The 71,722-nt window shown below is 37.0% G+C and overlaps 5 protein-coding genes and 1 long non-coding RNA gene across 8 annotated transcripts; 3 read left to right on the forward strand and 3 right to left on the reverse strand.

The window, feature by feature from the left end:
• The first annotated feature begins 17,540 nt into the window (after positions 1 to 17,540).
• Positions 17,541 to 22,273, forward strand: LOC104099797 (cinnamoyl-CoA reductase 1). Its single transcript, XM_009606902.4, has 3 exons — positions 17,541 to 18,096; positions 19,398 to 19,747; positions 21,988 to 22,273. Exons 1-3 carry the CDS (start codon positions 17,611 to 17,613, stop codon positions 22,142 to 22,144), a joined length of 993 nt encoding a protein of 330 aa, XP_009605197.1. The 5' UTR covers positions 17,541 to 17,610; the 3' UTR covers positions 22,145 to 22,273.
• Positions 19,814 to 20,805, reverse strand: LOC117277617 (uncharacterized). Its single transcript, XR_004507927.2, has 2 exons — positions 20,328 to 20,805; positions 19,814 to 19,880 (listed from the first exon to the last, which is right to left on the reverse strand). It is a non-coding gene; the product is annotated as an uncharacterized lncRNA (long non-coding RNA).
• A 1,301-nt stretch (positions 22,274 to 23,574) lies between the features above and the next one.
• On the forward strand, positions 23,575 to 25,833 carry LOC104099796 (uncharacterized). Its single transcript, XM_009606901.4, has 5 exons — positions 23,575 to 23,849; positions 23,983 to 24,232; positions 24,364 to 24,522; positions 24,615 to 24,761; positions 25,216 to 25,833. Exons 1-5 carry the CDS (start codon positions 23,809 to 23,811, stop codon positions 25,342 to 25,344), a joined length of 726 nt encoding a protein of 241 aa, XP_009605196.1. The 5' UTR covers positions 23,575 to 23,808; the 3' UTR covers positions 25,345 to 25,833.
• A 1,053-nt stretch (positions 25,834 to 26,886) lies between these two features.
• LOC104099793 (leucine-rich repeat receptor protein kinase HPCA1-like) lies at positions 26,887 to 46,019 on the reverse strand. 3 transcript variants are annotated; one of them, XM_070179403.1, is made up of 21 exons: positions 45,667 to 46,015; positions 45,536 to 45,571; positions 44,783 to 44,903; positions 44,238 to 44,309; positions 43,544 to 43,618; positions 43,374 to 43,445; positions 42,409 to 42,570; positions 42,260 to 42,334; positions 32,410 to 32,481; positions 32,225 to 32,296; positions 32,061 to 32,129; positions 31,830 to 31,904; positions 31,537 to 31,608; positions 31,234 to 31,368; positions 30,617 to 31,092; positions 29,774 to 29,818; positions 29,342 to 29,497; positions 29,111 to 29,247; positions 28,299 to 28,518; positions 27,980 to 28,215; positions 26,887 to 27,641 (listed from the first exon to the last, which is right to left on the reverse strand). In XM_070179403.1, exons 4-21 carry the CDS (start codon positions 44,294 to 44,296, stop codon positions 27,183 to 27,185), a joined length of 2,667 nt encoding a protein of 888 aa, XP_070035504.1. In that variant the 5' UTR covers positions 44,297 to 44,309; positions 44,783 to 44,903; positions 45,536 to 45,571; positions 45,667 to 46,015; the 3' UTR covers positions 26,887 to 27,182. The 3 variants fall into 3 exon arrangements, with proteins under 3 accessions (XP_070035504.1, XP_018627508.1, XP_009605193.1); XM_018771992.3 differs by having other exon boundaries at positions 45,536 to 46,019; XM_009606898.4 differs by lacking the exon at positions 29,774 to 29,818 and having other exon boundaries at positions 45,536 to 46,017.
• A 2,818-nt stretch (positions 46,020 to 48,837) lies between these two features.
• On the forward strand, positions 48,838 to 51,619 carry LOC104099794 (probable methyltransferase At1g29790). Its single transcript, XM_009606899.4, has one exon. The coding sequence runs from the start codon at positions 50,174 to 50,176 to the stop codon at positions 51,530 to 51,532; it is 1,359 nt and encodes a 452-aa protein (XP_009605194.1). The 5' UTR covers positions 48,838 to 50,173; the 3' UTR covers positions 51,533 to 51,619.
• Positions 51,620 to 51,832: 213 nt separating this feature from the next.
• Positions 51,833 to 59,980, reverse strand: LOC104099795 (leucine-rich repeat receptor protein kinase HPCA1). The gene is made up of 19 exons (XM_009606900.4): positions 59,553 to 59,980; positions 58,606 to 58,726; positions 58,450 to 58,521; positions 58,270 to 58,344; positions 58,114 to 58,185; positions 57,474 to 57,635; positions 57,325 to 57,399; positions 56,795 to 56,866; positions 56,621 to 56,692; positions 56,467 to 56,535; positions 56,228 to 56,302; positions 55,937 to 56,008; positions 55,689 to 55,823; positions 55,053 to 55,528; positions 54,322 to 54,480; positions 54,105 to 54,241; positions 53,711 to 53,930; positions 53,086 to 53,321; positions 51,833 to 52,589 (listed from the first exon to the last, which is right to left on the reverse strand). The coding sequence occupies exons 1-19, from the start codon at positions 59,653 to 59,655 to the stop codon at positions 52,119 to 52,121; spliced, it is 2,874 nt and encodes a 957-aa protein (XP_009605195.1). The 5' UTR covers positions 59,656 to 59,980; the 3' UTR covers positions 51,833 to 52,118.
• Positions 59,981 to 71,722: the final 11,742 nt, after the last annotated feature.

Genomic DNA, 71,722 nt, shown 5'->3' on the forward strand with positions numbered 1-71,722 from the left:
CAAGTTAGCCACAAGTAATGGCAATTGCTTTTTAGCATAACAAATGCTTATGTACTTTTGAAAATGGAAGGAATAAAGTAAGGTCCTTTTATTTTTATCTTGTTTCTTGTCCTATCGATGAATTAATTTTATCATTTGAAAGTTAAACAAGTACTTCAAATGCTAGTGCCATAATGAACAGGAGATGTCCTCTTCAAGAGCACCGTAAACATAAGAGGGCCCTCTCTTATGAAATCCTCATGGTAAAGGGTTGATTCCGGAAGAACTTTTGCCCGGAACCCAAATGCTCTCGGGGAAAAATACACTTGAAGCCTTGCATAATTCGACGCAAAGAGAAAAACTTGCATAAATACTTAAATGAAAAGTACGCAAAGAGAAAAAACTTGCACAATACTTAAACGAAAAAAGACTTCTATTCACAGCAAATGTGCCAAGCAGCACAAATACAAAGGTATGGAAAAGAAAAGAAAGCAAAAAGCTAAACTACTTCACCCTCGGAATCTGGAGGAAGAGAAGTATCTGCACCCCCGGGAGAAGTAGGCGGATCTGGCCGGCTCAATATCTTAACCCTCACCATCTTGGCCTTCAGCATCATCCCCTTCCGATTCTTCTTTAGTTCCCGAGAACTCAGAATCTTAACCAGAAGAGTCGGTAGCATCAAGTTGGACTGGAAGACCCCTTCGGGCAGTTGACTCCAGCTCATGGGCCTTAGCGATTTTGGCATCAAAGTCATTGACGCCTGGAGGCTGACATCGAGGTCATGGACAGTGGATTTTAAAACTTTATTGTGATCTATGATACTCTTAGCAGCAACAACTGCTTCAGCTTTGGAATTCAAGGATGCCTCCAAATTATTCAATCTTTCGGTAGAGGCAGCCTCGCGATCAGATGCAGCAAGAACGACATTGTGGACCTTAACCCATATTGCCCTAGCTTCTTCAAATTATACCCTTAACAGGGCTGCCTCTTAGCTGGGGGTCACTACCCCTTGCTCGCTTTGCTGCAACCGAGCCTCTAACTCAACGACCTCGGCAGCCCGCGCTTCCAATTCTAGGAGACGAGCAGCAATTTGATCTCGTTAAGCCAACAATCGATCCCGCTCGGAGGTAAGTTCCTCATTATCAAGAATTAACCCCTAAAGGCCCTCGAAAGTAAGGAAGTTAGCCTGTAAAATAGAAGTACAAACTAAAAACCTTGCCATAACAATGATAGAAGAAACAACAGAGGAAACAAAAATCATATCGTCACTGCGTTGTGCATGGCATTGTTCAACAAACACTCTCCCGAGAGAGATTGTATTTTATTCCTATCTTTTTTTGAAGCCGGAGACTTCAGAAAATTAGCAAGTTCCACCGGCCGGGATAACAAATGGCATCCAGTAGAAACCGAGAGAGAGATGCTCATTCTCCTTTGAGAATATTCGGAGGGGGAAGAATAATTATGGCCCAAATTCCCATGAATTGGGGACTGGGGAAGAGGGACATCCTACTCTCTGACAACTGCGGCCGATGAAGATTATGTAGCAGTTGCTGGTGGCAAAGGTAAGGTTGATGAAGATGATAGCGTTGTAGGTTAAGAAGCAGTTGCGGCAAGTGCAATGCTGGTTGTTGGTTGCTTATCAACCGAAGATAGAAGAGACCCGGTACCCAACCTCACGGGACCGGGCACGACGACTGGGACTCGAAAATAGGAGTTAGCATCTTCCACCATGTCATATTCCCTTAAGAGCGTCGGGGCGTTATCTTCGGTTGGCATTACTAGCTCAACAGATTGAGCATTCTGGTGAGCTGATGAAGGTCGCCATCATCTATGTAGAGAAACCCCCTCATCACTAGCTCCTCCATCAACGTCGATCACCATAGTGTCTATGGCCGGCTCAGATGCGACACTCATCACCACAGCATCTGCGGCAGGCTCATGAGCGGCGTTCTTCACTTTTTTATTTTTACCCTCAGCCGCGGAGGAACAACGCCTTTTTGGTTGCTTGTTCTCTGTCCGGGACTCGGAGAAGAAGCTTTTGCACCGGAAGCAGGCCCAGTGACACCCGTTTGGGTAAAGGCCTCCTACAGCAACCTCGCCGCATCGGCTGGATCAGCCAAAACATCCTCCTCGGGGACGGTAACAGAGCTTTGTGATAGACATGTATTCAACGCGAGAGAAAGGTTATCCAACTTTCCTTTACGAAAGGTAAAAGCAAGATGAGTTCAACCTACCATAATTTTTTGCCTTTCACCCGTATTTAAGGCTCTTTCCACGTGTGGGTCATGGGAGTAGTGACATCTAAAATCTTCTGGACCCATTGGTCCAAACCTTCAACCCTTGGTGGTATCCACCGAGTTGGTGAAATAATGATAGAAGAAGGATCAGTAACAGCATGGGACGATCTTTAACTAGAAGAAAAGATAAACGATGAACTTACGAGTACGGTTCTAGAATTCAGGAAATGATGCAGTCGTGGCCGGAATGATGTCCCTGGTGGAAACTACAATGAACCGCTCCATCCACCCATGGTCGTTGTTATCATCCATGCTGATGAGCAAAGCATGGTGACCACGTTTGCTGAAATTTATCATTCCCCCACGAATAATCTTGGGGGAGTAAAGGTATATCAACTAAGCCAATGGAAAGCTCTTCCCCGGTCTCCTGGATTAGCCGCCAAAGAAAAGCAACAATCCGCCACACAGAAAGGCTCACTTGTGCCAAGCAAACTTGGTAACGAAGGCAAAATTCCTAGATAATGGAGTCAAGCCTCATGTTCAATAAGGACGGGCCCAAAGTAAAGTGATACACATAAATATATATAGAACCCTTCTAGTAGAAGGTAACCCGCTCTGCCACATCATGAGTAATGATGTTTAAATCATGACAACCACAATCTTCCTTCACAATAGGGATGCTCGAAGGAAGGATGGAAGAAGGATATACGCCAACAACCCATGTTCGGGGGTTAGAAGAAGGATACTTCTCTTTGAAGTCCTTAGATTTAATAAGCTTTTTGGGAATGATGGTGCTCACCATGGGTGGAGCAACATCATCAGCACTTCCTTTGTTCTTTGAAGAACCGGGATTTTTGGAAGAAAAAGCCATATTTAGTAAAAAGGAGTAAGAAATTTCTTTGAAGAAGAAGGGTAAAGAAAGTTATAAAGAATTGAGTAAAGAAATCAAAAGAGTTCTAAGAGTATGTGAAGTGTAAAAGAAGTAAATTAAAGTGTATAAGTAAAGGAATAGGCGGCTAAAATCGTGGCCATAATTACCTCGATAACCGGCAAAAGTGTTGCTGAATCGTGGGATGACGCGTGTTCGGGGCATTAAATGCGGAGAGACGTGCGTCTAATCAACCGTCAGAAACCTTTTAGAGGGTGTTAGAGAATTTTATGCCAAGAAAGGTATCTCTACCAACTTCCTGGTAACACAAGGTTATGCCACCGAAAAGCAAGGGGACTATCTGTATAAGGAAAAATATACAACTACAACAACAACAACCCAGTAAAATCCCACTAATGGGGTCTGGGGAGAGTAGTGTATACGCAGACCTTACCCCTACCCCGAAGGAGTAGAGAGGCTGTTTCCGAAAGACCCTCGGCTAAAAAAAAACAAAAAGACAAAAGGACAAAAAGGAGACAATATTAGTATCACAACAACAATCATATGATAAATAAAAACACCATGAAATCCAGAAAAAGGATGCAAAGCAAAGGGAGACAATATTAGTAAATATTAGTATCACCACAACAATCATAAGAACAATAGGAACACCATGAAATCTAGAAGAAAGATGCAAAGAAAAATCGATAGCTAGTAAATAGGACATGCACTGAAAAGCGAAATAGTAAGCCACAACATTGCCCCTAGCTATCTTAGACAAAAACCTTACATGGCTAGTCCCACAATGGTACGAAGTAAGGCACGACTCAAGTACCTCCTAACCTACAACCCTAAGGAAAAATATGTTCATATTAAATGCTCGCACGATAAAGTGACATGTAGAGCCGAAGACAGAAGGTAACCAGTTCCGAAGGTAGCAATCTCGTTTGTTCCCGAAGAGAGTGGTACACGTGAAGGCGAAATAAATGCTTTCCACCCAGTAGCATTTAATGGAGACTATTCTATAACATTAAGTACATAGTTCGTTACAGAGAATATGGCAATCACTGCCTACCGTTATACATTCTTCAAAGGCCCTCATAATTATCATTTAAGAAGGGCTTGATCCTAGGACCTTGTTCCCTAGGCGCCATTATCAATAGAGAACTCAACAACCATTGTAAGGGGATAAATTTTCTGACAAGCTGATACTATACTTATTCAAAAGCTCAATAATATTTTATCTTCTTGCTTATTAATATTGTTATTACTGCCTCCGGAAGCTCCGCTCCCGAAACTCAGATTTCTGCTGCCTTATCTCAATTTCAATGCTAAGTATTAGATTCTTGTTTAATTTATTTATTATTTTGGGATCAAAGCGATTCACTTGTCTATAAATCACATATAAATTTAATTGTATCATTTACGGGTAAATAGTATCCTTTGTATACACTCATGTATACAGTTGATAAAAGTTGTATTTTGCCTTGATTACAGTTAATACATATTGTATTCGTTGCACGAATGAGAATAATTGCGCAAACGAATATAGTTGATACATGTTGTATTCGTTGCGCGAATGAATATAAGTGACACAAGTTATATTTGTTGCGCACTTAAATACAAGTGATACAAGTTAGTAACAATATAATAGTAGCTACGAATGGTAATTAGGCAAACTATAGTTATTAGGGTTTAAACTATAGTGGTTTATGCAAATTCCTTTATTAATTCCCATTGAACCTTTTCATAGTAAGGTGCAGTGCCTTACATCGACTTTAAAAGTGTCACGACCCAAAATGATGGGCCGCGACGGGCACCCGGCACCTTACTCAACCGAGTACAAACGTAATGTATCTTTCTTATTACATCATCATAAACACGTGACATACGGGCCTAATAGGCCAACATCATCATTTATAAACTCAAAACATAGACCGACAAGGCCGTACAAACTTTCACGTACACGACATATGTCTACAAGCCTCTAACAGTACATAATTGTCATAAAGGCCGGGACAGAGCCCCGCCATACCAAACCATACACATCTAAATCATACTGACCAAACAAGTAACTCCGGAGCAAATGGAGTGCACCAATATCTATTGCTGAGCTGATCGCCTACTTGGAGGACTCTCGACCTGTCTATCGAGACTTGCGGGCATGAAACGCGGTGTCCCCATGCAAAAGGTACGTCAGTACAAATAATGTACCGAGTATGTAAGGAATGAAAATTATTAAATAATAGACATGAGAGAAACATGGAGTAACAGACTCGACATGTACGTGTGCATAGCTCTGCGAGTCATTTCATTTTTATAATGTCATGCATATGCATATAAACGTCATACCATGCATAGGTATATGCGTTCATAGCATCATCAAGCCTATGAGGGTATTCCATCATATCATTTCAGCCACTGTGGGAAAATCATCAACGTATACCAGCTGATCAGGTGGTGGTGCGTATATAATGCCATAACCTTTTCCTATATTCCATATACATATAATATACATATATACGCGTATATAACATCATCTGGTCATAGGTCAATGTATATGTATAAATGCATGAAATGCATAAGAAATACGTTAATAATATTTTCTCGGAATGTCATAAAAATAATATGCCTTAAGAAATACGTTAATAAGATTTTCTCGGATTGACATAAAAATAATATGCATGTCGGATAAATTTTATCAAATATGTATTTTTCTGAGACCCATAAACAGAAGATATAATAATAATTCACATGGGGAATCAAGAATATAGACACCCCTAATATTTCTATGAATAGAGTCATGTATGGAAATTGTGCATTTTCTCGTTTCGTTTGTGTCGTATGGATCATGCCAAAAGAAATAAGGGATATCCTTAACATACCTGGAGTAGGAAAAAATCCGTGTGATATTCTTGAGAAGGTACCGTACTCCCTTAGAATCGCAAAAATCCCGTTGCTATTACGTAGTATAACTTTGTATGAAATCTCACGTTTTTGAATTCTTGAAGATCCATGAAAGCTCACGTTACTGAATTTTTTTTAAATCACACGTTACTGAATATGAAGCTCACGTTATTGAATATGAAGCTCATGTCCAAAGCATTGGAGTTCAAAATGAATTCTCTGAAGTTTCAAAATGAATTCTTTCAATGACTTGCTTGGTAGTCCCCACTTGACTTTAATGCTTAGAAAGACTACTTTTACAAGTCTTTGTATGAAATCACGTAAAACAGTTTGCTGAAGCAACATAAGTGCCCAATTACAAGATATAAGAAATCTAATACCTTAAAGACTTATGGGCCCCACTTTTGGGGTTTATTTAATCCAAAAATTTTCCTACACATGTCACATATTTGTCAAGACCAATGAGTCACAATGACTTAACTCCTTACTGCCACGTTCTTGGCTTAATAATCTTATCCAATAGCTTAATTAACTAATTAGGTAATATCCCGCTACCCGATAATTAATTAATTACCCTCATAATTAAGAATTATCTCAAATTACTTAAAATGCTACTCACTTTTAACGTACCTTATGGCCATGTGGTGCCTTGTATGGTACTAGTCCATAAATACCAGGTATTTTAGCTCGAGCCGTATTTTATCCCAAAATATCAAATTTCGACGAAATTCATTTTCTTCGATTTGCTTACCCTCTCACCTTCACGAATTTAGTCATCACTTGTTTGAAATAGCATAATACTTATAATCTCACAATAATCTCATTCCCGAACTTACGTCGATTACCTTACGATGAAACTTTAACATACGAAAATACGGAATGTAACATCTCATTTTCGAGCTTATATCAATTTACTTATGGCGTACTTCCATGTACGAAAACATGGGGTGTAACAGTATTCCCCCATTTGGAATATTCGTTCTCGAATATTGACTGATGCACTTTATTATTCTCATAACCCATAGCTCTTTCGAATACTTTAATACTCTTCTTTCCATTTAGGCAACTGTTCTTTGAATAAATCCAAAGGCTAGGGCATTCCCTCCTTTAAGCCTCTTTCTCATACCACGACTTGTAGTTAGAATCCTTCTAATCTCGTAATTGTTGCTACCTTCTATCATGCAGCCTGTACGACTCTAACTTTGTATGTGCGCCTATGAGACGCTTCTCTTCCCTTTCCTCCAGCTTTTAGCCAATATCTAGGCCTCACATTGTTGAACTTACGAATATTGCTATATCTCATTTTGTACTTTGTAACTTTTATCCATGCATTGTTGATTTACCTCAATGCTGATCTACAATCTACCACTAATATCTTGAAACTTCTCATGTAAAACATTATTACTAGGGCTTACGTCTTATCGGGGAACATCTGAAATGATTAGACTGATCCACCTTGGGGAGGGGGGGGAGGGGCGATACCATGCTTCTATAACCATATTTCATAGCATCCCAATGTTATTCACCTTACGTGGGTATTTTAATCATGTACCATTTACCACAATTACACCCTCATTCTACTACCAGGGCAGCATTCCATCTCTTCTAAATGTTACTAGTCTTAAACTCCTTTGAGTTCATTCAGGCTATACCGAGCTTTCTATAACTTAGAGAAACCATCAGCTCTTCTTGTTTTCATGGGCTTAATCCTGAGGACTTATCCATTTTCGTCACCTTCCTCACTTTCCCTTTCTTATCCTCGCTTCTGTCTTCCTAAAACCTTGTCGCTTTACCATACTTTAGCTTGCGACCTACATATATCCATTTATACTGCTCGCAATCTTGCTTGCACCATATATTTCCTTGTATTATTCTGGAACATCAAGCGAGACATCGCATCGTCTCTAACTCTTCTTCACTCTCTCGGCTAGGTCTCTTGGTACCCTGAAACCATAGGCTGGAAGCTATGCTACTGACGACGATGCTATCATTCCTGGGTACTGAATACTCGCGCTTCTAGCCTTTTATCTGCAGTATAGACTATTCACCATCTTCTGCACTTGAGTATCTCGTACGTTATTCACCTTTACCTTACTTGCTTTAAAATCTCACATCACATCGTCTATCTCTTTCATAACTTCCCTTCCACATAGGTATGATTTACATCCACAACTTGAAGCTCTATTATAATACTTGCACCTCTAGTCCATACACAATCCGGTGAGAGCTTCATACTGACTTCTTAGGAGGCCGGTACTCTTCTGACTGGATTTATCGTAGAGCCGTTATAGAATATGGCTATTGTACTATCTCTCTTGTACCTCTTATATTTAAGAGTGATCCTGTAATGTTCTCAATCGCGAGCTCTATAATTTTTTGGGTCCAATAATCAGAATCCTGATTTACTTTGTTGATGTAACTCTTTAGTTTCCTCTTCCTTCTGATCAGCCTTTATGTAGGCTTAAGCTATCTTCCGATCTGCTTCTCATAGTATTACTTTAGCCTTTCATAGACGCTATGGAATATCCACGATACAATCTTTTAACAATTCAATCCCTTGTCTATGACTGGACTCTGTTCTTTCTTTTAACTTATATCGGAGTCTTCTATGGCTGTATGATTGGCAACATATAGGCTGCATGGATAATACTCCGAAATCTTAAGTGCGTTCATAATGTAACTAACTCTGGATTATTGATCAAATAATTCCTTCTGTTCCTTCTCATCTTTCTTTAAATGTAAGCAATTACTTTTCCTGGTCTTTTTGCCCCCTTGTTGCGTGCATACTTAGCTTATCTAAGTTCTCACGCGTGCCAAAATTTTCGTGCAACTCATATGGTCTCGAATAATACTTTTGGTTTTACTCCCCGCTCATTAGCCATGGTAGGTGCCACTTTCTTTTGGAGTGTATACAATTTTGTAGTGAGACTGTTATTACACAGCCATTTCCTTTTTAGGTCACTGTGCTTTGGTTGAAACCTTTTTCCTTATTTTCTCAGCTAGTCTTTTATTGTAGTACTTAGGGAGGACCCTCTAACTCTTGTAAAGCTGTGAGCTTATTACGTCGTATACTCGAACGAATTTTTGATGTCCTTCCTCGCCTATAATTATCCGTAGTTACTTACCTCCACGCCCATATACTTGCAGGGTTGCTTCTGAACTGATATTTCGACTATCTTCCCAGTGACATTCTCTTTTATTTCCGTAACCCTCATACAGTACCGTTACTACCGCCCCTTCTATATTAATATTTCTTACGGTTATGATGTCATATCTGCGAGACTAAATGCCTCATGTTGGGGTTCACTATGTTTATCTTGCACGATCTGTTGATTTGTCTGTATCCTCTTGTCTAGACATAACTAGGCTTTTCCTGAATCAACTACTAACTACTCGTTGGCCCATTCTCATATCAATATTCCAAGTAATCTTTCTTGGGTTATTTCCTTTGTCTTAACTTACATCTTACGCTGGCTCTTTATTTATCAATAACATCCCGGCCGGAACCCTTACTTCCTCTCCTTGGCGTCGTGCTTGCTTAATGCTCTGGAATCATAGCATATACGTAGGATTTGAATAGGTACAATCTCATCCCTTTCTCATTTTTATCGTATTCTTCCTTTACTATTCCATAGTTACCTGAACCACTAAATTCTGACGTAATGCCATATCACTCCATATTCCCCCCTTTAGGGAAGTACTAAGAGTTGGAGCTACAACAATCTACCTATAGATGTTTTACCTCTTCATTTTTGGTGTCTTTTCACATCCTCGATGACCCTTACTCGCCTTGCGGTAATCCTTTTGAACTAAGGATAACGAAATTCCTTACTCACGAGGGTGGCAATTACTATGACTGGCATATACAGTCTCTTAACCTTGACTTTGTTCACATTGCTTGCTTTAGGGAAGCGTCTTCCTGAATGACCATTCTATGAATTTCTCATGAATTTTCTTCTCTTGTCCATTCTTTTATCGTCGGAACGAAATCTGAAATTCTCATGATGTCGACCACTATCAAATCACTCAGCCCCTAATTCATTTTTAATTTATCTTGTTCACCCGCCCATACTGATTTTTATTATTCTGGGGTCTAACTTTTCCTTCTGGTAGTCGCGTTAGAGTCACGAACTTATTTCTCGAATGAGGATATGGCTTTATGGCCTATACTCTTTTGTTGTCTCAAGACCTGTCACCTCTCGTCTTTTCCTTCACTTGACAATAGACTCTGTAATACTGTCATCTTTTTGATCTACCGTTGTCATCCATGTATCACATCTTACTCATAATGCTTCATTAATTCTCTTCTTATTCCCCTGCTAATATTTATGTCTATCACTTTATTCTGAAAATTCCAACAAGATATTCTTTTGCTTTTAGCTCCCCTTGCTCCATCCACCGGCTCTTCGGGTTGCCTAACATTCTTTCTCTACTAGGGACGGGAGTCACACTAAGATAATATTTATCCTTTCCAGGCTTCCAGTGTCTGTCTTTGTAGCACTCATATCTAGCTGTACTATTTTAGAGTGCGCCATTTGGGTGTCTCACAAGGAGACCTGTTAGCACATTTGCAATATCCTTCGGAAATGTCAACTAAAACAAACAATCAATTCACCATTTTGGGTTACTCTAACCCCAGCCGGATTCTGATATCCCGTCCTTTTCTTAATCTACACCTGTTAGCCCCCAATAAGGTATAACTGAGATGGGTGTGGCCAATTATACATACCTCTGTTACTGTTGAGGGTAACTCACAATGCTTATATTTTTCTGCCGGAACTAATAATCTTCCTTAACTGGGTGCCTCGTACCCTTCTTCACCTTGCTTCTTTTACTTACTGAAACTTGTGTCTCCCTCCTTATTCCTTTTTACCGTAAGAGTAGATTGGCATTCTTGCCTTAGGGATCCTTATCAAGAAGCATACACATCTTAGTATACATATGATTTGCTGAATACCTCATATTTATCCATTATAAGCATGATGCAAAAATAGAGTTCCTCTGACTCAACTCTTCCACAGCTATATCATTTACCAAACGTCTTTCTGGATGTAGGCATCGTCGTATTATGAATAAGATAGAGTTAGGAAATTGAGCTCTATGACACTATCTAGAGTAAGAATAAAGAGTGACAGTCCTAAATGCCCTGTAGCCTCCTGCTTATAAGTGTGGTGCATGACACACCCATAAACAAGACTCTACTAGACACGGCTTGTAGACTCCCTAGAACAGAACTGCTCTGATACCACATTTGTCACGACCCAAACCGATGGGCCGCGACGGGCACTCGGTACTTTACTCAACCGAGTACCAACGTAACGTACCTTTCTTATTACATCATCATATACACGTGACATAAGGGCCTAATAGGCCAACATCATCCTTTATAAACTCAAAACATAGGCCGACAAGGCCGTACAATCTTTCACGTATACGACATATGTTTACAAGCCTCTAAGAGTACATAATTATCATAAAAGGTCGGGACAGAGCCTCGCCATACCAAACCATACACATCTAAATCATACTGACCAAACAAGCAACTCCGGAGCAAATGGAGTGCACCAATATCTTCTGTTGAGCTGATCGCCTACTTGGAGGACTCTCGACCTGTCTATCGAGACGTACGGGCATGAAACGCAGTGTCCCCATGCAAAAGGCATGTCAGTACAAATAATGTACCGAGTATGTAAGGAATGAAAATCATTAAATAATAGACATGAGAGAAACATGGAGTAAAAGACTCGACATATACGTGTGCATAGCTCTGTGAGTCATTTCATTTTTATAATATCGGCATATGCGTATAAATGTCATACCATGCATAGGTATATGCGTTCATAGCATCATCAAGCCTCTGAGGGCATCCCATCATATCATTTCAGCCACTGCGGGCAAATCATCAATGTATACCAGCTGATCAGGTGGTGGTGCGTATATAACACCATAACCTTTTTTCATATTCCATATACATATAATATATATATATATACACGTATATAACACCATCTGGTCATGGGTCAATGCATATGTACAAATGCATGAAATGCATAAGAAATACGTAAATAATATTTTCTTGGAATGTCATAAAAATAATATGCCTTAAGAAATACGTTAATAAGATTTTCTCGGAATGTCATAAAAATAATTTGCTTGTCGGATAAATTTTACAATACGTATTTTTCTAAGACCCATGAACAGAAGATATAATAATAATTCACATGGGGAATCAAGAATATAGACACCCCTAATATTTCTATGAATAGAGTCATGTATGGAAATTGTGCATTTTCTCATTTCGTTTGTGTCGTATGGATCATGCCAAAATAAATAAGGGATATCCTTAACATACCTGGAGTAGGAGAAAATCCATGTGATATTCTTGAGAAGGATTACACTGTACTCCCTTAGAATCGCAAAAATCCTGTTGCTATTTCGTAGTATAACTTTGTATGAAATTTCACGTTTTTTAATTCTTGAAGATCCATGAAAGCTCAAGTTACTGAAATTTTTTGAAAGCACACGTTACTGAATATGAAGCTCACGTTATTGAATATGAAGCTCACGTCCAAAGCCTTGGACTTCACAATGAATTCTCTAAAATTTCAAAATGAATTCTTTCAATGACTTGCTTGGTAGGCCCCACTTGACTTTAATGCTTAGAAAGACTACTTTTACAAGTCTTTGTATGAAATCACGTAAAACAGTTTGATGAAGCAACATAAGTGCTCAATTACAAGATATAAGAATTCTCTTGCCTTAAAGACTTGTGGGCCCCACTTTTGGGGTTTATTTAATCTAAAATTTTCCTACACATGCCACCTATTTGTCAAGACCAATGAGTCACAATGACTTAACTCCTTACTGCCACGTTCTTGGCTTAATAATCTTATCCAATAGCTTAATTAACTAATTAGGTAATATCCCGCTACCCGATAATTAACTAATTACCCGCATAATTAAGAATTATCTCAAATTACTTAAAATGCTACTCACTTTTAACGTACCTTATGGCCATGTGGTACCTTGTATGGTACTAGTCCATAAATACCGGGTATTTTAGCTCGAGCCGTATTTTATCCCAAAATGTCAAATTTCGACGAAATTTATTTTCTTCGATTTGCTTACCCTCTCACCTTCACGATTTTACTCATCACTTGTTTAAAATAGCATAATACTTATAATCTCACAATAATCACCCGAACTTACGTCGATTACCTTACGACGAAACTTTAATATACAAAAATACGGAATGTAACATCTCATTTCCGAGCTTATATCAATTTACTTATGGCGTACTTCTATGTACGAAAATATGGGGTGTAACAAAAAGTGCTGAAATACTCCAAATCTCTCCTTACAAATGTGAGTAGAGTGTGCTATATTTACTAGTTGAGAGAAGGTCCAAATTTACCCCTCTACATTTGGATATTGTTTACATTTAACCTCCGTTATACTATTCGGCCAAATTTACCCTTACCATCAGTAAACTTTTAAAAGTTTCCCTTCAGTCCGTTAGGTAACCTAAAATCTCCCAAACTCCTTTTATTTAAATCACTTATTCTTCTTCTTGATTCACTATTTTTAAAATAGTTGGTATTTACCTGCTTTCTTAATTGATAAAAAAAAAATAAGAGAAAAAAATATTAAAATAATACAGCGGCTAGTAAACAAAGTATAGTAAATTGAAGAATTTAAATTGGGTACCTTGTTTAAATTTTAAAAGTATTTACAATACCCCAACTTTAATGAATTCGTTTCACCAAAGGTATGGAGACTTTGCAAGTATTAGTGATAGAAGTTGAAGTTCCTTGGAGATTTTGCATTGTCGAATTCAACTTTGCTTTAATCAAATGCATACGCATTGCGCACTCTTAAATTAGTAGACCGAACTCTATACTAACTAAACAATTACAAAATATATTCAAATATATATATGTACATATATGATGAGAAACCGCATATAGTACATAACAGATAGACTCACAGAATTCTGCGGTGTGTATATGGTTGAAAAATTATAAAAATTTCAAACCAATTCCAAAATCATTATCACAAGAAGAGAAGTGGGTGTAATAGTAACTAAAAATATTTATGAATAATTTAGTACCTTTAGCATTCATATTAATATTAAATTATGAAAATAGTGGATCAAGAAGACGAACAAGTGATTTAAATAAAAGAGACTTGAGAGATTTTGGGTTACCTAACAGACTGAGGGGTAATTTTTAAAAGTTTACTGATGGTAGAGGTTTGCCGAATAGTATAACGGTAGGGGTAAATTTGACCAAATAGTATAATGGAAGTTAAATGTAGACAATATCCGAAAGTAGATGGGTAAATTTGGATCTTTTCCCTTATTAGTGATTGAGAGTGAGGTGAGGGGGTGATGAAATAGATAAAATCAAAATGTTATTGCCCTCTTGGATCTTTTCCTCTAGCTTGAAGTAAGCTCTTCAATAAATCAAATTGTTCCAGACAAGGTTTTTTCAAATCAACTAGAGGAATTAAACAAGGGGATCTATTATCCCCATCCCTTTTTGTCATTGGTGCTGAGTTGTTGTCTAGGCTAATGAACAATCTCTCTGAAGATGGCTTTGTTCCGTATTTAGCTGAAAGAAGGGGTCCATTAATCACACATCTGTGTTATGCAGATGATACTATATTATTCTCCTCAGCTGATCCTACATCCCTGAAGAGGATGATGACTAATTTGGAACTTTATGAGCGTATTTCTGGGCAAAAGAACAAAAAAACAAATCAGGCTTTTATATCTCTTCCAACCTCTCAGACATTCAAATCAGTGATGTTCATAACATTACAGGCTTCAATCAATTCCAATTTCCAATGCAATGCTTGGGATGTCCTATTTACTTGGGTAGAAAAAAAGTGGTTTACTTCAATAATATGGTAGCTAAAGTTGCCAACAGGTTATAGGGATGGCAAGGGAAGCTCATTTCGTATGATGGTAAAGCAGTACTCATCAAATCAATTTTACACTCCCTTCCTCTATATTTACTGACTACCATGGATCCTCCTCAAACTGTCCTCACCCAAATCGAAAAAATTATTGCTAAATTTTTTTGGGGCAAAGAGGTCAATAGGAACAAATTCCATTGGATACCCAAGAGGGAGGGGTTGGATTTAGATCTCTCAAGGATTTTTGCACCTCTTTCTCTGCTAAAGCTTGGTGGAACTTTAGGACCAAGAATAGTCTCCTGAGATAATTCCTGGAAGCCAAATACTGCAAAAAAAAATATCTATTACTCAGAAATTGGTCATATGGTCAATCTCATAATTGGAAGAGAGTTATGAATATAAAGGTTGATACTGAAAAGCTCATTTTATGGCAAATTGGCTCAGGTTTGGTGTCCTTCTGGTGGGATAATTGAACCCGCAGTGGATCACTAGCCATGCTCACTCATTACTATAATGCATCCAGAAATATTCCTGTGAACAGTTACATCAATGAAGGGCCCTGGAATATTACAAAGCTCAGAGACATCCTTCCAGACAACATTGTAAATGATATCCTCAAAATTGAGATTCATAATGGAAAAGAGGACTGGCCAATCTGGAGAATTGATACTTCTGGAGTCTTTTCTTGCAAATCTGCTTGGCAATATTTGAGAAATCATAAGAACTGCTCCTTCACTGCTAGCATGATCTGGCATAAAAAACTTCCTTTTAAAATATCGTTCTTCATCATCAGGATGCTCCGAAATAGAATTCCTACAAATGATGTTACTCAGAAATTTACTATGATGATTCCATCTAAGTACTCTTGTTGTGCTAATCATAAGGCATAAACCATTACACATTTATTTTGTGAAAGTCAAATTTCAAAGAACGTTTGGTCATTCTTTGGTCAAAGTTGTAGTATCAATATTAGACTTGGTAACACTAGACAACTCCTTATGTCTTGGTGGCTATCTAAAGCAAATAACAAAATTCATGCAATGCTATTACAATGCCTTCCAATACTTATCTGTTGGGAGATATGGAAGAGTAGATGCACCGCAAGATACGAAAATATTCCCATGAATAGCAGAATTATTATCTAGCAAGTATCCAGGTACATATTTATTATTCTTAATAGTCAATTCCCTGATGTCCAATAGCCTTTGAATTGGAATGATATGTGCAATATTGTGGAGAAAGCTAAACAAGCCATTAGCATTCAAATGGTTCGCCGGAAGAAACCTAATGATGGTTGGCTAAAGCTGAATATTGATGGTTATTGCAAAGGAAATCCGGGTAGCTCTAGAGGAGGGGGTATCATTAGAGATAACCTGGGATATTTTATTTTGGCCTATGCTGAGTACTACGTCCAGGAAAGTAACAACATGGAGGAGGCTAAAGCTTTGCTCCATGGAATACAATTGTGTATTAGTAAAGGCCATCTAGGGTGATTGCGGAATCTGACTCTCAACTGATTATCAACCTGATTAATTACTAAATGAAGGCCCATTGGCATATCCAGCACATCATTGATCATATTGTCCATCTCTCTAGGAGTGGTAATTTTATTTTTGTTCATATTCGCAGAGAAGGCAATATGGTTGTTGACCAGTTAGCTAATTACGGAAAAAGCCTAAGAAATTACATTATTATTGATGACGTTTCTTTTTTGCCAGAACAAGTGAAGTCAATTTTAAGGCTTGATCGAGAGGGCATCCCGAATTTCAGAATAAAACCAAGGAAGACTCATTTTGTTATTAATGATGCTAATAATAGATAATCATGACTATAGTGATATTGACTCTGTGTCTAGCATACTGTTGTAAAGGTCCCACTAACTCCTCTATTATGGAGAATATCTCCCAAACTTATCTTTCTCGCTTCAGGCATTTGTACATAAGAGTGATTAATATCACTCTTCATCTTGTTCTAGATGCTATAGCCTATATCCACCTTCGTGTACTAGTTCTTTTTGATAATATACAGGTTCGGGGTCACGCCTAAACCCCATCATCCACCAATGGTGGACTTTTGTTAACAAAAAAAAAAATCATCCGAGTAAGTCATAGGAAATTGAAAAAGTACAATAGACAATTTTGTCATAACGTTTTGGTGACATGTTATCCCGACATTGTAATTGGCAAAAAGATATGGTTGCCCTTTAAAAATCGAAAAGATGTTAAGGTTATGACAAAATTATCTAATCCGAAAAAGGAATAACACTTTCTATAGTTGAGATCAAACTAATTGTATTTATCTATTTTTAAATATGTATTTTTAATTAAAAATATAGTGAATAAATGAATATCTAAATTATAACCAAAAAATTGATCCCATATAGAACGCTTCATTCTATTTGAAACGGGATAGCATGTAAGGAACTTCATTCTTGATCGGAAACTGCAACTACAATTTCGGACCCAATGTGTCATGAAAAATCACGACTCTAATGGATAAAATCATAATAATGGGATTAAAGGATAAACTTTCGTTGTCTTTTAATCCAATTTCAACTCTTACACTAACACATTCATATTATATATATATATATATATATATATATATATATATATATATATATATATATATTCACCAACTAACTTTTATCTGCTAATTTAAGTACATCACTATCACTTGATTTTTTACACAATTCCAGTAATGGCAAACGAAAAACCACCAGTTTGCGTCACCGGAGCCAACGGATTCATCGGCTCATGGGTGGTTCAGACGCTCTTGGAGCGTGGCTACACCACCATCCACGCCGCCATCTTCCCTGGTTCCGATCCTTCTCACCTCTACTCTCTTACCGGCGCGTATAACGCCGGTATCCGCCTATTGGTGCACGAAGTTAATATACTTGACGCCGATGCAGTTGCCAGAGCAATTGAGGGATGCGCCGGCGGTGGAGTTTTCCATGTCGCGTCGCCGTGTACGCTGGAGGACCCCGTGGACCCGCAGAAGGAGCTAGTGGAGCCGGCCGTACAGGGTACCATCAACGTGCTCACTGCGGCGAAGAGGTTTAATGTTCGGCGCGTGGTGCTCACTTCCTCCATCTCCGCGATGGTGCCTAATCCTGGTTGGCCGGAGAATAAGGTCTTCGATGAGTCGTCATGGACTGATCTTGACTATTGCAAGTCTCGCCAGGTGTCATTCTTTTACCTATACACGTGCATGTCACGTGATATCTATATTTATTTATTTTCTTAATGTCACTCAAATGTTTGAGTAAATTGAATATTAATACAGTATTAAAGTAACTAATATTTTATTTGAATTTTCTATTTATTAATTTTTATATAAAGATTATGCATTTAGATGTTGAGAAAACAAACAGTTTTAAATTTAGATATTAATATATACCTTAATATTGAGATGTGTATTCTTATTTAGACATTGTAATCTTAATACACATCTTAGTATTAAGATGTCCACTCACCTCTTAATCTTTAAAAAAATAAACTTAATTAACACGTGTCTTTCACCTAAGTTTTAGAGTATTTTTCAAACATCGTTAATTAATAGTATGTAATATTACATGCCTTTTCAATTAATCATGGTAAATTAACAAGGTTTCATGGTTAAATTTATTCTCGTATATGATTGACTATGCTCCCAAATCTGCATCACTCTCACTAAGATCGTTATTGCACCATATTTAATTTGGATATCCAATTAACCTGTAGTGCTCAAAAACATTAAAATATGCAGGAGTTTTACGTGCAACTATGCAGTTTAGTGTCTTAAAAAGAAAAATTATGCAGCTTACTATTATGTGTTCTCTACTACTAGTATTTGTTTTCCAATTTAGTTTTACGAGGTATAAGTATTATTTACATGTATAAATTTTTTACTATAAACAACATTGTTTTCAATTTGGTATTGTAAAAATTGGAATTAGTTCTATTAATAATAAACGATGCCATTTGGTTTTAATTTGTGTTGGTCTATAATAATTGAACGCATGATGAAATAACACAAAGAGAAGATTGAGCAAAAATAATTGACATTCCAATAGAGGAACACTGCCTAATATGTGTTTCATTTAACTTTGTACATACTAGTAGTATAATGGTCAGCCGAAGTGATTAGTGTATCAAATTTATATATCTCAGTTATTTTACTTATTGCAGAGCTTTAGGCTTATATGAGATTATTGCGTGCGTATCCACTACTCTAAACTCTTATACTCTTGTACACTCCAATTTTGTCGAGGGTAATGCACTCAATTATTTACCATGTCCTAATATACGAACGCTTTCTTTTTGATTTCCTTAACTTCTAAGATTACTGTTATTTTAGAAAAGTTGTAAGGATTCAAAACTTGACAGTTCCTGATTCTGTGATGAACATATATGATAAAATTATCACTCATATGCCACTTCAATTATTTGATTACATGGCGAAGAGTTCTTAAACACAATAATCATAATCGAGTTTGATGACAGAAATGGTACCCAGTTTCAAAGACACTTGCTGAGAAGGCTGCATGGGAATTTGCTGAGAAGAATGGATTGGATGTGGTAGCAATTAATCCAGCTACATGTCTTGGTCAACTCTTGCAACCTGGACTGAATGCAAGCTGCGCTGTTTTGCAACAGCTGCTTCAGGGATCGACAGACACTCAAGAGTATCATTGGTTGGGGGCTGTGCACGTCAAAGATGTTGCGAAGGCACAGATTTTGTTATTCGAGTCCCCTCATGCTTCTGGAAGACACCTGTGTACCAATGGCATTTACCAGTTTGGTGATTTTGCTGAAAGAGTCTCAAAACTTTACCATGAATTCCCTATCCACAGGTTTGTTGTCATATCTTTTAGTTCATCTTTTGCCCCTCTCTAGTAAGTAATTTCTTTTTAAGTCTCTTTCCGCATTCAATTCAAAGATAATATGCCATCCTCAAGTTTAATCTTCTCTGACTGCTTCTCCCAACTGTTGGCAAAAATAGCACGTATATCAGTATATGGATTCTGTTTCAGACTTTTGAAAAGCCTGGAGTAAATCTGATGGAAAGCCATGAATTCACATTTGTTAATCCAGTCCTATATTCGTCCCAACAAATAAAATTCTAAGTTCTATCACACTGAATTTTACATAGCCAACTAGTTACTTGTTTACCGCACAAGTCAAAAGCACAGATGCAGCTATGCTTCCTTTGACTAGATAATGATAAAACTGAGATTTTGTATTGTTTTACATTTGAACTGTATGAAATGAACAGGTTTGAGTCCTTAAGAACTGATATCTAGCTGGAAAATTTGGGAGGAGAACTTCGGTAGTTACTTAAAAGATGTAGTTACAAGACTTTCTTCGGCACTACATATAGACAATCACTTTTATCACCACGCTACTTCCTCTAGCTCAATGGAAATCACTTACTTTTGCTCTGGCTTGCTTGAAAAGGTTGAACTTTTCCTTTAAACGGGCTTTTTTTGTGCACCAACACCTCCAATTAATAATTAAATTAACACTAGTTTATTTTATTTCAAAATCGATAAAACGTATTTCAACTAATTACTTCAGTTTTACATTTCAAGCTACTTCCTACGTCCCTTTAATCAGCCACCATTTGAACTTCAGATAGATTACGAGTAACATGTCTGAATGTTATATTACTGAATAAGGTTAAATGTTTAAACATTATTTTGAGATGTGAAAAAGGCAGAGCTTTCAATCACCCACAATAATAGGTTAAGGTGAAAAAGATGTTAAGGGTAAGTTTGAAATAGTGTGAAGAAGTTTAGTTTATATTTATAGAAATTGTTGTAGAAAATAGGAAGTAGGTCCAATGAAAATGGGAGGTACTATTATACTATGTAGAAAAATCTATTAGCATTGTGTTCCTACATTTCATACAAGATTGGTAAGTGATATAATGGAGCGACTACTAAATATTTGTAGGCAATAATACTTTCATTTAGTATAGAATCAACTACTACATGGTTTATAGTAGAGGGGTGGTTGGAAGGGGGGGCAAAGCAGGAGCTGCCACTGTCACCACTTTGGCATGAACTAAATTTTGCAGTAAAAACCTAACTTTTAGGAGTATAGGTATATATTGCTCTCATTTGATGCATTGACCCCCACCTTCAGTATTAGCTTAGAGGAATTCCAATTGCTCACACATGCAAAAGTCACAACTGTCAAGAATCAAGACCACCTTTATGTTATCTAGGCCTTAACAACCCCACTACAAAACTGATAGGCAACCCAAAGAAACCCCACTATGAACTGCTAGCTACATCTATAGCCATTCCAAGTCCCACTGGTCACCTTCCATGTTTCCCATTGAGCTTATACTTCCTTTTGGAGATTCTATTCTCGTTATCCTGATTAGTTTTTCGATGGAGACATGTTGCTGAAGTTCTGCCTCAGCATGTTCTTAGTTATGTAACATTTTCATAATTTAAGCTTAATCAGCTTAACTTTATTTGATAAGGGCCATTAGGCAATTCATAAGCAAGAAACTGGCTTTATGAACTCCTCATGTCCGAATTTTATTTCAGTACAATCCAATTTGTCTGTTTATGCTAGAGTGTCTGGATTTTCCAATGGGAATGAAAATGATCTATTAACCATCTGTTCGCCCCTAACTACCATGTGCCTCATATTGAAATGTCTCCTAACTGCATTTATTTAGCTATGACTTATAACCAGATTGACTGTGGACTGCATTTTCATGAGCATTGAATGTGCTTTTCTACAAATTCATGTGCAAAACTAGTGGCCACTTTACCAACGATTTCCTTTATTATATACTTTTATTTACTCCTTGAAATATTATTTCGTCAAATTGAAAGGCTGACAGTAACTCTGCTAGAATACTAGTTGCAAAGGACCATAAATCTAGGTGATGGAGTCAGGCAAGACACATAAAGTTGAATCAGAAAATAAGCTTTTATATTTTCCTTTTGAGAATTTCTCTCTTGTCTTAGTTTCGATTGCATAATTTACCATATTTTTATAAGAAAAAAGATTCCTTTTCTTATGATAGGTCTGGTCTTGTCTCAAATAATGCTGAATAAAATTTTGAAAACAGGTTCACAGGCGAAACCCAGCCAGGCTTGGTGTCTTGCAAAGATGCTGCTAAAAAATTGATTGATTTGGGACTAGTTTTCACCCCAGTTGAAGATGCTGTTCGGGACACAGTGGATAGTCTTAAAGCCAAAGGCTTCCTCAAGCAACAGCAGAATTAATTATCTTGAACCCACTTGCTTTTAGAAATTCACATGATTCTCTTTTTTGCTTAGATGGATTCATAATAACCATTAAATGAATTATTTCTATCTGTCTTTTTGGGTAATTTAATTGACTTCTTTAATTCATTTATGATTATCCCTGTGATGATAATTATTATACCTCCACATATGGTGACATCCATTGTTGCTTTAATTTTCCAATGAGATTTATGGATCATGACCCTTTTTGTTTTTAATTCACAGTGATGATTAAAACAATGGATTACCTCTCGTTTTGATTAATATAATGGACACTTGTTAAAATTCATGATCTTTATTTTCTCCATCTATTAGGATCCGTAGCTGATTATTACTGCGATTAGTTAATTTTACGATAAAGAGTTTTCTTTTTACATTGAAGAAAATGATAGGGTATCCAAATCCAATTCTCTACAGTCGAATGTTTACTTTTGCTTTTGAAAAGATTGATTCGTGATGCTTTCTTGAATTCCTTACAACTCCATGCTCTGTTACTGTGTGAGAATCAGTATTCAGCATAATAGCTCCAAAACTGATTTTTTTTCGATCACCGAAAGATAAATTATAAAATACCATAAAAGTAATAAGTGAAACTGTTTTACTTTTCAAGTACAGAGAACTGATTTGGCTGGTTTAGCAGGTACTGTTACTGCAGAATTATTCTAGTACTTTGAATGGATTCATATTTATTATTTTAAATACAAGAAAAAAAAAATTGTAAAGCAAATAACACTCTAATTTCTTTTTCAGTAAGAAAGTAATTTAACTTTTGTCTATTAGGGTATTTGCTGTGTTACATTTTTGTGAGTTAGCTAAGTGGCACGTGATTGAGGGGACCAAAGTTAAAAGATGGAACCTTTTGTGTATGTTGTTGTCACCCATAACCAAGCAAGTTTAGGTAGAAAATAAATGAATTGTGAGCAATATTAGTCTGGCTTTAGTTGTTAGTCTTTTTCTTCATCTTCTTTTTTTTTTTTTGTAGATAAAAAAGAAAGATGCTTTTATTCGAAAAAGAGGTACAAAGGGGCTAAAGGGAGTGGGGAAGATGATGCACATGGTATGTTTGGTAGCTTCTTTTATGTTAGAAGAAGAAAAAAAAAAAGAGAGAAAAAGAAGTAAGAGAAGATATGAAAAATAAAGACGAAGAATTAATTTAAATAGTCACTCATCCAATTGCTTAAATTAAAAATAACCGACGGATATGCATAATTTATATATAACAAATGTATAATTGTATATAATCAATATATAATCTATGTATATTAACTAAGAAAAATAAAAATCGATAGAGGGAATTGAAATAAGAGTGAAAATAATGACTAGCAGTAGTCTGTTCTAATCATGGAGTTTTTCTCTGGCATTCCATGTGCATCAATCACCTCTTCCCACTTCTTATTATTTTACAGATTTATAAAGTATATAACTTCCATATCTTTTCTTTCAAAACAATCTAAGATTGTACTTTGATGTAACAACCACCCACCCCACTGCTACTCCCCTACCCCCTCTCAGCCATATATATTCTTCTTAAATTCATCTATCTTTTCCCTGAGTTTGAGGAACAAAACTAAACAACACCATTCTTAAACTTTCTCATTCTTTTAATTTGTGGCTATAAGTTTAATTTGGTACAATTATTCAAGATGAGTAATACTTCCAGTCCTACACCTTGTAGTAGATCATGGTAAGTTAATTTAACTGAATATATAGAGTAGTTTGTTAAACTATTTTTGAGATTATCATATCGGACTTGCTATGAAAAGTTGTCTGTTACTGTAAACGGGAGTTAAATTCGAGATTATTTTCTGTTTGTGTAGGTCAATTAGTGAGGACTCGTTGAGAAGATATGTGTTCTATGCAAGTGAAAATTGCATCCAAGAGTTGTTATCAGCTTCAGATTCAAAAAGTGGGAATAATGACGGCTGGAAAATACTTGGGTTAGATAACGGCGTGGAGATATCGAAACGCCGTTCAGGTTCACTTCACACTTTCCGTAGCCGTTGGTTGCTGAAATCCGTATCTCCTCAACAGTTTATTACTGTGGCTAATGCCATTGATGCTGCTAGGGTGAGTTCAAAATTAGCAATTTGGCCTTTATCTATTAATCAAACATTTCTATAATAGTCTCGTTTATTTCGATATATATTTTTACTATAGTGAAGTGCCGTCAAATATATGTTTTTTGGACAAAATTACAGCAATGGGACAGAGATTTAGTAGAAGCAAGATACATAAAGGATCTAGAAGATAACCTGAGTATTATACGGCTTAGATTTGGGGACAATTCAAAGCCGCTCTTCAGAAACAGAGAATTTATTGTCTACGAACGTCGAGAAACTATGGATGATGGAACCCTGGTATACTTCTAATTTATTAAATGATTTTTGTTTCTGTTTGAAAAATTATGTAGAATGAATTAATTTTTTCTTTTTTTTTTTTTAAATTGCAGGTAGTAGCAGTAGCTTCTTTGCCTAAAGAAATAGCAGCAGGGTTGCACCCAAAGCAAAGCAATGCAATTCGAGGCCTATTGTTGCAATCTGGATGGGTAGTTGAGAAACTTCACGATGACTCTTGCATGGTTACTTACGTTGTCCAGGTAATTCTTTAAAATTTTCAATAAAAAAATATCATTATTTTCTTTATAATAGTGATGTGCAGATCAACTTGCACGTGCCTCGACTATTGCACAGAAGCCGAAAAATAATACTACGTATAAAATAAAATATTAATTGTTATTGATTAAAAAATAGGCTTTGAACACCCTTATTTAATTTTGTAGTTTCGTCACTGTTATTGCGTCAAGTACTTATACCTCTTGCCAACGCGAGTACTGTGGAACTCTGTGTGTTAAGGTTTAGGGCTTTAGGCAGATGGGATAAATCACATAAAGTTATTTTGTCTTTCAGAGAATTTGAACCGCAGTTTCTTATTATTTTCATCCACTTAATTGTCCGTTAGCGAAAATTATTTTTTAATTTCATAAAATGCAAATTCCTAATTCAGAACTTGAAATTAATCCTTGTTTTTTTTGTTTGTTGATTAAATTTCAGCTGGATCCAGCAGGATGGTTACCAAAATGCTTTGTGAATCGTTTCAACACAAAATTGGTTATGATAATTGATAACCTTAAAAAGCAAGTGCTCTCAGCTAGCCCTACCAATAGTGATGATAGTACTTGATTACTACTCTGTACAAACAAATAAAAAACACAAAAAAAGCGGAAGAAAAAGTGAGTAATATTATATAGTTTTGAATATATAAATATGAACTTCTTTGATCATAGTGAAATCCCTAATCTCCCATACCCAGTCGACAAGGTGGGTTGTTCTGATGGTAAGCACCCCCACTTCCAACCAAGAGGTTGTGAGTTCAAGTCACCCCAAGAGCAATGTGGGAAGTTCTTGGAGGGAAGGATGCCGAGGGTCATTTGGAAACAGCTTCTCTACCCCAGGGTAAAGGTAAGGTCTGCGTACACACTACCATTCCCAAACCCCACTAGTGAAATTATACTGAATTGTTGTTGTTGTCGTCGTCCCTTACCCCCAGTCCGGAGGACCATGCATCTTAATTTTTACTAAGAAAAGTTTTGAAATTTTGAATCATAACATTTGTAAATATATAACCATTGATAGCTATATAGCATGAATGAATTGGTGGAGTTTCCAATATCATAAGTATATGCGAATATTGTTGAAAGTTGAAAAGACAATATGATGGCAGGAGCATCTTTATATATAAGGATCCATTCATTAATTTCCCAAGTGGTTGCTGCTATGATTATAAACTTCTTGTTTCGATCGAACTAGCATGATTAATTGGGCATTGGCTTTCAGTAGTTGTCACCTTCTCTTGCACCAAAAAGAGCACATCAAGAAAAGAGCTAATTTATAGCTCTTATCTTGTCTTCTAAAAGATAACTATAAATAAGCGTTCGTAATATATCGTGGGATTAATAGGCCGGAAAGTTAGGCATGCAAGATGGTATGACATATTAAATACACTGAAAAATAAACAATTTTTTTTGGTAAATAACAAAAGGTAAACATTTATTTACGCCATTAATATATATATATATATATATATAAAAACTGAATCCCTTATCATATTTGAGATTGTTAGGGGTTAAAACTAATTAATTTGGCTATTCAACTTGTCTTTGCCCGATTTGTTGGTTCCAGTCCCAAAATTTCTCTTTTATATTAATGGTTTCGATGACAAATGATTAAATGATTTTTGTTTCTTCTGGGGCGAAATGGAAGAAAAATATTAAAACTCGTGCATACTGAATAACATCTTTTTGCTCTCTCAATAACATATTAATTTCTCATAAACGATTCTACCTATCGTATGTGACATATCTTTCAATAACCCATTAATTAATCCTAACCACTTTGTAAAAATTGACCTTTTCCTGCCAGTCAACACCATTAAACTATTGGTCAGTCCTCGAAAAAGAAGATCACAAAAACTTCCAATACTGGCCAACAAAATTAGATTTTGCCTATAGGGAAGTCATGTGTTAGGTATTAGGAATTTACGATTTGGTTAAAAATGAGAGATTTTGGGACTTGAAAATTTCATAGATTGGTCAAGTCGGAGAGCTTTATATGTTGCACCTTTACCTAATTGGAGTAAATGGACTAGCTGTACACATTAATTATTCTGAGGAAACAGCCTAGACATCAGAGACACAATTTTCAGCACAAAGGAGGCCCAAAGGCTAACATGTAAGGAAATTAATATTTCCAAACAATTAAGCATATAATGTCAGACAGGAAATACAAGATTGATATGAATTCAGAAACATACTTCAACTTTTGGATCAGTTCTAGTATAAGGCTGTTCACTCACTGCTCTTACTACTCTACTATGCAAAAACACCAACAGAGAATATAATGTACACAAGGACACGATTTGTATGTACATATCACTTCCCATTTCTCTGGCATGTACATGTAGCTCAATGCCGAAGCACATTAATTAAAAGCTGTTGGCTCCAGGAGTAAGATTTGTACACTTACTGCGAATTGGTGCCCCCGCTGTAGCTAACTAGACTTTCTTCACTGTAAGGATGGCCACAGGCTATGCTAGTTCCTTCACAGCTAGCAGAAGTTGATCCAGATTCAGCATAAGTGTTCATTCCATCCATTTCCATGATATTCTCAATCTCTTTCACGACCTCATACATTGTTGGCCTATGAACTCCTGCTTCTTCGACGCACCTTAAAGCTAGATCTACAAACTTTCTGAAGCTTATAGGTGTCATGCTTGAGGGGATAGTGGGATCAACGAAACCATCAATGTTGTACATGTCTTTAGACTTATCTATTGCTTGCTTCACTTCCTTCACAATATATTTTCCTCTCACAATAGGACTCCTTGCTGTTATAAGCTCTAGTAGCACAACTCCGAAGCTATAGACATCACTCTTCTCAGTCAATTGTTGTGATGTGTAATACTCTGGATCCATGTAGCCCTAAGCAAATAAACGTACACAACAGCTCATTGAATATGTTCAGTTACAAATTCTTCAGCAATGTTGAAATCAAGTGTTCAGGTTTAAAACTTCCAAAATGTTGAAACCAGAAAGCAATGTCATGCGAAAAAGTTAAGAGTTTTCTCACGTTATCAAGCAAAAAATGTCTCTGAGAAAATTGTATCACACACTTTCTGCTCGTGGGTTTTCTTTCTTTTGTTTGTTTTATGTTCTAATAATACTCCAATAAAGACGTGAGATCATTTTACTTATAGAAACTGAAAAACACCACCATATGATAACATCAAACTTACGCATTTAGTAAGGTCTGGACTTACCATTGTTCCTTTAACCTGAGTGGAGACGTAACCCTTTTCTGGTTCACTCATTGACTTGGAGAGACCAAAATCAGCAACTTTGGCATTCAAGTGCTCGTCCAGCAAGATGTTATTTGATTTGATATCTCGGTGGATGATAGGAGGGTAAACATGATCATGAAGATATTGCAATCCTCTGGCTGCTCCAAGAGCTATCCGAAGTCTCCTCTTCCAATCTAACTTAATCCCAGACTTTCCTGCACAAATTGACATTAGGCGCGGGTCATGTAATCCCTTACAGCTGATTTTTAAAACAGTCAATAGGAGTTCACATATATACCTGAAAGACTTTCTTTCAAGGAGCCATTTGGTATATATTCATAGACCAGCATCTGTTCACCTTGCCCGAAACAAAAGCCTAAAAGGCTGACAACATTTTTGTGATGAAACCTAGAGAGAATCTCAATCTCAGTTTTAAACTCAAGGGCACCCTGCTTAGATCCTTGCTCTGCTCTTTTAATTGCAATAAGTTGTCTATCTGGAAGTGTGCCTCTGTATACCTGTATGTTCGCAAAAAGTTGGTTTGGAAATATTTTTTGACTCGTAACTTTTGCTGGTTTGTAGGGCTAATGCCCAAGGATAGTGCAGATAGTATGGATAGAAATTAGAATCTGCTCTAGCTATTATTATTCACAAGGCTTCTTGCTCTCTATATGAGCTCCTTTAACTAATGCACTGTCAGCTGGTAATGTTACACATTGAATTGAACTCATCCTCAGTGAAAATGCTACAATTCTCAAATTACTCAACCAGACATCAGCTATAATAATCCAGCGGAATCCTCAACATGAAAAGCAAAACATTTAGACCTGTTTATGACAGACCAGGACTGTAGACGCAACGAACAAAAGTTCTATTGTTCCCCATCTCTTTTCCCCTTACCCTAAAAGTAGTGTAATAACATAAAGTTATTATGGATCCAAACATTTCTTAGGTTCCAACTTCCAACTAGGCAATACTGATAGCACGAGGCATAATGCAGTTTTAAATGCGAGTGTTGGAAAATAGTCTCCACAACTAAATTAAAACAACAGTTTCTTAATCAGTCATCATGATATAACATTGTATTATCAAAAGTCAATAGAAACCAACCTTTCCATAACTACCAGATCCGATGTAATTGATTTCTGAAAAATTATTGGTGTATTTTTTCAGCTCCTCAAATGAGAAAGATTTTACACCTTTTAACTGCGGAACAGCACCGCTGTCTTTATTTGAATCCCATGTAGCTGGATAGATAAAAAAAAAGATGGTAACCAGCAGCCAAAAAAAAATAAAAAATAAAATGATAGATACAAACTAAAGAACAATCAGAGAACTCACCAAAAGGATCACTCTTTCTAGCAGTTTCTGTAGCTCTTTTCTTTTGGCAAGCATAAACTCCTATAATAAGTGATAAAACTAAAAGGATAACACCACCAGCAGCTGCTCCAATGATAATTACTTTAGCAATTGACTTGTGAGATCCTCTTGATCCAACTGTTAAGCACAATACCTGTACAGTTAAATCTCTAGTAACAGATATATAAATTAAATTGTATTATCATCCATTAACTGCATTCAGTGCCCAAGCATGATATCCATCAAGCTAATAATTACTAAGTACTAATTTAGTTATAACAATAGCATTGCAGTATTCTTTAAAATTTGCTAATACAGTGAAGCAAAGTATTTGCAACATGTTAAAGCAACAACAACAACCCAGTGTATTCCCACAACTGAGTTTTGGGGAGGGTGAGATGTACGCAGCCTTACCCCTACCCTGGACGGGCAGAGAAGCTGTTTCCGATAGACTCTCAGCTAAAGAAAAGATGAAAGAAACATTAATATCAAGTAATGACAATACAAGATATTTAGAAAACTGAGACTAAGATATCAAGATACAAGATGAAAGAAGCACCGATAACAAGTACAATACAAGATATGTAGTAATAACCATCTAAGGATAAAAATAATACTATACTAACACAAATACTATGGAAACAATAAGACAAGGGGAAACACTTGACTGCCTACTAACCTTCTACCCTAATCCTCAACCTTCACACCCTTCAATCAAGGGTCATGTCCTCGGTTAGCTCTAGATGCGCCATGTCCCACCTGATCACCTCTCCCCAAGACTTCTTTGGCCTACCTCTACCCCGTCCTCTGACCCCAAGGACAACCTCTCACCTCTCCTGATTTGCAAAGAGATCAAGAAAAGATCCTAATGTTAAATCAATGTATTGCCTTCGCCATTGCAACGATAGAAACATAGTGGAAACTGGAAAGACAAGACATATGTGTCTTCCCTTTGCATCAGACCAAACATAAACAAATAGATGTATCCCTCCTCTAATAGTTTGAGCTTTTTAGATGAGGTGCTCCCACACTCCAACATGGTATCAGAGCAGGCAACGGTCATGTCTTCAAGTCTCACCAACACCCATTATCAAAAAGAATTTTCACTGAATATGTCCCTTCTCTAACAGCGTATACAGAAATTTGAGCACAACTACTTCTCTTTGTTATTAGCTTTTCATATTGTTTATCCTGGACCATAAATAGATGAAACTTGTGCATAAGAAATATTTACATATCTATGAAATGTTTTATCACCTTCAAAGTGGTTGTAGCTTTCACCAATGAAAAAGAATGGTCCAAAATTTGGTGGGGGTTTGAAAGTCTGATTGCTAAGTTCAAATCCGATTGTGGTAATCCCTGTACGGTTGAAACGATCTTGGCCAAATGGAAAAACTTGCAGGTGTAATACAAGGTAGTCATCTGAATTCTTTTTCGGATTACTCAAGGAAACTGAATCTACTAGCACCTGATGTTGGCTAAAAGAAGATATCATAGACTGTTGAAGTGACACATAAATACTTGTGTTTGTCAAATCAGAAAAGGAAGGAGCTCTGAAATATAGGTCGCCAGTGTACGGATAGGCACATTTACAGGTAGGGCTAGGAATTTGATCAGAACTGCATTGAGTTCTGAAGCAATTATCTTGTAGGGTTGAATATCCAAAGTTCTCTTGGGGGTTGCCACAATAGTTTTCTGATCCTCCTTCTTGACAAACTGGATTGTGCATAAGTCTGCCAAGTGAACAAGTCGAAAACCGAGATTGTTAAAATTATAAAATGGGATTCAGAAGAATCAATTGTCCTAACAGGAATTATCCAGTATTTCTCTTCTCATTGCTAAAGTGAAGAAAAAGTGGCTTGAGGACAGCTTACATTAATTGAAAACGATATCCAGGTCTTTCTGTAAATGAATCGATGTAATTGTTCTGCAAATCAATCAATTTTAATTGGCTTCCATAGTTGGACGCAATATCCAAGGTTCCATTGATTTTGTTTCCCCTCAAGATGCTGTCATAAGGAACCAACTCATGGTCATAAAATTGAAATGCAAAATACAGAATCATATAGTAGATCACTTGATGTTCCTTAAAAACTTTGTTACATTACTATCACATAGCAGGAAAAGAGAATAGTTGCAAGACATGCACCATGGACTAAAGGTAAAAGGACACTCACACTGTCTGCAACTGAAAGAGGTTGAAGAGTGTTGCTGGAATTTCTCCTTCAAGTTGAGTGTTTTCCATTACCCTGTGAGCAGTTTAATTTATGAGGTGCATAACAAATTCTATGAACCAACTCCATTAGGATAAAACAGACGCTCAGATGGATCTTTCTGCGGGGCCACGTGCACTCATGGATATATATATATATATATATATATATATATATATATATATATATATATATATATATATATATATATATAGAGAGAGAGAGAGAGAGAGAGAGAGAGAGGGAGAGAAGTGTACAGAGTCGTCAATGACTGCAAGCTTGAAAACCACAGTGGAAAATCAGCTGAGCTAAATGTATTATTGCTCATATCTCTGCAAAACATGATCATAGGACACTAATGAAAACTAAAGTAATCTAAAGACATAATCTGTAACATGACAACATGAAAATTGATGTATTTTCTTAACAGAGTAGAGCTTCAATCAAAACATCAGTACTCCCAAGGCATTGCAAGTCAAGGAACTTACAAGTAGTTGAGGGCATTCATGCCAGTGAGATCAGGCAAGGGGCCAGTGAATTCATTGTTTGATAAGAAGCTGCAAGTGATATGGAAAATTTATAGGGGGTCTGATACACTCATAAAAAAGGAGATCATACCAAAGTTGTATTAGCATGTCACTTGTCTACTCACAGTGCACTCATACGCATGAGATTATTGAGGGTTGATGGAATCGATCCATCTAATGAATTCCTGTCAAGACGACTACAGCGTACACGGATATCCAGTTAATAAATTTTCCCAAGTAATGAAAAGCAAGAAAGATGGCACATTTATTAAAATTCTTTAAGAGCGTGATGGATTCTGGAAATACTCACACCACCTCCAGAGTCTTCACAAGTCCTAATGTAGGGGGAATTTTTCCAGTAAGCTGGTTATTCTCAAGCAGCCTGTGAAATTACCAAACACAAACAGAAGAAATCATTAGCCAAACGGAAGTAGTTTGCTACAAGTGTCAGAGCTAGCTAGCACCGTAGCATAGGGCTGGGACAATAATGTATATGGAAGACAATCGATTTTTTATAAAATTAGGCGAAGGGGGTTACAAGTTTAAGATAGCTGTTGAAGTATTCACAAAGCTTTACGAAAAATGAAATCCAAAAACGTAAAAGGGCCAAATATGTCCGTTGAACTATTTGAAATAGCTTAAAAATGTCTTCCGTTTGTTTTTAATACCAAAAATATCTATGACGTCTATGTTTTGGACCACAAATACCCTTAAACCGTTAGTCTTGCCATTGAAGGTGACATGACAGTCTAACTAGGTTAGATTTGCTTATATGGCCATCCACCTAAGCAATCCAGCGCGGCAAAATTATTTTTTCGGAAAAGTTTAATTACTCGGAAATTTATTGTAAGAGGAAATATATGTTTAAATCACTAGTTGGCTTGCCTAGCTATGATGTTTGGCGCCATCACGACCTATAGGTGAAATTGGGTCGTGACATTTGATTTGCAAAATAGTTTTCGTATCCATCTTGGTCTAAAGCAATTTTCGAGATCAAATTCATCCGCAAATCAGGTACATGCCGCACGTCCTTTAGAACTAATGTGAATCCGACATTTTTCTTGATGTAAATGTCACTAATCCCCGCAATCTTTGAGTAACTTGTGTTTCCCATTCTCACAGTGCCGAAATCATCTGCTACATATCTGCAAAAATGATCTCTTACTGGTGTGGCATGGTAAGATGTTGTTGTATCAACCACCCATTCCTACTCTGGACCTGATAAGTGTATGCATTCTTCTTCCTTATTTATAAAGAGGACAACATTATCATTGTTTTGCACCATGGCGACTGTATTGTCGTCATTCTTCCGGCCACTAGTTTCACCTTTGCCCTTTTTGGGATTTGGGCAATCTCGTTTGAAGTGACCTGGTTGATCACAATTGTAGCAATTTCTAGCTCTTGATTTGGAACTGTTCTTAGACTCCCACGAGCTTCGGATCTACCATAGTTACACGAACTCCTTTGATAACTCCTGCCTCTACCTTCTGTGATGAGAGCCTGTCCTTAATTTTCAGGCTTCTTTCTCATCTTCTCATTGAGTAGAAGAGCCGATGTGACATCTTTCAACTCAATGGTAATCTTACTATGCAGGATGGTTGTTGCCAAATTATCGTACGAAGATGGCAACGAGTTCAATAGCAAGATGGCTTTATCTTCTTCTTCGATTTTCACTCCGAGGTTGGCGGACTATGTGATTAGTCCGTTAAATACATTTAAACATGACAAAAAATTCGTACATTCACCCATGTGTAGGGCGTATAGCTGCTTCTTCAGGTTCAATTTATTTGTCACCGTTTTGGACATGTATAGGCTTTCCAACCTTGTCCAAATGCCACGTGCGGTGTCTTCATCAATGATGTTATTTACCACATCATCTGATAAGTGCAATCTGATTTCACTAGCAGACCTTTCATCCAAGTCACCCTAATCCTCAGCTTTCATGGTATCAGGCTTTTTGGCATCAGTATCTTGTACCTTGTGAAATCCTTGTTGGATGAGCAGATTCCTCATCCTTCTTTGCCATGTTGAGAAACCGTTATCTCTGTTGAATTTTGCTACATCGTACTTTACTCCGAATATTTTTTTTACCAAGTATAGTACTATCGATAGTGAATAATACTTATGTGAATGAGTAGAACTTGTGCTCTGATACCAGTTGTTGGAAATAAACTCCTACAGAAATAATATTCACAGTAATAAAAGCGTAATAATAACGTAGCACTGAGATACGGTAATTAACGAGAATAAAAGAGTGACAACGACATCAAGATTTTTACGTGGAAAATCCTTTTTGAATAAGGGAAAAACCACGGCCCCGAGACGAGCAACTGATATCACTATAGTAAGGAATTTTACTGTAGTGTAGTTGATCCCAAGGTAACCCTTCTGTTGCTTACCAAATAAACAGTAGTCACAAGGTTTTACCGTTGTACCTTTGGTATAAGAAATGAGTGATTTCCTGGCAAGAATCTGCAATCCCTTCTCGCTCATATAACCCATTCTTTTGTGCCACAAATCTGTAGAAATCTTATCTTGTGCCGCGTTCAATTTTCCTTGGCATATTTCTGCATTTGTCCTGTACAAAGTGCCACGAGCAACTCTCTTTGCAATCACAAATGATCCCTTGGTGAGTCTCCACTTTTGATTTGCAAAATAGTTCTCGTATCCATCTCGGTCTAAAGCAATTCCCGAGATCAAGTTCATCCGCAAATCAAGTACATGTCGCACGTCCTTTAGAACCAATGTGCATCCGACATTTGTCTTGATACAAATGTCACCGATCCCCGCAATCTTTGAGTAACGTGTATTACCCATTCTCATAGTGCCGAAATCACCTGCTACATATCTACAAAAAAGATCTCTTACCAGTGTGGCATGGTAAGATGTTGATGTATCAACCACCCATTCCGACTATGGACCTCACAAGTGCATACATTCCTCATACTCATTTATAAAGAGGACAACATTATCATTGTTTTGTATCATGGCGGCTATGTTATCTTCATTCTTCTGGCCACTAGTTTCACCTTTGCCCTTCCTTGGATTTAGACAATCTCTTTTGAATTGACCTGGTTGATCACAATTGTAGTAATTTATGGCTCTTGATTTGGATCGGTTCTTAGACATCCCACGAGCTCCAGATCTACCATAGTTGCTCGAACTCCTTTGATAACTCATGCCTCTACCTTTTGTGATGAGAGCATGTCCTTGATTTGCAGGCTTCTTTCTCATCTTCTCATTGAGTAGAAGAGTAGATGTGACGTCTTTCAACTCAATGGTAGTCTTACCGTGCAAGATAGTTGTGTAGGGCGTATAGCTGCTTCTTCAAGTACAATTTATTTGTGAGCGTTTTGGACATGTATAGGCTTTCCAACCTTGTCCAAATGCCACGTGCGGTGTCTTCATCAATGATGTTATTTACCACATCATCTGATAAGTGCAACCTGATTGCACTAGCAGCCCTTTCATCCAAGTTAGCACAATCCTCAGCTTTTATGGTATCAGGCTTTTTGGCATCATCATCTAATACCTTGTGTAATCCTTGTTGGATGGGCAGATCCCGCATCCTTCTTTGCCATGTTAAGAAACTACTATCTCCGTTAAATTTTACCACCTCATACTTTACTCCGAACATTTTTATTTTTCACCGAGTATAGTACTACCGAGAGTGAACAATATTTCTGTGAATGAGCAGAACCTGTGGTCTGGTACCAATTGTTGGGAATAAACCCCCTACAAAAATAATATTCACGGTAATAAAAACGAAATAATAACATAGCACCGAGATACGGTAATTAACATGAATAAAAGAGTGACAACGACACCAAGATCTTTACGTGGAAAACCCTTTTGAATAAGGGAAAAAATCACGCCCCCGAGACGAGCAACTGATATTACTATAGCAAGGAATTTTACACTTTGTAGGTCCGAGTAAAATACTCCAAAGACTACTACAACACTCAAAAGAAATAACCCTCTCTTAATATTTTTACCTCACTATAATATTGCTCACTCTCTATTTTTCTCACACACTATTTTCTTATACTCTGTCTGTGAAACCTCACTTTTTTTCTCTCTCTTTGTTGGTGTGTAGAAATGAGAATTGAAGCTCTCCTTTTATAGCCGAAGCCTCACTCTCTAAAGCCTACTATATTTGACAATTTGCATACACTTTTCCTTTTTTCTTTAATGTTGACAATTCCACAAATTTGGCTACCAAACCAAAGAAATTCAACAAAGTTGACTACCAAACTAAAGAAATTCAATAAAGTTGGCTACTAAACTAAAGAAATTCTCAGCCAAATATTTTCCTTAGGCACATGCCTATTACTTTGGCTTTTGAATGAGATGAACCCATCAAGTATATCTTATAGGCTTGATTGGTGCGAGCACTCCAAAACAAGAATATGTAAGTATTTAAACATTATCACATTTTAGACAATACATGATAACTTGTGTTTACATTAGATTAAGATTTTGCTTGCCTTTAGTAATGATGAATGATAAGTTATTAGACCTCACCTATTACTGAGAAAGATTTTTCCACCATGAATTTAGAATCGATACAATATTTTTCATTTATAGACCAATGCGGGACTCTAATTACCCCCTCCTCCGGCATGACCATGTCCGGACACTTTGAGCATGTATACCATAATATAGGAGCCCAATACTGGGTAACACAACAACAAAGATGAGTCTGATTCTGATATAATGAAAGGAAAATGGATGTTGGACCTAATTCAACTTCATAGATAGCTCAAGAGATGGGAATTGTCTAAAACTATACAATAACCCGTACATTTGAATAATGTGGAACTCTGAAAAATTATTGTATCTTTTCTAATTTCAGGGAGGGGGAAATCTGTCTCAAGCACCGGGGACATATCTATGCTATTTCACCAGATACAAAAGACAAATGCATACTCTCTATCCACAAGCCTTTTCTAAGAAAAAATAAAAATAAAATTGGTCAACGAGAAGGTTCAAACATAACTTTATCAGTCAACACATGTGTGACTACTGTTGGGAATAAACCCTCTACAGAAATAATATTCATGATAATAAAAGTGAAATAATAAAGTAGCACCGAGATACGATAATTAACAAGAATAAAAGAGTGACAAAGATACCAAGATTTTTACGTGGAAACCCCTTTTGAATAAGGAAAGAAATCACGGCCCCGAGACGAGTAACTGATATCACTATAGCAAGGAATTTTACACTTTGTAGGTCCGAGTATAATACTCCAAAGACCACTACAATACTCAAAAGAAATAACCCTCTTTTGATATTTCCACCACACTACAATATCGCTCACTCTCTATTTTTCTCACACACTATTTTCTTATACCATATCTATGAAACCCCACTCTATTTTTTTCTTTATTGGTGTGTAGAAATGAGAGCTGAAACTCTCCTTTTATACGTGAAGCCTCACTCTCTCATGCCTACTATATTTGACATTTTTCTTCTGCAGATTTGCAAATCCCATAGCCTACCATATTTGAAATTTTTTCTTCTCTTTCATTTATGGTCTGCAGATTTGCAAATCCCATAACCTACCATATTTGGCATTTTTTCTTCCCTTTCATTTATGGGGATAACCCCACAAATCTCTCCCTCCAGACCCATTCACCTGAAGGAGGTAACACCGCACTTCTAGCTTGGGTGCATGCCGACAAGTTCTTTGCAAAATTCGAACTTGTCTCTTGGTACCACCTTGGTCAGTATATCTGTGGGATTCTCACTTGTAGAAATCTTCAAGATTTTAAGATTCATTTTCTATCATTTTTCGAATTCAGTGATATCTCACGTCAATGTGTTTGGTCATTGCATGGTACATGGAGTTCTTGCTAAGATCTATTGCTCTTTGACTGTCACAATAAACGATATACTCCTTCTGATGCAATCCAAGCTCTTGACGGAACCGTTTCAACCATACTATCTCCTTGTTAGCTTCAGTAGCGGCAATATACTCGGCTTCAGTGGTAGAGAGTGCGACACACTTCTGCAACCTTGACTGCCATGATATAGCTCCCCCCTGAAAATGTAAACAAATATCACATAGTGGATTTTTCTGTCATCAATGTCACCTGCCATATCAGCATCTACATAACCCTTCAAGATTAGATCAGATCCTTCAAAGCACAAACAATCTCCTCAAGTACCTCTCAGGTACCTCAGTATCCACTTGACTGTTTCCCAGTGTTCTTTTTCAGGATTTTTAAGAAACCTGCTGACAACACTAACTGCGTGAGCAATATCAGGTCTAGTGCATATCATTGAATACATCAAACTTCCGACGACAGAGGAATAAGAAACTTTAGTCATGTTCTCCTTTTTCTCCATTGTTGTAGGACACATCTTCTTGCTTAACTTCAGATGACTAGCAAGAGGTGTGCAGACTGGCTTGGCTTTCTTCATTTTGAAGCGTTCCAGTACACGTTCAATATATTTTTCTTGAGACAGCCATAACTTTCTGCTTGTTCGCTCTCGAACATTCTTTATTCCCAGAATTTATTGTGCTGGGCCTAAGTCCTTTATATCAAATAACTTGGACAAATCTCCCTTCAACTTTGCGATCAACCCCTTATTTTTTCCTACAATTAACATGTCATCAACATACAACAACAATATAATAAAGTTATTTTGAGAAAATCTTTTGAAGTATACACATGGATCAGAATAGGTCTTTATGTATGTTTGACTTTTCATGAATGAGTCAAATTTCATGTACCACTGCCTTGGTGCCTGCTTCAATCTAAAAAGACTCTTTTTCAATTTGTACACCATGTGTTTCTTTCCAGCTACTTTAAATCTTTCTGGCTACTCCATATAAATCTCCTTTTCTAAATCTCCATGAAGAAATGCAGTTTTCACATCCAACTGCTCCACTTCAAGAACTAGGCTAGCTCCTAAGCTCAAAATTATTCGAATAGAAGTAATTTTGACAACATGTGAGAAAATTTCGTCAAAATCAATACCTTTCTTCTGTTCGAAGCCTTTAACCACCAATCGATCTTTGTATCTGGCCAACTTTCCATTTTCATCTTTCTTGAGTTTAAAGACCCATTTGCATTTGAGTGATCTTTTACCCTTTGGAAGTTCAACCAGCTTGTACGTGCCAATTTTCTATAGAGATTCCATCTCTTCTTGCATGGCTTTCATCCACTGGTTCTTTTCTGGATGAGACAATATCTCCTTAAGACTTTCTGGCTCCCCTTCATCACTGATGAGGACATACTCTGTGTAAGGGTACCTACATGACTCTACCCTTAGCCTCTCTGATCTCCTCAAAGGTTGAGGTTGTTCTTCTTCCTGAGTGGGGTACTCCACTTGCTCGACACCATAATCAAGTTGCTCTTCCTGCTCAATAACCTTATCAGGTTGCTCCCCCTGCTCGACAACCTCGTCAGTCCTACTTTCTACACTTGTGGGATTGTTAGAAGTAGATGGAATAGTAACAAGGTTAGGAATTATACCATTCTTGGCCTTCTCTAGCATATCATCAACAGTTCCAACTTCACTTGCTCGGAAGACTATATCTCTGCTTGTGTTGACCTTCTTCTTTATAGGATCCCACAATCTGTATCCGAACTCTTCATCTCCATATCCGATGAATATGCAGGGAACATATTTATCATCCAGCTTTGTTCTAGCTCCTTTGGTACATGTGCAAAAGCTCTGCAACCGAACATCTTCAGATGCGAGTAGGACACCTCCTTGTTGATCCAAGCTCTATTTGGGATGTCAAAGTCCAACAGAACTGATGGACTCCTATTAATCAGGTAACAGGTTATCTGAACTGCTTCACCCCAGAATGATTTAGGCAGTTTAGCCATTCTGAGCATGCTTCTCACCTTCTCCACAATGGTGCAGTTCATCCTTTCGGCTACGCCATTGTGTTGTGGGATTCCAGGAACTGTCTTTAACTTTTGGCCTGACTCCCTTTCCACCAGAGCATGAAAATTCTCGAAAACTTGAAACATCCAATCTTTGATTTTCAAAATATAAACCCATAATTTTCGTGAAGCGTCATCAATAAAAGTAACAAAATATTTGTTACCGCCCATCGATTCAATTTCCATTGGACCACAAATATCATAATATACTAAATCAAGCATATTTAATTTTCTTTCAGACGATGTCTGAAATGAGACTCTCTGTTGCTTACCAAATAAACAGAAGTCACAAGGTTTTACCGTTGTACCTTTGGTATAAGAAATGAGTGATTTCCTGGCAAGAATCTGCAATCCCTTCTCGCTCATATAACCCATTCTTTTGTGCCACAAATCTGCAGAAATCTTATCTTGTGCCGCGTTCAATTTTCCTTGGCATATTTCTGCATTTGTCCTGTACAAAGTGCCATGAGCAACTCCATTTGCAATCACCAATGATCCCTTGGTGAGTCTCCACTTTTGATTTGCAAAAGAGTTCTCGTATCCATCTCGGTCTAAAGCAATTCCCGAGATCAAGTTCATCCGCAAATCAAGTACATGTCGCACGTCCTTTAGAACCAATGTGCTCCGATATTTGTCTTGATACAAAATGTCACCGATCCCCGCAATCTTTGAGTAACGTGTGTTACCCATTCTCAAAATGCCGAAATCACCTGCTACATATCTACAAAAAAGATCTCTTACTAGTGTGGCATGGTAAGATGTTGATGTATCAACCACCCATTCCGACTATGGACCTCACAAGTGCATGCATTCCTCATCCTCATTTATAAAGAGGACAACATTATCATTGTTTTGTACCATGGCGGCTATGTTGTCGTCATTCTTCTGGCCACTAGTTTCACCTTTGCCCTTTCTTGGATTTAGACAATCTCTTTTGAATTGACCTGGTTGATCACAATTGTAGTAATTTATGGCTCTTGATTTGGATCAGTTCTTAGACTTCCCACGAGCTCCAAATCTACCATAGTTGCTCGAACTCCTTTGATAACTCCTGCCTCTACCTTGTGTGATGAGAGCGTGTCCTTGATTTGCAGGCTTCTTTCTCATCTTCTCATTGAGTAGAAGAGTAGATGTGACGTCTTTCAACTCAATGGTAGTCTTACCGTGCAGGATGGTTGTGTAGGGCGTATAGATGCTTCTTCAGGTACAATTTATTTGTGAGCGTTTTGGACATGCATAGGCTTTCCAACCTTGTCCAAATGTCACGTGCGGTGTCTTCATCAATGATGTTATTTACCACATCATCTGATAAGTGCAACCTGATTGCACTAGCAGCCCTTTCATCCAAGTCAGCACAATCCTCAGCTTTTATGGTATCAGGCTTTTTGGCATCATCATCTAATACCTTGTGTAATCCTTGTTGGATGGGCAGATCCCGCATCCTTCTTTGCCATGTTGAGAAACTACTATCTCCGTTAAATTTTACTACCTCGTACTTTACTCTGGACATTTTTGTTTTTCACCGAGTATAGTACTACCGAGAGTGAACAGTATTTCTGTGAACGAGCAGAACCTGTGGTCTAGTACCAATTGTTGGGAATAAACCCCCTACAGAAATAATATTCACGGTAATAAAAGTGAAATAATAATGTAGCACCGAGATACAGTAATTAATATGAATAAAAGAGTAACAACGACACCAAGATCTTTACGTGGAAAACCCTTTTGAATAAGGGAAAAAACCACGGTCCCGAGACGAGCAACTGATATTACTATAGCAAGGAATTTTGCACTTTGTAGGTTGGAGTAAAATACTCCAAAGACCACTACAATACTCAAAAGAAATAACCCTCTTTTGATATTCCACCTCATTACAATATCGCTCGCTCTATATTTTTTCACAGACTGTTTTCTTATACCCTGTGTGTGAAACCTCACTCTTTTTTTTTCTTTGTTGGTGTGTAGAAATGAGAGTTGGAGCTCTCCTTTTATAGGCGGAGCCTCACTCTCTCACGCCTACTATATTTGACATTTTCCTTCTGCAGATTTGCAAATCCCATAGCCTACCATATTTGACATTTTTTCTTCTCTTTCATTTATGGTCTACGGATTTGCAAATCCTGTAGCATTAGCCTATCATATTTGACATTTTTTCTTCCCTTTCATTTATGGGGATGGACCCCACAGCTACACTATTGTTAATCGATCAAATAATTTTCAAAATATATTCACTTTCAGTTCAGAGGAGCTTACAAATGTTTGAGAGTCATATTTGAGCTGAATAGCTGAGCTGGAATCTCACCTGAGAGCTGATTTCTCCCCAGGTGACTGCGAGGTAAGTGGTATGTCAGATGAAAATGACAGACCAAGTTATTACTTAAGAAACAGACAGTATTACTCACAAATGCTTTGTATGAACAAGCATGTCCAGACCAGGTGTGCTTCCATGGGAGACTGGAAGAGGTCCACTCAGCCTATTATCAGCTAAGTCCAGCCAATATAGCTTTGATAAATTACCAATAGAAGCTGGTATTGGTCCAACAAAGTTGTTAAGATTCAAAGATCTGCATGTTTCAGATTAGTGTTTTAGAGATGTAGCCCAGAAAAAGCAACAGGAAAAGATTTAGAGAGCATGTTACTCTACTTAGAGTACTACATGTCTAAGACTGCATAGATTGACTATGCAAAGGGATATAAGAATTACAACAACAACAATAATTGTTACAAATAAGTTGGTGTCGGTTATATGAATGCTGATGGATATTTTATATTTTTATATTAGAAGAATTTTATATTTTCTTCTGACGTATATATAAATCTGTAAAAATGCTTATGGATAATTCACTTCATCATGTACAACCAGGGTAACAGAACTATGGTCAGTAGCAAAAGTACATGAACTCGCCCTTGATACCACCAGAAATGACAATGTAGAGGAGATTACTAAATTGTTAGCATCCAAAACTCAATTTAGGCGGCGGATGTGATATTATAGATTCTTCCTTGTACTAAAATGTCAGCATATTCTGCATAATCTCAATATCTTGAATTCATTAAGCATTGAGCTTATACACATTTGTAATAAGCAAGTTAATGCATGCCATGAAGATCACTCAAATGATCAATTTGTGGGAACAAAACAATCCAAACCATGTGATCAACTCTGACATAGTTTTTGGACCCATCTTTATACCGGTGGGAATGTGGATGTCAATTTACCAGCTTTATTTTTTTTTTTTTCAAATTCAAGCAAGTCATATAAATAAGACTTACACAGGATACATTCCATATAAATAGAACAAACTTGATAGAACAAACATTATAAATAGAACAAACATTATAAATAGAACAAACTTGATATCCTTACAGAAAAACCAGCTGACTAAGGGATCCAACTGTGTCCGGTATCAGTCCAGAAAATCTACAACCTACAAGGATCCTGCGACGCAGCTAAGATCAATTACTCTCTAAAAATATGAAACACAGAAATCAGTTGGTGAATTAACATTTTTTTATATTATCATGTAATTCCCTTACAGAATTGATAAACTCTTCAAACTTCCGATTGATTGAGGGAGTGAACCTGTCAAGTCTTTGTTGTATGATAGATCCCTATAAAAGGAAGCAGATAATTAGAACAGAATCTGAAAGCTTTCAACAGGCAACAATATTTCTATGCATGCAAAAATAGCAATGTATATATAATACTTTCTTTGTCCCAATTTATGTAATGAACTTTCCTTTTAAGGCAATTCCAAAAAAACTGATACCTTTTTATATATAGAAATAATTTAACTTCAAACTTCTCATTTTACTCTTAGTGAGATGATTCATAGCCACAAATAATATACATGGCTTATTTCAGACTACAAGTTTCAAAAATCTTTCCGTCTTTCTTAAGCTTTGTACTCAATCCCAATACTCTTTTTTTGTAATTTCCAAGTATTTAGATTAGTCTGATTTAACCTCAAAAATTTGGTTAAGTTAACTATCAATAAGCAAAGAGTGTCAAAAAAATTGAGACGAACATTTCAAATTTCTCACTAAATTATTAGAGCACTTGTAACTCGGGGAAAAGGAAACGAGGAATTATAACTAAATTGATCCGTAAAAAGTTGATTTTTACCACTTATTTAGTTAGTACCAAGTAAAGGTTCAGATGATTCTTAAATTTTAATGAACTAATATGACTAATGCGGCAAGGACTCTCAATTATGAGTAGAAGACATACAGTATCTGCAATTCAGACAAGGCCTCGATGTCTCCAGATAGCTCCCCTTTCAGATTCATGCTTGATAATTTTCTGAAATTTCAGAATTATTAGTACCTCTAACTTAAATTTAATATATTGGAGAGCCTCAAGTCGCAAAGAGAAGTAAACTATTTACGTTGGATATGCGTCAAATGGAATAGCAAATACAATACCAGTTATATAATTGTCTCAAATTTTCTGATTTCAAAAATAATTCTGTTATTTATTCTAGTAAATTTAATGCGAAAAGGAATTATTAGAATTAGCTGGCACAATATGAGGTAGGATGCACATTAAATTAGCATGTGACATTGTTGAGCTAAGGAAAAATGAACTCTTGACTAAATATTGGAGCGATAAGTAAAAGAGCATATGTAAGTGCACCTGTGTTTTCATTTCTTAATTTCAATATTTTATTCCAAAATATAAGAATATCTTAAAGAGTTTAAAAAAAAACTTTCAAATAATATGATCCTCATTTAATCACCAAAAAAAAAAGAAAAAAAAAAGAAGAAGAAACTTACATAGTAACAACACGTGAATTGTTGCACTCGATGCCATCCCATGGATCCCCACAAGGATCTGTACCACTCCAATTTGGAGGTACGTTCTCCCATTCTTCCCTAAGTGACTCCAGAACGCCATCTGCATCAATTGTCAAATTATCTAATTTTTCGTCACCATTCAGATATGATTTTATAAATTTTCTTTAAAAAAAAAAATCATATTTGGAAGACTAGGTACTCACAAACTTCTATAATCAAATAGAACAATTTTTAAAACTAAGAGAGATAGCAAAGTGGAGAAGGGCTTTGAGCTATACAATCATTATTTGAGAACTCAATTTCATGACTCTTATAAAAGGCAGCCTAACGCATAAAGTAGCCCGCATGTCCAGTAAGAGTCGCATCCTAATAAGTGTGATATTATTCTAATGCAAGTACTAGTGGCGGCTTCCACAGCTCGAATCCCTGATATATCATATGATTTGGAGCATGCACATCTATACATGATTTTAGACATACTCGTGAGTGGAAGCAAAGCTGGAAAACATTTTGCTTCTCCGTGAGGCTATAAGGTCATTTACAAGTAACTATAATAACTAACAGCCAAAATAAGTACGAGTAATTAGTAACTAAGAAAATAATGTAGACAACAAATTAAGTAACGCTGATAGTTTAAAATTCTGTACAGAGTCGGTACATATAAGCTAAATTTTTAATTGAAAAGCTCAACTACTAGTACAAAAATATATAGATGGATTAAATAAGACTTACAGTCACCAGAATTGGTCAGTGCATCCAGCCCCAAAACTTGCATAAAAATAAGCAACCAAGAGATCAGTTGGATTCTTCTTGTTTGGACCATTATATATATATATTGTTCAAATTAAGGAATTAACCACCACCATGCAAGCTAATTAAGCTTTTTTCTTCTTCTTCTTCTTCTTCTTCTCTAAGGGGTCAAATTAAGAATGAATAAGGTTTTGAAAAGAAATGGGAAGAAGATCAAACCACAAGTGGTTGAGGACTCTAAACAGCAAGAAGATAATATCTATCTCTATACGTAGAAGACTTGACTCTAGTCTTCTCTCAGAGACAAAACCTATGCCAACTCATTCTGAACAATAAGATAAACCCTGCTACGGTCTAAAAACAGTTCCCTCGATCTATGTAAAGGTGTAACTCTACTAATGTTGTAATGTTACACCTAGTGTTGGACCCCATAGAACCTGTACTTAACTACTTGATCGAACGACTTTGTTCTACTTAGATGAAATAGTCCATCCCAAAACAAAATACTTTACCCTTATATATTTAATCCTTAATGAAATAATTTATATTGTCTCCAATGTGTATAACTTACAAATTTCAAATTTTTTCGTTTCTTCTGTGTCCAATAAAACAAAACCACAAAAAAGTTAAATTTGGTGTCCACGGAGGGAACGTAGAACTTTGGTCTCTATAGCCGCCAGCTAGTTTCGTTGCAAGTGATTAAGTCAAAATATGTTCTTTTTATTATGTGATCACCCATAGCGAGGGGTCCATTCTTGTTGACTCAGGCATCTTGCTCTTAATGAGGTGTGGTCACTGGTCAGTCAGTCTAATTAATATTGGTTGTCCAAACACAAGGAAGGAAATTTGGCAAGGAGTGTTATCTAAGAAAAATATATTTGATTTTCAGAAGGTATGCTATTGCTATTTTGGAAGCAAATTATTGAGAAAAATATACTATCAAAGTATTTTTTTCCTTTTTTTTCTTTTTTTCTTTTTGCTCATATCACAATTTATAGTCATGAAACCAGTCTCTCTGGCAGAAAATTAAAATAAAAACCCAATAAATACACCCAATAATGTACAGTAAACCCAATAAATAGCAGAAGACGTGCTGACTCCGATGTCCTTAATCATCCTTAATGACCTATTGATGATTTGACGTTGCCCTAGTTGGATATATTGGTGAGATGGAAAGGAAAAACTAAAAAAGAAAATAGAAAAAAGAACTTCAGCAGTTAGTAAAGTTTAATACTCCATTAAAGTTTGTTATATATTCTGTACAATTGTTGGAGTCCTGTCCAACTATTAGGTTTTAATTTGTTTTGTATGTACATAATTTTCCCTGGTAATAAATGTCTTTAATTACCCAAAAATAAATAAATTAAGTATGTGAAACATTTCAATTCTTTGATGCTATGGCTATGCACCCAAGGCTTGATTGAACCGTTTGATGTTTTCGCATCTTCTGAAGGAAATTTATAATGGAGACTGGAATTGTAGCGAGAAGGATTCTTTGGACCCATTTAAAATGATAGATCCACGAAAATTTTACATTTTACTAAAGTTTTTCTAACCGTCATCGGAAAGATTAGAGAGAAAAAAAATTTAAACGAGACTATTTTAATTAAAAAGAAGGTTTTAGAATAACTTATTGAATTTAGAGAAATGGTTCCTGTAACTTTCCAACTAGTGGAAAGATATTTAAAGTTACTATAGATTTTGCCAAGTGATTTTCTACCCCTACGTACTTTACACCTTCGAAAGAGTTGACTGCAAGCGTTTGGGGAGCCAAAGCCTGCCAACATGTTAAAATATTTTGGAATCAAAAGTCAAAGTGTGAGAACTGATCTTTTTCTCAAATCGTTTAGGATTAATGAAAACTTTTATGGGGAAAAAACATAATAGTGCAGTATTTACAAAAATTTTACAAAGTCTTAGCAGGATTCATCAATTAATATTTTTGGCAATGAAATATTAACATATCATAAAAGATTCTAATAGAGCAAAGCAATTCAGCCGAGAATCACGTGAATACAATCGCAAATGATTCACTTCCTATATTTTCGTTCTAAGATATTAATTTCTATAACTGAAATAGAAATGCTCCCAAGTCCCTATTCATTATATTCAACATATTCCTTGTATTCTACAATTAGAACACACAGAAAAAAGTGTTATCGCTGCTTGTTAAAAATGGTATATTGATATTTCATGTATTTTTATGTATGTCATTTGGAGATGGTATATATAGTTTGATACTGGTATAATAATTATATTCAGTGCTTTAGATGTATTTTTTTATGTAAGTTATTTGCAGGTATTATATATGGTATAATTCTAGTATCATAGTAGTATTTGATGATTCATGGAATAATTTAAGTATGATACATGGAATAATACTTGTATAATAATGGTATTGTATCATGAGTACTTTCATATGTGTTATCATATAAGTTATTCCCAGATATAAAATATGATATAATTATTGTATAATAACGAAATCTTGATATTTCAGATGTATTTTGTTATGTAGTTTATTTGCAAGTGTTATAATTGCAGAACGTAATACCTGGATAATAATATGAGAGTTTATGTTTTTATCTAAGTTATTTACAATATTGCTAAAAACAATTGAGCAAATCCTATGTGAAGATTGAGTGAAAGAAAGTTGTCGAGTCAATGGCTAAGAAAAAACAGTGGAAAGTTTCGGAGAGAAGAATATTTCTCTAAGATGAGGGAGAAAGTGTAAAGATTAATACGGACTTAAATACTAATTCCTTAATTTGTGGGTTTGTAAATTTTTTTAATCTGTTGTCATTTAATGCATAATCTTTGAGATATCTAAAACTGTAAAAAAAAAAAAAACTGCTATTTTTAAAATAAACGAAAAGTAGTATTATTTATGTGAATAATTCTAGACAAGTGATCTACTCGGTAAAAATCTTTATTTATTAGTAAGTTAACAAATAGAAACACACAGTTAAGTTATTTCAAATTTTGTTTATAATAAAAATAAGGGAAAATGTTCAAAATTGCCCCTCTACTATACTATATTGTTTACTTCTGACACCCGTTATACTATTCATCCAATCTAGCCCCTGTCATTAATCAACTTTTAAAAATTGCCCTACAGACCCCCTCAATTTTTTCCATGTCAGCTGCCAAGTCACTCGACCCCACCAAATTAAACCCTACAGACCCCATTACATCACATTTTTCCCACCCGTGACCCGTGACCCGTTTGCCCACTAAATAAATAAGTTAGACCCGTATAAATTGACAAAGAGGGCCGGCCCGTTTCCTTCATCAACACGCCTCAAAATATTTCTCCGAAATATCTCTCTCACTCACTACCAGTGCTGGCGGCGTCGCAGGAAGAAACGACGGAGGTATGGCGGAGTAAGGCTGGATCGACGGTGCCGGAGATGGATCTGATTGGGAGGTTATATTATTGGAATTCGGCGGCGGTTATTGTGAATTAATAACGGTGGGATTTTTCGGTAAATGACTGAGTCGCCATTGATTGATATGGAAAATGGGTAGCGAAAAATTATGGGTTTTAAGAGTACTGAGCCCTAGAATTACTTCCTAGAAGAAAATGGTTGATTTTTGAGATGGAAGAAGAAAATGGTTGATTTTATGATGACGTCGCCGTCGGTGGGTGCTGCTTCAATCTTCGCCCGATTTTCAGACAGATTTATTAACAAATACATAACTTATTATAATACATAATCTACAACTCAGATTCGTTAAACAATCTCTGTAAGTAGAATTTATTTTACTTCAATGGAATACATTGATATCTCTTTATACTTCAATCTCTTTATACTTCAGAGTAGGTCCATCGACGCTTGAGACCACTACTCGGAGTGATGGTCTAGACCCAATAGTCGTAACCAACAAGGTCATTGGTCCTCAAGCGGGGCGCAATTGTTATGCCCCTAATTGTCACTCATCAGTTAAAAAGAAAAATACTAAGGAGTTTATAGCTAAATGGACTCTCCCACCTACTAGATTAGTCTTTTGGGTAGGGAAAAAATATAAATATATAGTAATATTTTAAGAAATTTTATCATTTTTTGAATAAACAAAGAAAATTGTTATATATGATATATTTTTTCGAAAAGGAGCAACCATAACAAAGAACAAAAAAGACAAAGACTCCAGTAAGTTACCTACATAGCATGTTAAATAATTAACAAGTGTAAAAAACTTTTGACCTATATTAAATCCATTGTATCCCATATCAGATCTTTGTTTCCAAGGACTATTTTTTTCCCAGGGAACCGACTAATTTAAATAGCAATACAAAAGTCATTCTCGAACGTCTAAAACGGCGTATTACAATGAACAACGTCCTTTAATTGCACAGATCGTCAAAGTGAAATCTGAGTTTTAGTCTTCAATAAAATAACAGCAGAAATAAACAAAAACAAATACTTTCTTGTACTACAAGAGCATCCCAAAACATTGAAGCATGCCTCGCTTTAAGTACTAATCAAATTCTTCACCTTCTCCTTCCATTATATTCCATTCCCTTCACTTCATTCCCCCAAAACATTATCACCAGTCACTTTACTTTCCTCTAAAAACACAAATCTTTGATAAAGGAAAGACTAGTAAATATATCGAGAGAAAATGGGAAGTGCAGATGATGACCATTTGCCTAAAAAGCAAACACATAAGAGTATCAATGATCAAACCAAGTACAAGCTCAAATTACTAGTCCTCATTATCCTAACCAATCTTCTTACTATTTACATCTTCACTAGCCCTTCTCTCAACTTGCATCCCATTTCCAAGTACACAACTAATTCTCTTTTCCCTGCATTTGATTCTACTTCCCTCTTGCAAGAGCTCAATGCCACTAAGAAAGAACTCGAAACGAGTCGATCCCAAATCATAGTTTTGCATCAGCAGCTCAAGTCTACTAACCAACTTGTCACTGAACTTCTAGCTCAACTTAACCTCCTTAACCAGTCCATAAACAGGACCACGGATTCCAGCTTGCTAAACTTCAATGATCTTCTTGATGATTTGTCAAATGAAGCTAAGCTTGGTTTAGGCCCTCACAAGCTTCCACTCGGGCTCTCGCCAAGATCAGGGACAGATGAGGTTTATCCCTCTGTTGGAGGAGGTTGTCTGATGTATAAAGAAGATTTAGCACAGTACATGACATATAATGTTGGAAACGAGTGTCCTGTTGATGATGTTTTCGCGCAAAGGCTAATGCTCAAGGGCTGTGAGCCACTTCCAATAAGGCGGTGCCATCCTAAAGCGCCTTGTGGTTATGTCGAACCAACTCCATTGCCAAAAAGCCTGTGGTCTACACCACCAGATACAAGTATTATTTGGGATCCATATACTTGTAAAAACTACAGTTGTTTGATAGATAGAAGAAAGTTTCCAGGATTCTATGATTGTAAAGACTGCTTTGACTTACAATTTAGAGAGAAAACAAGGTGGCAGTTTGACAATGGAGGTCTTGATTTTGGAATGGATCAGGTTCTGTCAACAAGACGTCAGGGCACAATCCGCATTGGACTTGATATAGGAGGAGGCGTGGGCACGTTTGCTGCTAGGATGAAGGAAAGGAATGTAACCATTGTCACCACTTCCATGAATTTGGATGGTCCATTCAACAACTTCATTGCATCCAGGGGCTTGATATCGATGCACGTTGGTGTGTCCCAGAGGCTTCCTTTCTTCCAGAATACTCTGGATATCGTGCACTCTATGCATATTTTGAGCAACTGGATCCCGGATACCATGCTTGAGTTAATTATGTATGACATATACAGAGTTCTGAGACCAGGAGGACTGTTCTGGTTGGATCACTTCTTCTGCCTGGGAACACAGTTGAATGCAACTTATGTTCCTATGCTGGAGCGCGTTGGATTCAAGAAACTGAGGTGGAATGCTGGCATGAAGCTTGATCGAGGGATCGATAAAAATGAGTGGTATTTCTCTGCTTTGTTGGAGAAACCAATGTCCTAAAGTACTTAGCTAGTAAATCTTTAGACAGTTCGTAAAATGGTTTTTTGTTTCACAATGCAAGCACAAGTGACCAACATTGACTGGCTAGTTTCATTTTGTGCTTTTTTTGTAATGCAATTGAAAGAATACAAGAGGAGATAATCATTAGAAAATTGAAAGAGGAATAGTATTATCTATAGTGATCAATTCGTCTTGCTTGTATCAGCACAAATTACTGCAGAAAGACAATGATATAAAATTGATCTCATGTCAACATTTCACAATTAGCTTTGTAAAAGAAACTTAGATAAAGCTGCAATATTGAATGCACAACTTTTTTTAGGATGAAATATATTCTCATATACAAATGACCAGCCTAATTGAGACCAGGAAAGTTTACACACTTTACATAAGGTAAAAATAAATGTTTCCAAAAAATTTCAATATCTCTAGTCACGTTGCTGGACTTCCAGAACACTTTTCTTTAATATACAAAATTAGTTGAATCATTCTACATTCTCTCAAATTTGTGCACAACTAACAGGCAATGGCATATCATGTGTGATCTTATGTTTCAACTTTGGGCAAACCTGTTAAGACATTGATCTTACTTGGGCTCTAACTTTGAAGGTGGATATGCCCCACTATAGACAAAGAGACTTTCATCAGTATAAGGATGAAGGCCTTTGTTTGCTCCTTCATAGGTTTCTGAAGTGGAAGCTGATTCTGCATTCGGGTTCAGTCCTACGATCTCCATAATATACTCAATCTCTTTCACCACTTCACTCATTGTAGGCCGCTTGACTCCTTCTTCTTCAACACACTTGATTGCAAGATCCACAAACTTCTCTATGCTTTTAGGAGTTGCACCTGAGCGAACAGCAGGATCCAAAATTTCGTGAAGGTTATACATGTCTTTTGTCTTGTCCATTGCAGTCCTCACTTCCCTGACAATATATCTTCCTTTTTCAATAGGAATTTTTCCTGTAACAATCTCCAGCAGTACCACTCCAAAGCTATAAACATCACTCTTCTCAGTCAGCTGTTGTGTCATGTAATATTCAGGATCCATGTAGCCCTAACAAATAAATGGCACCCATCAGAAGGACATAGATTATGGGTAATTACTGGCACAATCTTCTGCAAGATCTAACTTAATTTTATTACATGGACAGATCATTATACGATCATCAAATATTAGCTTCTACAACCTGTAACATAATATTCAGGTACATCTCCCTGAATTTGGTGATCAAAACATTCAAGGATCGTTACTTCCAAGTCTGCTAACTTAAGAGAATTTGTGAAAAGGAGAATTTGTTTTCATATTTTCCTATTCCTATGTGTTTATTTACTCATTGTTTGTGGAGAGAGGTGGCTGGCCAACGAGAAAGGAGGAGCTTGAGGGTTCTTGTTATAAAATGAAATAGTGTTTGTAATGGTTCCTCCTGGACTAGAAATTATCGAGACAATACAATTTCTGAACTTGTGGACATCAGAAAATGCTAGGATATAAGCATACAATATTCTTAATCAAACAAGTTTGGGCAGGCATGAAGAGAATCTTTACTCACCATTGTTCCTTTGACCTGAGTGGTAATGTGACCCCTTTCAGAGTCACCTAGAAGCTTGGACAAACCAAAATCAGCAACTTTTGCGTTTAGGCGTTCATCCAGCAAGATGTTGTTGGACTTGATGTCTCTGTGTATGATAGGAGGATTGACAAGGTCATGCAGATACTGCAAACCTCGGGCTGCTCCAAGGGCTATCTTCAGTCTCCTCATCCAATCTAACCTGATCCCAGTCTTGCCTACAAGTATAAATTTCATCACATTCTCCAGAGGCACATTTCCCTTTGGTGAAGTTATAAGAAGCTAGTTTCAAAGAATCAATAAGAAGGAAAAGTCTAAGGTGCTAGTCGATGAACATGTTTCTGATTCTACCTAAACATAGTCTAATGTTCTCTATATAGAACTTAACAGGAAGCAAAATGGTTGGAGATTTTATCTCAGTGAAAATGGTTCAGTACTTCCACTCCTATTTAAGAAATTGGTTTTCTTTGTTAATGACTACTTTGCAACAACTAATCATAAATAAATTCTTGGACTTCCGACAATGTTGGATAGCTAATTCAGCAAGTACCACCCTATAGTATTCTCATAATAATGGTGAAAGAGAATGGTAGGGACCAAGATATACCTGAAAGACCATCTTTTAAGGTGCCATTAGGAATATACTCATACACCAGCATCTGTTCAGCTTGATCGAAACAAAAGCCAACAAGGCCAACGACATTCTTGTGATGAACCCTTGAGAGAAGTTCTATCTCAGTTTTGAACTCAAGTGCACCCTGCATAGACCCTTGTAGAGCTCTTTTAACTGCAACCAGGTGTCCATTTGGAAGAGTTCCTCTGTAAACCTGCAGGATGTAACTTCCACACTTATAACTTAATTCAGTTTAAATTGTTGCCAACACCTTCTTACTGAAATGGTAGACTATGCCTTAAGAAATATCATTCAGTATTCTTTTTACGGTGGTGTTGGTTGGGGGATGGGGGTTGGGGGAGGGTGCACCTAGTCAATGAAAGCTAACCTTGCCATAACCACCAGATCCAATATCATTGGTTTCTGAAAAGTTATTTGTCATTTTTTTGAGCTCCTCAAATGAGAAAAATCTTGCTCCTGTCAACTGTGGAACAGCACCACTATGTTTATTTGAGTCCCAGGATGCTGCATTAAAGTGAAAGATAGCAACAACCACCGTAAGATGAAGTAATAGGTAAATGGAAAATAGTTAGTCTAAATCTTACCAAAAGGATCACTCCTCCTTGCAGCATCTTCAGCTCTTTTCTTTTGCCGGAAAGCATAAAGACCAACGATTAGTGCTAAAATTACAAGGACAGAACCACCAACTGCTGCTCCAATGATAATGCCTGTACTAGATGATTTGTGTGATCCACTGGATGCACCTGGAGAACAGAATACTCAGAGACTCAGACTTATAACTATCAAGTTCAAATCCATATTATGCAAGTTTCATAATGTTCCAACAAATAATTTGAATTCCTAGCAGTCATTTAAGGATTAAGTTTTCCTAAGAAAACCAATTAGAAAAACCTGTGTCGTTACAAATAAGTTATTGATAAGTTCATTAGGGTTTACCCAAATTCTTAGCAGAAACATAGGAACAAAGAATGGAAATTGATCCATCACATGTATGCAAACTAAATTTTTGCCATCAAGAGGATCGATGAATTTTTCAGAATCTTGTACTTCTTAAGTTGAATACTTATAAAGCTGATATTATAATCAAAACAGCGGACCTATAGTAATTGCTCTTCATGTTCAAAGTCCTATCAGGAAGAGTTAATTCTTCTGTCAAACCAAGTTTATGAAAACTTAATCATCAATACCAAATATTTGTTGGTTTTTCACCCACCAAATTTCTACTATTCTAGATTAGATAGCATATATAAGTAGGAGAAGAGAAATGAGCCAAGAAAAAGGAGAAGGAAATATAGATCTGGAAAAGTTGTATTACCATCGAAGTATTTATAGCCTTCACCAATGAAGAAGAAAGGTCCAAATGTCGACGGAGGCTTGAAAGTCTGATTACTAAGCACAAAACCTATTCCAGAAACTCCAGTTCGATTGAAATAATCTTGGATAGAAGGAAAGACTTGCAGGTGTATTACAAGGTAGTCATCTAAATTTTTTGTAGGGTTGCTGAGGGAAACTGAGTCGACAGGCAGTTGACGGTTTTGGAATGAAAGCATCAAAGACTTTTGGAGAGTCTCATAGGTAGTTTTGTTTCCCAAGTTGGAAAAGGAAGGAGCTCTGAAGACTAGGTTGCCTGTATATGGAAAAGCACATTTACAGGTAGGACTAGAAATTTGATCAGAGCTGCACTCAGTTGGCAAGCAATTTTCTGGTGGAGTAGAATATGAATCAGCTTGTTGGGCTTGGACACAGTAAGTTTGTGTTGTTCCTTCATTGCAGACAGGATTACCTGCAAGTCTGCAAAGGAAAACAGTAACAAAATAAGGTAATAAACATGATACAGTCAAGTTTGGCGTAGAACATAATCATATGGCCGAATAAGCTTAGGCCAAAGAGTTCTCCACTGTATGTTCTTTCTCATAACTTGGACGTTTAAAAAACAAGGAAGAGAGCTTACAAGATCTGAAAGGGATATCCTGGTCTTTGAGTAAATGAATCAATAAGATTGCTCTGCATATCAATGAGTTGCAACTGGTTGCTATACGAGGAGTCAATTTCAAGTGTGCCATTAAGTCTGTTTTTCCTCATATTGCTGTCAATAAGAAATGAGTGCATTGTCATCAAATCTCAGCATACTCAATATCTATCGTTTATAAAACCAAGTTCCATGAAATACAACAGACACAAAGTTATAGGGACACTTACACAGTCTGCAACTGGAAAAGGCTGAATAATTTAGCTGGAGCTAATCCTTGGAGTCCTGTGTTTTCCATTGCCCTGTCAATACAAGGTCATTTATTAGGTTAAGAAGAACTTCTGGGAATTGAGACCGTAAATAAGAAAAAGAGAACCTGTCCATATTCAAATGGATGCAGGCATACACTAGCACAGTGCACACATGCTGACATGCACCTGCGCACCTGCTCATGGACGTGCCTACACAAACATATATATACACACACGCGCGCTCTGAAGAGAGAGAGAGAGAAAACATACACTGTTGTCAGAGATTGCAGGTCTGGAATCCATGATGGGAAATCTGATGCATTAAATGAATTATTGCTCATGTCCCTGCAAAATTAAGTCCCTCATCATGATACTGAGATTAACAAATTTCCTTTTTTTCCGAAAAAGTAACAAATAGATTGGGAGGAATATTTATAGTACGATTCTGAGCAATAACCAATTATCAGCTCAAAGGGATCAAGGCACAAAACTTAGGATAAGCAACTTACAAGTAATTGAGGACATTCATGCCAGTGAGATTCGGCAAAAGACCATTCAAATTATTGTTTGATATGTGGCTGTGATACATTGTCAAAGCATGCTACATTAGGAAATCATAAGGACATAAGGTAGGTTCAGAAAATTGTTTCATTTTCTACTTACAGTTCATTGACATGTGTGAGATTGTTGAGGTTTTGTGGCACAGATCCGCTTAACGAATTCCTGTCAAGACGACTGTTGCAAGCACAGTAGCTTAGTTCACAAAAACTCACTTTGTATAGACAGTAAGAAACATTACAAGATTATAAAAGGAAAGCACAAGATAGCAATACTTACAGCACTTCCATAGTCTGGACAAGTCCTAACGTATCCGGTATATTTCCAGTAAGCTGGTTGTTCTCCACTAGCCTAGAAGTTAGAATATATGCGCATGAGGAAACAAGAAAGCACGGTCAGAAGGAATGTTATTTGCTATAGTTATGGGGGTAACTTATCATATGGACAAACTTAACAGAACAAAATGTAGATGAAGTACATGATAAGCAAAAAAAGGGATTTGTACTCTTTTATTTCAAACATCCTAGAAAGACTCGTCGGGCAATCACTCTATAACTTGGGCAATGACCAGGACCATTTTGCCTAGGTTCACCTAGTCATTTTAAATACATTGGTCTGTGCTATGTCATCCAAAGAAACATATAAATACCATAAAGATATGATTTCCAAGCCTCTCTCACATGATTACTCTCAGAAGCAAGATCATGCACTAACAAGACTATCAAAAGGTAAGCTAAATACTAGTGGGTGTCTCAAATATTAACGAATGTAATAATACATTCAATCTATTTTGCCAATAGTAAACTTACAGATGAATCAGAGTCAGATTAGAATGGAAAAGTTGAGCTGGGATTTCACCGGATAGCTGATTCTTCCCAAAATGACTGTGAAGTGATGTAAATAATCTTAGAACATACATTTGAGAGAAAAAGCAACAACAAATAAAGGAGATACGTACAAGTGCTTAGTGTGAAGAAGCATATCAAGTCCAGGTGAGCTCCCACTAGAGACTGGAAGTGTTCCAGTAAGCTTATTGTCAGCTAAATCCAGCCAATAAAGCTTTGAAAGATAGCCAATGGTAGCAGGTATTCGTCCAATAAAGTTGTTAGAGTTTAAAGATCTGCATAATGCAAAATGGGGCTGTTTTAGAGCGTTTACAAGAAGAAGGAATTGAAAGAACTCAGAAGTTTCATATACAGATATATATGGTAAAAAACACAATTATTTGGATTTGATGATGTATAAACACAAGAATATATAGCAGTACTGTTAACTCCTCGTGAACTGTTTTCTCAGTTTAGAAGTGCATTGCTTGTCCAAGAGATGGACCAAAATATGAGTATTCGTCAAAAATATTCGTTCAAGATGCTCATCATTTCATTGATTGAAACGAAAACAGAAAATGATCATGTAATATGTAACTTTATAATGCTAAAAGAATCATAGTTTAAGCTGATATAAACATCAATTCCCTGATCCATCATATTCTGTACAGTGCAAACAACTTAAACCAAATAGATGAGTAAACTTCTTTGCATACTGGTAAAATATGTCGCATACTGGTCTCCCGTTCAGAGTGAAAAGAGTAGAATGCTTACAGAAAAACCAGCTGAGTCAGAGATCCAATGGAGTCTGGTATTGGTCCAGAAAACCCACAACCAACAAGGATCCTGTCATGAAATTAAGAAAAAAATCAGCATATTATCATGAGATTAGCTGGTAAATGAATGGGACAATTATTCAGATTCACTTACAAATTTGATAGCTTTGTCAATTTTCCAATAGACTGAGGAAGAGATCCTGTCAACTCCTTGTTGTATGAAAGATCCCTATAGCATGCAGTCAATAATTAGAATTGGCTTTAAGTTTCACAACTCTATTTTCATAAGAAAAAGTAAGTGCAGGAGAATCAGGAAATGTGAAAGAAGACCTACAAAGTCTGCAATTCAGATAATCCTTGAATGTCTCCAGATAGCTGACCGCTCAAACTCATACTTGATAATGTTCTGAAAAATTGAGAAAGATGACATCAACCTTACAAGTATATAATTTTGATGTAGTCGATAATGGGAGGCGCGTTGAATTCTTACATAGAAATCACTCGTGAATTTCTGCATCCAATTCCTTCCCATTGACTCCCACAGGGATCTGCTCCAGCCCAATTGGGTGGAACATTCTGCCATGAATCCTTGAGAGACTGTAGTGCAGCAACTGAATACAATATTAAATCAGTTCTTCTTTACTAGAAACTGAATTGACCATATCTCGAAGAGAACATGAGATATCTGATGATTCCTTTTCACAAATTTACATAGGGCTAAAACGCTGAATCAAGAACTGGATACACCTTTACTGGAACAATTCTTTTATCTGTCTTATTTGCATATATGAGCAAGACAGCCAAGATTATTGAATTTTAAACAACTACACAACACGAAAATACAACATAAGATGCTCGAATTCACAATGACCTATCCAAGAAGAAAAATAGGAAGGATGCAAAGTTCACACCAGTTATACTATATTATGAAACCTTCTAAAGCTATCAACTTAAGCCTATACAAAACTCTTGGATCCACAATATATTCCAGCTTAACAGAAAGTCGAAGCGATAACAGCATCTTGAGGGGAAAAAAGAAAATAACAAAATCCATTCAAGTGCCTATTTGAGAAAAAATGGAAGCAAGACACTGTATTTTAGACAGCAAATCATTTTGCTTTTAGTGTTTCCTAAGGGATTAACTAAAACCAAAGCAAACCAAAACATTGCCAATTCCAGCATAGACGTTATAGTCCTACACCTGGAACTCAAAGCAGCATTTATTCATATTCTTGATCCTATTCCACCTCTCTGATACTGAACAAATTAAGTAATAGACCATTTCATTCAAAGATTTCTCTAAAATCAGAATCCTACATCACCTAAAGGGACAAATTCTGAAGGAAAACTAAGATTTGAACACCAGTACTCACAGATAATCAAGTAGTTCTGTAAATTAATTAAGAAACAATTGATAGAAGAACAAAATCAACTTACAATCATCAGGATTTGTCCATGCTGATATTGCCAGAACATGTATCCAAACAACAAGAAAACAAAGCTGAATTCTCCTTGGCATCATTGCCAGAGAAACTACCATGTGACAACGTTCAAGAAAAACAGTACTCCTCCACAAAAGCTAGAAGAGAATTTCAACCTCAAATCCCTTTTCAAGTTCTGCTCCCCACGACAAGATTATCTCTTAGCTGACAGCTATCTGATGCATTTACTAGTATTCATCAATAAGGGGTTGTTTAATTCAATTAGCCAAATCACTGTCTAAGTTTTAAAAATACAGACTTTTACTTCCTCCCACACAACTATCTTCTACGTGAAATATTTATTTTATTTTGTTCACATAATTTAAACACAATGACTGACCTCCAACTTCAAATTTTTCACCTATATAAAATATTGGAAGTGTAAAATTCACGACCACGTTGAGTTTACTCGGTCTTTATATGCCCAAAAAAGTCAACAAATTACTTTTATAACTCTTTGCAAAGCTGGTTAACCCTTCATCACAGGCATCAAATATTGAACATTTTCCATGATAATAGTTGACCATAGAGGGTGTTAATCGTAAATAGAATATTAACAACTTGATTAGGTTTAGCATAATTAGACAAAGTCTTCTTCAAAAAAGCAATTTTTTAGATTTTTGTGGAAAATCAAATTTTAATGTCATTGTCAACTATAAGTTATATATTTAAAGAAGTTGCCAAGAGGGACCAGTTGAATAATCCTATACACGCTTTAGGGAAGTTGAACTCCATGAGAGTGGAAAACCCATAAGCTAAAAAGAGTGCTCACCCAACGGATCCAAGATTGAAATTAAATGGGTTCAACTATGTACATAATTAATTATACCGTTAAAATTTGTTGAGAGTTTAGTAAGTTAATTTTACATATATATATATATATATATATTCCGTGTCGAAAGTTATAGGTTAAGATGGACCGTAACCCAAAGATTACATCCGCCCCTGCATACACCTAAGAGAATTACCAAGCCTAGCCGTCATTAGAATGAGTGAAAGAATCATGGAAAATAAAAAAACACTAAGTGATTTCTTTTTCTATATTTAACCGGTGAAAATCATGGTAGACTATAGTTTAAATCTTACATCCCGTCAATCTAAGCTGCTTTGATAAGAAGAACTACCTTGTATATATATTGGTGGGCAGTGTTACCTTGTACTGTTTAAATAGTTGAATTGGCTTTATCATGTCAATGTCAACGCATTATTGTATATCAAGAATAAAAGTTAAACAAATACTAGTAATACAAAGTTGGTATTTAGAGTTATCAATATTGTCAACAGCCCAAGAAGGTTTTTGAAGAATTTTAACGTGTTGTCTACGTCTGAGACTCACTATTATTGAGTAGCCTCACGACTTGACTGAGTCTTGTTGGCAGTGAATGTAGTCCCATTATCATAACTGATGATGTATATCTGGAAATTAATAAATGAATTCATGTTGCCTCGAATTGAGAGAGTTCGCAGGCAATGAGGTGAATTCTGAGTTGAACGACTAGGTTGTGAAATGTATGTCTAACCTGCTTATACTTGTTTTATTGCATGTATATATAGCGGATTGGACCTGTAAGCACTGTTAATTTGATCTGCCACTAAATTCTTAACTCTAAAGTATACTCGCAGTGCATTAAGCTCTCGTTATGCGCGAAATCCGGAGAAAAGTCGCACAACAAGGTCCTATTGTACGTAACTTTATCCTGCATTTGTGCAAAAGGCCATTTCCACGGCTCAAACCCGTGACCTCCTGATCTTTACCGGTTACGCCAAAGTTCCCCTTCCTATTTAACTCTAGAGTATACTATCAATGCAATTTAATTCATAGTAACAATTGTTGCTTTATTTTCCAAATTTGTCATATCATGCTTGATATTAAAAATATATTATTTTATGTCAATTTAAATTACCGTAAAAATTATTTACGAGACTATTATAGCACAAAACATTCATTTCCAAATTTAAAGTTATATATATATATAGATATACTACAACTGAATTCGGCCGAGAAAGAAAGAGTGAGGAGCCACGTCATGGCCGGCCCTGACGGTGGATGTTGACGTTGACAGCCTAGTACTGCCATAGTTGAGGCTGGTGGGAGTATTTGAACATACGAAATAAATTAGATTGAAGCTTCTGTCGGTAAAGGACAAACGGAAATCTTTAAGATTTGACGCAAACTTCCTCTTTTTGTCTTCTATGGATGTATTATGTCATTACTCGAACCGTTCCAATTCACCTCTCAGTTCTCAGTTCTCATGCTCCATTCTAGTTTAGTGTTAATCTTGGTTTATTTTATACTAAAAGACTCTCTTTCTTTTAGCTTAGTCGACCACAAATTAATTTATATATCAAAAATGTTGTTAAGACTCATTTCTCTTGCTGACTTTGAAGAGACATGTGACATTGAGATAATGATTGTTCTCTTGCCAAATGGTATGCAAAATTTATGGTCTTCAAGATAATTATCTGAAAGGCTGTTGTGTTTTTGTCTATTTTATTGCTTTCGTCAAACTTTATACCAACATATACCAACGTGTAATTTGAATTCACTACAAAAGGAAGATATGTTGTAGTATGTCGACGAAAGCATGCACGAATTATAGGGTTGTAGTATTACTGTCTAAATTTAATTTATTTCTAAGTAACATATGTTAACTTAATTTTTTATATGGAAAGAGACTTCTCTATCTAACTTTTAAAAATCAAATTCAATCAAGTTTCCGTTTCTTCTCTTTTTTTTTTTTGGGTAGGTTGTGAGAGAAACGAATTATTCAATAAGGCACACGCAACCAAATTAATAATTTTCCTAATTGTGGTAGTAGCAAGTGGAAATCAAAGTTTGTAAATCAGATTAGATACCATCTTGAAATAAGTACAAAGTTAGCCACTTCTTGGTGTGACCACCTAAATGTCCAACCTTTTGCCAAATGTCGTACGAACATTTTTTCGAATTCATTATGTCCATATCCAATCACCATTGATCCTTCCTACAGGCTACAAGGTTAAAACTTAAAACAAAGATAAACTCTTCTAATTTTGTTATATATCCTTATTTTCCTCTGACTTTTCAACTATTGTCTTAGATTTTAATTAGCTGCTTTTGGTTCTCTTTCTGGATATACAAACCTAACCTAAGCTCTTAAAAGTTTGCACATAAAACTACCGTATAATTCTCTTTCAGGCAATTAAAGATTCTAACAGTTTCATGAAATCTTAAGTAGCTCCATTTGGGGATGTTCAACGTATATTCATGTAATAGTAACAATATGTGTAAGTCCTTTTTATTTTAATTACAGTGAGTTTACATAAAACTGCTTCATCTATTACATTGAGATTCTTTAAATACAAGATGGAGGAGCAAGGTTGCTCAGGTAAAAAAGGAAAGAAGGATCATAAAGGATCGCAATCAAAGATATACATAAAAGAATAAGGATTGTAATAAAAATAAATAAATTACAAAATAATAAAAAAGATTACAGTGAATCAAATATAGAAAAAGATTATGTTGCCTTATTATGCACCCGCAAGATAGGCGGTGACTCGACAATGCCACTTTTGGATCGATGACGATGAAACATTGTAGCTGATACCACCTTAGTAAGAGAATCAGCAAGCTGAGATTCAGAAGGAACATGATGAACAACTAATGTTTTGTCTTGGACCTGCTCTCGTACAAAGTGATAGTCAAGAGCTAAATGCTTCATTTCCCTGTGAAAGATTGAGTTTTGACTCAGAAAAGTGGCTCCTAGATTATCACAACAGATTGTTGGAGTGTTGGAGGTAGAGAAATGAAGTTCACTCAAAAGGTTGACAGTCCAATTAGTTTTTGCGGCTGCATTGGCAATGGCCTTATATTCAGCTTCAGTGGAGGAGCGATGTAACGATCCAACCGGTCGTTTTGAGATCTAGCGCATCGTTCGGCGGCTTGAGGTTGTGAGTAGCTTCACTTCAGGTGTTATGATTTGTACGTGTGGTCGGAATTTAATTTCGGGAAGTTCGGAGTTGGTTTGGAAATAAAATTCTAAATTTGGAAGCTTTAAGTTGGAAAAGTTGACCAAACTCTGACTTTTGAGTAAACGACCTCGAAATCGGAATTTGAAGGTTCCAATAGGTTCGTATGATGATTTTGAACCTGGTGTATGTTCGGGTGGAGAATCGGGTGGCTAGGGAGTATTTCAGTGCTTATTACGGAAGGTTGGCATTTTGAAAGTTTAAGAATTTTTTAACTTTGAGTTGGAGTGGATTTTTATGTATCGATGTCCGTTTGGAATTTTGAACCTTGAAATAGTTTTGTATGGTAATTCTAATCTTATGAGCAAGTCCGGATAGTGATTTGGAGGTCCGTAGGTCATCCCGGCATCAGTTGGCGAAAGTTGGAATTTGGATGATTTTTTGGGAAGTTTTACCGGGAGTGGATATATTGATATCGGGGTCGGATTCTGATTCCGAAAGTAAGAGTAGGTATTTAATGTCAATAATGACTTATGTGCAAAATTTGAGGTCATTCAGACTTAATTTGGTATGTTCCGGCACAAGTTATAGAATTTGAAAATTTAAAAATTTATAAATTTGATTTGAGGCGCGATTCATGATTTTTGATGTTGTTTGACGTGGTTTAAGGCTCCGACTAAGTACGTATTATATTTTGGGACATGCTGGTATATTGATTTAAGGTCCCGAGGACCTCGGGTGGATTCCGGAGGGTTAACGGATCGATTTTTGAACAAAGGGAATGCTAGGATTTTTCTGGTTGCTGGTGCAATCGCACCTGCGAAAAAAGGGCCGCAGGTGCGATGCCGCAAAAACGGCCAGGCAAGTCGCAGAAGCGGAAGGGAGTGAGGGACTGGGAGTCCGCAAGTGCAGAAGATTTTCGCAGAAGCAGATGCGCACCTGCGGTGAAGGAGCGCCGAAGCGAATGAGCTGGCCTTGGGGGGGAGCTGCACCTGCGAGTAATCCTCCGCAGAAGTGGAGGCGCAGAAGTGGCAAAAGGACCGCAGGTGCGAAGTCCGGGGCTGGGCAGTGAGTTGTTTTTAAGATGGTATTTGGCCCATTTCTTTCATTCTCTCTTGGTTTGGGGCGATTCTTGGAGAGCTTCAAGTGGAGGTTTTCATCATCAATGGCAATGTAAATTATCCCCACCTATTGTGAGTTAAATACAAGGATTTTATATGGATTCAAGCATGAAAAATTATAAAAATTTGGGATTTTTGAAGAAAAATCTAGAAATTGGTATTTTTGGATTTTGACCACGAATCGGACATGGAATTAGGAGTAAATCATATATTTGAGTTCGTAGTGTTATGGGTAAAGTTTATCTTCAAAAATTTTCGAAATCCGGGCACGTGAACTTGAGGGTTGATATTATCGACTTTTCGAGCGAAGTTGAAAATTGTTTAAATTGATTAATTATGGGAATTATAACACATTTTGATTGGTTTGCACTTTGTTTGCATAGTTTTGGATCGACAAGTATCGATTTGAGGTGTTAGAGTGGTGTTGGAGCCGGCTATGAAGATTCGGAGCGAGGTAAGTCTCTTGTCTAACCTTGTAAGAGGGAATTTATCCCATAGATGATTTAAATTAATAATTGTTGCTAATTGTGGGGCTACGTACGTACGAGGTGACGAGAGTCCGTGCGTAGCTACTAATTATGCTACGTCCGGGGTAGTTTAGGACTAAAAGCACGAATTACTTATAATAATTGCATCCTTTATTTAATTAAAGTACTGGAATTATATTGAAAATTGTTAGAGGAAACAGTAAAACACAGAAATTTCGCATACTTGAATTTTGGTGCAAATTACTTGACTGTTAATAGAAATTGTACATCCTTATGTGTCAGCCTTTTATTAACTTCTCATTCCGGAGGTTCATAAGAAAATATCCTCCTTTCTTGTGGAGCGGACCGAACGCCTCGGTAGTATTGATGTATCTATGGATCGTGCCGCACGTCCCTCGGCAGTGTGCACGATACTCTGGATCGGGTCGTACGACCTCGGCAGAAATCGTGCTTAATAATAATAATTACACGATACCTTGGCATCCTATTGCAGCTTGTGAAGATAATTGATTAATTGGAAATTATTGAATTTGAAAGAATTATTTATTCCCGCTTGTTAAGAAAAATTATTGTTATTCACATAAACCATGTCTAGTTAAATATTTCTATTTTAATATTAATGACCCATAGTGAGTGTTAAAATTGACCTCTCGTCACTACTTCTTCGAGATTAGACTTGATACTTACTGGGTACACGTTGTTTACGTACTCATACTATACTTGCTGCATATTTTTGTGCAGGTACATGTATGTCTAGTGATCTTTTGGGCGCAGAGGCGAAGCTATCGCGGGGAATTACGGTGAGCTGCATTCCATGCTACGAATCCGCAGCTACAGAGTCTCTATCAAAGTTATTTATATACTCCTGTCTAATTTGTATTCCAGATAGATGTTGCATTTATCATATTTTTCCTAGTTGATGCTCATGCACTTGTGACACCGGGTTTTGGGGGTTCCTACTGGATGTTTGGTATGGTAGTCCACATAACCATCATTGTTTCACTCTGTAAATACTATTTTATACTAATTAGTTAATGAAAATTTTGATTTCAAAGGTAATAAAAATGGGCAATTGAATTAGTAAATTACCGTTGGCTTGTCTGACGGCGGCGTTAGGTGCCATCACGATCTACAGTGGATTTTGGGTCGTGACAACATGGTATCAGAGCTCTAGGTTCACTTAGGTCTCACGAGTCATGAGCAAGTCTAGTAGAGTCTTGCGGATCGGTACAGAGACGTCTGTACTTATCTTCGAGAGGCTACAGGGCTGTTAGTAGCATTTCCCTTCTTGATTTCTTTATCGTGCGGTTTGATTCCATTGAGGCTTGTGCCTTTATTTCATTCTTACTCATTCTTATATGATGCTAAGAGCTCGTGTCAATTGGGCATCAAGGAGTTATAATGGTACTACAGACATGGTGCAGGATGTTTCTCCCTGCGCACTCAATCAAGTTATTATCGTCACCTTGCGGAAGGATGTTCTTTTGTTCTAGCTCAGTATCGATATTTTTTATGGTTTAGAGACTGTGCACGGGTTGCTACAATGTCTATGTGTTATTATCGCACAATGTTGGTGTAGCAGTGAATGGCTTGAAGAGAGGATTTCTTAGTGCATGATTAAGGGGTTTAACATTTAATTCCAGCGGAGGAAAGGCAATCAGACTATAGATGTCCATGTTTGGTTGATAGAGTAATGAGACTTGATATTTTCGAGCGTGGTGGAATTTTATTATGATGCGGTGTTGCCGTCCTCGTTTGAATGCATTACGGTTCGCCGGTATTACGGTCTTCTTGGATTTAGCCTTCGGGTCAGGGTGTTGTGAAATGGTGCCTGAGAGGTGGTTGCCAGAGATGTGCAGCGGTCCAGAATCGAATTGGTATTTCTAATATGACGGCTCGAGTAAGATGACCTTCTAGGAAGGTTAAAGCTGGTAGCAATTTATTGGTTCAGGTGCTACAAAGATGGATTTTGATTTGATGCAACATTTGGGCAGCAAAGTATGGGGGAGAACATGGCGGGAAACGTTTCGTGGTGGTTGAAGTACTAGCAGGTCAAGTATAAAAGCATAGATTGAGAAGTTGCTTAAAGGAGATGGTTTAACCGAAGTAAGAGTGGCAAATTAGCATATGGATTCTGTGGTAGGATAGTCGCGTGCCTTGGGAAAGTGTAGAATAATTTGGGAATCGTGATGGAGGGTGATTTGGCCTACGGATTTTATTTGAAGTGGTGGTCAATGTATGAAGAAAGATTGAATATGGCAGAAAGGAGTTTATTTGAAATGAAGAGGGGTGTGAAGATCAGATTATCATTTCAGATGTAATATGACTTGTGTTCGGAAGGTATGGTTGAACTTTCAATTGATGCCAATAGGAAAGAGCAGACTTGTACAACTGGTGGATGGGCATGGGCTCCGGAGGGTTACCGAATGCGTGGTAGTTGCACCTAGTGCAGCTTCATTGGAAGACGTCGGCATGGAATTTTCACAGGTGGGTTTTCTCTTGTGAACAGGCTAGCGGTTGCATTATGTTGATGAAGCTGCTACGAAGGATTTTAATTGATGCCCGATAAGTGGTCGAAATAAGATGGACGAATGATTCAGAATGTTCATTAAAATCTTAACAAAAGACTTCGAGAAATTTGGCGGTTAACAGCGCATGATCATGGTAAATGAGGAGGAGGAATAGTTGTGGGCTCTATATTAGGTGATGGTATCTTAAATCTAAGTGGGGGAGCCCCACCGTCTACGATTGGATCGCGTGGTTGTTGGCTTGTGCAGCTTTCGGTTATCGGCGCATTGGTGGATTATTTGTGACTAATAAAAAAGGAAACATCAGGGGTAATTCGAGTAAAGAAATTGATAAATGTGTGATATATTTCGTCTTATCGATTCAGGTACAGGTTTTAGGAAGACTCAGAGTTATGCTTCTTGTGGAGGTAATGTACAAGGATTTAGCCAGTTGCTTCTTTGTGAGGGTATTCATGTACTAGCAGGGCAATGGAGTTTGGTTATATCCGAGACCAGGTCAGAGTGGGTGACTCTTAACAACGGTTCAGTGAGTTCAAGAATTAAATTCTGGTACTTAAAGATTTCGGGTCCGTTGTATGGTTAAGGATCGAGTTCTGCAGTGGATTGCGAATGGACTTAGAGTGTTCTATGTTATTATCGGGTAAGCGGTGCAGTATTGGAGGAAAGGAAGAAATGGCTTCAGATTTGCGGGAGGTTTTGCATAATGGGTATACCAGTCGGAGATACTATTATGCATTGGAGAAAGGTATGAGGTGATTCATGGGTATTGATACGATGTAGTCTCGCGATTCGAGTCACTCGGGATGAGTGCGGATTGAGTTCGTTATGTTGTGAATGGAGCTAACGTTATTTCTAAGGCATGTCAAGGGTAAATTTAAAGAAGTTGGGTCGGTTGTAATGGATGAATCAGCATGTTTGTGGCAATGGTCAATTCATTTGGTGTGTGAAGTTATAACATGTGGTTTGTGGTTGTACGTGCAGGCTTGATAGCCACCATAAATTGATTGATTTGGGAGGTATGTGATTTTAAATGGCCTTGTGGCATAAATGGACTTCTGGAAGAGTCATGGCGGTTTAGATCACGGCTTGAGGTTGTATTTTCTTTTTTGCGGTTTGGGAATTTAGTTGCGTCTTGCATTGGCTCTTCTGAAATGAGCTAAGTGAAAGGCATCTAGCTAATAAAGTGTTTATTTTACTGGTAGTTCAGGGGTTATGATGAATTCATGTATTCTCACGTAGTGGCATGATGGGTGCAGTGAGCGGCATGAGAAATTGAAGGTTGAGGATCAAGGTTGCGGTTCGGTGTTGATAAATATTTCATGAGCTCGGATGAGTAGAAAAGTATTCAGATGATTAGAGTGAGCTGGCGTTATCTTAGTGTCGCCTGAGAATGGTGTTCTGTGGAAGAGGCATTGTGTATTGATTTGCAGATTGTGATTTGCTTTACAGAATTAGTACAGTTTGTGGTATGGATGTGCGGACTCGGCTACCTGAGCGGAAGGTCATGGGAGCGTACCCCACGGGGAAATTGTATGAGTGTGACATGCTAGTCACTTGATTGTTATAGATTAAAACCAAGTATGGAGATTTTGGGGTACTATCGTTAATGTGAAAGTTGTTCCGGATTGGGACGGCTGCTCGTGTGTGTCATGAATAGGGCCATTATGGATCCTTGAAAGGTTATTAGCCTAGCATGGTATGATCAGAATCGGTGTGAGGTCCCGTGTAGCTTGTAATATTATGTGAGTAGGATGGCTCTCGAGATGCACGTCATTTATTGCACGTGAGTTATGCTTGAGTTTCGTAGCGTGTGGCGCTATTCGTCTCCCCAGAGTTGTATTTTGTTTTTTGCACTCGGCATGCTTGTGGTAATATTCGGGCATTTCGTAAGTATAAGCGTTACGGCTTAATGTGCGTGTTTTCTTCTTGATTGTCATGTGCGGATCGGGTGGAACGCTACCATGGGTATATTGTTTGGATCGGGTTGCACACCGCAACAGTGTCATGTTGGATCGGGTTGCATGCCGCAACAGTGAGATATTGAGTACAGTTACATAGAGTCTGTTTGACCATTTTATTCGTTACACGGGCTGGGAAGCTCCATTCCACAGTTCGTTTTCCTTATATATCGCATTCGAGTTCGTAGCCTGTTGGCGCATTTTTGGTGTCATACGAGATCTTGGTCAGTGGTTGAGGTGGCTTATTACCTGTGTAGCTTATACTGGGTGAGACGAGACTATTGGACCTGAAATTTAGTGCAATCAGATTTATATAAGTACATTAAAGAGAGAATAATCGTTATTCGGTTCAGAATGAGGCTATGGTCCTTATCAGGAGAAGCGACTCCATGATTTGATTGATTCAGCAGGTGGTAATGAATTTCTACACATCTTCTTTGTCATGGCAGTATTGTGAGGATTGAAACCGGGCTTATTTGTATTATGAGGTGTATTGCTACCATCAGGTTCATGAAATTTCAGTTATTATGGTCGGAGGATGTTGTCTTGGGCAAATGAGTTATGCGGTGCGTGGTGTGATTATTGCATAGATGCACAATCGTGTTTTAGCACAGTGTGTAGTGATTGATACGGTGTTCGTATGTTAGAATAAGGTATTGTAAAGAAATTCGGAGGTTGGAATTTAGGCCTAAGGCTCATAGATTGAATAAAAGAGAGGACCTTCAGTCCGGCTCGAGTTGAGGTGCTAAACTGGAATTGTGATGGCACGGGTAGGTGCAAGGTGTTAAACAGTGATTTTGGACAACTTCGGAGCAATTCCTAACACGTTCGAGGACGAACATATGTTTAAATGAGGGAGAATGTGACGACCCGACCGGTCGTTTTGAGCTCTAGCACGTCATTCGGTGGCTTGAGGCCTTGAATAGATTCACTTCAGGTGTTATGATTTGTATGTGTGGTCGGAATTTAATTTCAAAAAGTTCGGAGTTGGTTTGGAAAAAAATTCTAAATTTGGAAGCTTTAAGTTAGAAGAGTTGACCAAACTCTGGCTTTTGAGTAAATGACCTCGAAATAAGAATTTAAAGGTTCCAATAGGTTCGTATGATGATTTCGGATATGGGCGTATGTTCAGTTCGAGAATCGGGTGGCTAGGGAGTATTTCGGTGCTTAATACGGAAGGTTGGCATTTTGAAGGTTTAAGAATTTTCTAAGTTGGGTTGGAGTGGATTTTGATGTTATCGATGTCCATTTGGGATTCCGAGCCTGGAAATAGTTTTGTTTGGTGAGTCTAATCTTATAAGCGTGTCCGGATGTTGATTTGGAGGTCCGTAGGTCATCCCGGCATCAGTTGGCAAAAATTGGAATTTGGGTGATTTTTTGGGAAGTTTGACCGAGAGTGAACTTTTTGATATCGGGGTCGGATTCTGATTCCGGAAGTGGGAGTAGGTCCATAATGTGAATTATGACTTGTGTGCAAAATTTGAGGTCATTCGGACTTAATTTGATACGTTCCGGCACAAGTTATAGAATTTGAAATTTTGGAAATTTATAAGTTTGATTCAAGGCGCGATTCATGATTTTTGATGTTGTCTGACGTGGTTTAAGGCTCCGACTATGTTCGTATTGTATTTTCAGACATGTTAGTATATTGTGTTAAGGTCCCGATGGCCTCGGGTGGATTCCGGAAAGTTAGCGGATCGATTTTTGAACTAAGGGAATGTTGGGATTTTTCTGGTTGCTGGTGCAATCGCATTCTCGGAAAAAGGACCGCAGGTGCGACGCTACAAAAGCGGCCAGGCAAATCGCAGAAGCGGAAGGGAGTGAGGGACTGGGAGTCCGCAGGTGCAGAAGATTTTCCACAGAAGCGGATGCGCACTTGTGGTGAAGGAGTGCAAAAGCGAAGAGCTGGCATTGAGGGAGAGCCGCACCTGCGAGTAATCCTCCGCAGAAGCAGAAAAAGGACCGCAGGTGTGAAGGTCGGGGCTGGGCAGTGAGTTGTTTTTAAGGCGGGATTTGGCAATTTCTTTCATTCTCTCTTGGTTTGGGGCGATTTTTGGAGAGCTTGAAGTTGAGGCTTTTAACA

This window comes from Nicotiana tomentosiformis, chromosome 1, assembly GCF_000390325.3.
Source record: "Nicotiana tomentosiformis chromosome 1, ASM39032v3, whole genome shotgun sequence".
Taxonomy (NCBI): domain Eukaryota; kingdom Viridiplantae; phylum Streptophyta; class Magnoliopsida; order Solanales; family Solanaceae; genus Nicotiana; species Nicotiana tomentosiformis.

Coding starts and splice junctions, on each gene's coding strand:
- LOC104099793 (XM_018771992.3), bottom strand. CDS start 45,626: ATGGTCCAAACAAGAAGAATCCAACTGATCTCTTGGTTGCTTATTTTT. Junction 44,904..45,535: donor ACTGACCAATTCTGGTGACT/GTAAGTCTTATT, acceptor CAATTGATGCAG/ATGGCGTTCTGGAGTCACTT. Junction 32,130..32,224: donor CTCATGCGTATGAGTGCACT/GTGAGTAGACAA, acceptor TATCACTTGCAG/CTTCTTATCAAACAATGAAT.
- LOC104099796 (XM_009606901.4), top strand. CDS start 23,809: ATGAGTAATACTTCCAGTCCTACACCTTGTAGTAGATCATG. Junction 23,850..23,982: donor ACACCTTGTAGTAGATCATG/GTAAGTTAATTT, acceptor CTGTTTGTGTAG/GTCAATTAGTGAGGACTCGT. Junction 24,762..25,215: donor TGGTTACTTACGTTGTCCAG/GTAATTCTTTAA, acceptor ATTAAATTTCAG/CTGGATCCAGCAGGATGGTT.
- LOC104099797 (XM_009606902.4), top strand. CDS start 17,611: ATGGCAAACGAAAAACCACCAGTTTGCGTCACCGGAGCCAACGGATTC. Junction 18,097..19,397: donor ACTATTGCAAGTCTCGCCAG/GTGTCATTCTTT, acceptor GTTTGATGACAG/AAATGGTACCCAGTTTCAAA. Junction 19,748..21,987: donor CATGAATTCCCTATCCACAG/GTTTGTTGTCAT, acceptor TTTTGAAAACAG/GTTCACAGGCGAAACCCAGC.
- LOC104099794 (XM_009606899.4), top strand. CDS start 50,174: ATGGGAAGTGCAGATGATGACCATTTGCCTAAAAAGCAAACACATAAG.
- LOC104099795 (XM_009606900.4), bottom strand. CDS start 59,655: ATGGTAGTTTCTCTGGCAATGATGCCAAGGAGAATTCAGCTTTGTTTT. Junction 56,867..57,324: donor AATCTGACTCTGATTCATCT/GTAAGTTTACTA, acceptor TCTAACTTCTAG/GCTAGTGGAGAACAACCAGC. Junction 56,303..56,466: donor ATGAATGTCCTCAATTACTT/GTAAGTTGCTTA, acceptor TTAATTTTGCAG/GGACATGAGCAATAATTCAT.